Source organism: Aphis gossypii, chromosome X (assembly GCF_020184175.1).
Source record: "Aphis gossypii isolate Hap1 chromosome X, ASM2018417v2, whole genome shotgun sequence".
In the NCBI taxonomy this organism is placed as follows: Eukaryota; Metazoa; Arthropoda; class Insecta; order Hemiptera; family Aphididae; genus Aphis; species Aphis gossypii.
In genome coordinates, this window is record NC_065533.1 from 52,613,871 (window position 1) to 52,674,818 (window position 60,948).

The 60,948-nt window shown below is 25.1% G+C and overlaps 7 protein-coding genes across 12 annotated transcripts; 4 read left to right on the forward strand and 3 right to left on the reverse strand.

The window, feature by feature from the left end:
* Window positions 1-7,739: 7,739 nt before the first annotated feature.
* On the forward strand, window positions 7,740-13,054 carry LOC114124885 (uncharacterized). 2 transcript variants are annotated; one of them, XM_050206709.1, is made up of 6 exons: window positions 7,740-8,018; window positions 8,406-8,509; window positions 9,560-9,725; window positions 9,809-9,937; window positions 11,044-11,172; window positions 12,673-13,054. In XM_050206709.1, the coding sequence occupies exons 2-6, from the start codon at window positions 8,499-8,501 to the stop codon at window positions 12,754-12,756; spliced, it is 519 nt and encodes a 172-aa protein (XP_050062666.1). In that variant the 5' UTR covers window positions 7,740-8,018; window positions 8,406-8,498; the 3' UTR covers window positions 12,757-13,054. The 2 variants fall into 2 exon arrangements, with proteins under 2 accessions (XP_050062666.1, XP_027844131.2); XM_027988330.2 differs by having other exon boundaries at window positions 7,740-8,017; window positions 8,419-8,509.
* A 1,587-nt stretch (window positions 13,055-14,641) lies between these two features.
* LOC114124877 (uncharacterized) lies at window positions 14,642-17,501 on the forward strand. Of its 2 annotated transcripts, XM_027988321.2 has the most exons (6): window positions 14,642-14,816; window positions 14,986-15,016; window positions 15,114-15,755; window positions 15,842-16,175; window positions 16,261-16,373; window positions 17,238-17,501. In XM_027988321.2, exons 3-6 carry the CDS (start codon window positions 15,141-15,143, stop codon window positions 17,469-17,471), a joined length of 1,296 nt encoding a protein of 431 aa, XP_027844122.1. In that variant the 5' UTR covers window positions 14,642-14,816; window positions 14,986-15,016; window positions 15,114-15,140; the 3' UTR covers window positions 17,472-17,501. The 2 variants fall into 2 exon arrangements, with proteins under 2 accessions (XP_027844122.1, XP_027844123.1); XM_027988322.2 differs by lacking the exon at window positions 14,986-15,016.
* A 3,174-nt stretch (window positions 17,502-20,675) lies between these two features.
* Window positions 20,676-29,001, forward strand: LOC114124879 (RNA polymerase-associated protein Rtf1). Its single transcript, XM_027988324.2, has 13 exons — window positions 20,676-20,929; window positions 21,018-21,291; window positions 24,261-24,423; window positions 24,481-24,719; window positions 25,082-25,295; window positions 25,369-25,443; window positions 25,499-25,589; window positions 25,663-25,745; window positions 25,817-26,012; window positions 26,076-26,170; window positions 26,851-27,013; window positions 27,079-27,246; window positions 27,316-29,001. The coding sequence occupies exons 1-13, from the start codon at window positions 20,873-20,875 to the stop codon at window positions 27,412-27,414; spliced, it is 1,917 nt and encodes a 638-aa protein (XP_027844125.2). The 5' UTR covers window positions 20,676-20,872; the 3' UTR covers window positions 27,415-29,001.
* A 1,420-nt stretch (window positions 29,002-30,421) lies between these two features.
* On the reverse strand, window positions 30,422-37,266 carry LOC114124875 (gamma-tubulin complex component 3 homolog). The gene is made up of 12 exons (XM_027988316.2): window positions 36,989-37,266; window positions 35,745-35,863; window positions 35,492-35,677; window positions 35,189-35,401; window positions 34,975-35,111; window positions 34,743-34,894; window positions 34,432-34,627; window positions 34,156-34,360; window positions 33,248-33,386; window positions 32,205-32,425; window positions 30,868-31,107; window positions 30,422-30,762 (listed from the first exon to the last, which is right to left on the reverse strand). The coding sequence occupies exons 1-12, from the start codon at window positions 37,050-37,052 to the stop codon at window positions 30,601-30,603; spliced, it is 2,034 nt and encodes a 677-aa protein (XP_027844117.2). The 5' UTR covers window positions 37,053-37,266; the 3' UTR covers window positions 30,422-30,600.
* A 135-nt stretch (window positions 37,267-37,401) lies between these two features.
* LOC114124876 (uncharacterized protein DDB_G0292186-like) lies at window positions 37,402-40,331 on the forward strand. 2 transcript variants are annotated; one of them, XM_027988318.2, is made up of 5 exons: window positions 37,405-37,733; window positions 37,949-38,385; window positions 38,452-38,528; window positions 38,824-39,003; window positions 39,255-40,331. In XM_027988318.2, the coding sequence occupies exons 2-5, from the start codon at window positions 37,965-37,967 to the stop codon at window positions 39,279-39,281; spliced, it is 705 nt and encodes a 234-aa protein (XP_027844119.2). In that variant the 5' UTR covers window positions 37,405-37,733; window positions 37,949-37,964; the 3' UTR covers window positions 39,282-40,331. The 2 variants fall into 2 exon arrangements, with proteins under 2 accessions (XP_027844118.2, XP_027844119.2); XM_027988317.2 differs by having other exon boundaries at window positions 37,402-37,733; window positions 37,949-38,528.
* A 675-nt stretch (window positions 40,332-41,006) lies between these two features.
* Window positions 41,007-42,956, reverse strand: LOC114124868 (protein N-lysine methyltransferase METTL21D-like). Its single transcript, XM_027988311.2, has 3 exons — window positions 42,598-42,956; window positions 41,322-41,499; window positions 41,007-41,253 (listed from the first exon to the last, which is right to left on the reverse strand). Exons 1-3 carry the CDS (start codon window positions 42,828-42,830, stop codon window positions 41,032-41,034), a joined length of 633 nt encoding a protein of 210 aa, XP_027844112.1. The 5' UTR covers window positions 42,831-42,956; the 3' UTR covers window positions 41,007-41,031.
* Window positions 42,957-45,318: 2,362 nt separating this feature from the next.
* Window positions 45,319-54,992, reverse strand: LOC114124872 (uncharacterized). 3 transcript variants are annotated; one of them, XM_050207733.1, is made up of 6 exons: window positions 54,859-54,992; window positions 52,266-52,404; window positions 50,618-50,738; window positions 48,432-48,622; window positions 47,013-47,163; window positions 45,319-45,853 (listed from the first exon to the last, which is right to left on the reverse strand). In XM_050207733.1, exons 1-6 carry the CDS (start codon window positions 54,884-54,886, stop codon window positions 45,695-45,697), a joined length of 789 nt encoding a protein of 262 aa, XP_050063690.1. In that variant the 5' UTR covers window positions 54,887-54,992; the 3' UTR covers window positions 45,319-45,694. The 3 variants fall into 3 exon arrangements, with proteins under 3 accessions (XP_050063690.1, XP_027844115.1, XP_050063691.1); XM_027988314.2 differs by lacking the exon at window positions 54,859-54,992 and adding an exon at window positions 52,564-52,588; XM_050207734.1 differs by lacking the exon at window positions 45,319-45,853 and adding an exon at window positions 46,799-46,930.
* Between the last annotated feature and the right edge of the window lie 5,956 nt (window positions 54,993-60,948).

The following is a 60,948-nucleotide window of genomic DNA, read 5'->3' on the forward strand; positions in this document are numbered from 1 at the left end:
TACAAGTTAAGTATTATCCATAAATTGTTAAAAGTCATTAAATATGCGTTAATAGAATCGCGAGTATACACTTAATATTATTTTTCCATTTAGGTATGGGTCCCTAATCATATATAAAACGTCCAGGAGCCCTCATCGATCGCCGAGTTGGCCAACTCTGACATTATATTAAATGTTCAAGCTATTTTTGACTCAGTGATATTTGTCTAAAAAAAGCTAAAGTTTCTATGCTACATTGCTACGCTTCAAAGTGTTCTATAATTCAATTCGCTTTTTATCTTTTAATACAACCTAATTATTAAGAAAACATTTGTTTTAACCAGATTATCTTTGTTTTTTTTTTAACTAGACATTTGGCACCAGAGACAATAAATTTTCATTGTCCATATAATGCCTCCCATACAATGCGACGAAAGGTATTAATTAAGCATTTAACAAAGTGCCCGGATAAACCACCCCATTTTAAAAATTGTCCGTTCAATTTATCACATGTAATGCCTGAATCAGAATTGAAGGTAAAATATAATTAATATACTATGTATAACCATAATTTAATGATTTGTAATAATTACTCATAACAATTTGGTATTAAATTTAGGAACATGAAGAAAATTGCCCAAATAAAACATTACTTGATATAGCTATGTGTCAATCAGAAGAAATGGTTCATCCAAGTCCTATTGTAGAAAATGCACCGTCAATCAAGTATGAAGAATCTTGGGATGGAGTAAGTATTCATACTATTCAGTATTAAGTAAATACAATTTTAAGTATCATCAAACTTGTAAAATAGAAATAACACAATTAGATTTTTTTTTTGTCTTAACTACCTACATATTATTAATCTATCATTATTACCTCATGTTATTAAAACCAAATCAAACCACTAACATAACTTTCTAACTTATAACTTTCCAGAATTATGTTTTTTTATCTATTAGTTATGTTAATATTTTTGTTAAATATTTTTACAAATATGTGTAACCGTAATGATTATAGAATTACATTTGTTTTTAAATTGATTACTGCGGTATTATTCATTTTATAACTAATGACAATATAATAAAATTAGTTGAAATATTATGGACTATTAATTATTATCAGTTTTATCAATAAACTATTTTTTACATTACAGAATATCTGCTTGTGAATTTAGATTTATTTTTATATTATTTGGTTTTTAAAAATAAAAATAATAATAAAAAAATCATAACAGGCCTGTCCTTATAAATATCACTATTCTATCAACCTATCTATATTTCTTATATGCATTCAATAAAATTCTATTGATCAGTATATAGATCAATAAATTAAGACATGTACATTTATTTATTTAAGTTGGAAAATACTTCTGAAGTTTTGAAGACCGCCAATACAAAAACACCATCGATGAAAGCAACTCATAACATGACAAAATCACAACGTAAACAACATCGTATCAATTTACACAAAAATGATGTTAATAACGTAAATATACAATATTTAAATATACTAGAAAATATATATAATAATTTAAAACAATTGAAACAAATTATTTTTAGTGGTTTTATATTTTATTATTAATAATTTTTTTCATTGATTTTAATATTTTTTTTTTTTTTATGTAATTATGTTAGTACACTTTAGATGTACAATTTATATAAAAAAAATATATATTTAAAACTAACTAAAAATTACAATAATATATACAGATAATACTATAATATATAACTAATGCTTAGATGTTTTAAGAGGACACCATGTCCATAAGCTATACCATATGATGTATTGTTTTCATCTTTAGACATACAACAAAGCAAATTTGCATTAATTAGAATCCTTTACATGTCGTTAGCTTAAATATTGGAGTGAATTTATCTATTATTTAAGTTGAAGGTTAGAACATTATACAATATTTTAATTTTCAAACAAGATATTAGTGGGTAAAATATTACAAATTCAAAATGCTTGTAAGTATCTAATTTAAAAATTAAAATATTTACAAAATCCAAGACTTCATAACTGATAGGTTATGTTCTTATCTCTAATTTTGATTATAGGTAAATTCACTCTAATATTAAAGTTAACAACACATTTAGGTTTGGTGTTCTCTAACCTATTACACTTTATAGAAATATAATATAACTAATAGGCATATTACATAATAATACAATTTAAGTGATTTTCTGTTTATTTTATACATAATGTTTTACAGTAAACTGGATATGTTGCCAAATAAACGCAAATGTGTCACAAAGCATATAAATGATAAAAAAAATTCTAACATTTTTGTCACGATTTACGAAAGCTTATAGGTATTTGATATTATACTCATAATTTGAAATTAAATTCTATGATGATTAAAAATAAGTTACCAATTATTGATATACTTCACATTATCAATTAAAATTAAAATATTAATTATTACTAGTGCTCATAATGTTATATATTGACATTCTTAAGAAATCATAGCTTTCATTCCTCTTTAATTATTCGTGTATAATAATTAAATTAAAATTTTTATGCAATGATTTGCTTTTATAATTCTTTTTTTTTTTTAATTTTCAAATTGTTTAGATTAACAATAAAGATAATGAGAAAAACAAACAGAACAAGCAAACGGAAACAAAACCATTATTCTTTGGAAAGAGACCTAATACATAGAACATGTAATTCATAAGTTTGAATCGCTAGTAAATTTCATTTATTTTAACTAAACTAAAATTGTGTACAACAGCATTTATGGTATAATATTTTTATATTTACTTTTTCATATTTTGATTGATGTTTTTGAATGTACTATAATGTATTTTTGACCTATTTTAATAATTTTGCAAACTTTTACATAATCAATAATGTTAAGCATCTATAGTTGTTACAAAAATTTGTATTACATGTCTTTTACTCTTTTAATAGTTAGTAGGTATGAAATAGGACTTAAAAAATGTTGTCTAAAAAATATTACCCAAAATATGAGTTTTTTATATTTCTACATCAGTATGTATAAATATACATTATTTTTTCATTTTTTAATACAATTTAATTCACAATAATGTATGATTTTTTTTTATTTTTTTTATAATTTACTTAGTTTACACCAACATATTTTTAACCACGCCTTTTTTGAGACAGTTATAAGTCTGTATGAAATGGAAATGAAATTGTATCGTAAAAAACCGAAACCGTTTGGAAATTTACATTTTTGGAAAACGGAAGCCGTTTAGGAAAGCCGTCTGTTTTCAAAGATATTAATGCAGTGTTTTACCTGAATGAGTTTTAACCTGACGAGTAGATAAGATTTCTATTCTAATTTCTAATAGAAAGCTGTGATTACGATGCGACAAATGCGACTAATAACTAATAAGTCTACATAAACTGTTTTGTTTTTTACATTATTGTTTTTCATATAATATTTATTTTTTTTAAGAAAATATCAATAATAAAAATTTCACTATAGGTAAAAAACGTTGAAAATGTACAAATTCTCTCATACGATTTGTAAGTACCTTGGTACTTGTTATTGTAAAAATATATCAGGAACATAATATTATAGTCTTCATATTTTTTTATAACAGTTTAAAATTAAAAGTTAAGCGAAAAGCAATATATTTGATAAAATAATATTAATTCAACTTTTCCAATTATAAATAGTGAAAAATTAATTTAATAGCAATATAAATTTATCACAAAATAAACTAGTAAGTATTTAGTAACAATTATTTTTATAACTTTAAATAGGTACATAATAGTATAATACATAATATTATGTTTAATTTTAATACATATAAATATACCTACAGTATTATATAAATATTATTTTAAGTGTCATAATAGTAGTGTTGTTCTATATCAATATTTCATGCGATTTGTAATTATTGGTATTAACTATTATTAATAAATAATAGGTAGGTATTTCGTGAGAGATTCTGTGTTCTATTCGCAGTGCATTAACCAATGGCAAATGTCTAGTGGCAAAATGTCCTGGTTTAATTATTATCTCGGTTCCATTCTAAATTATTTTCCCATTCAAAGAAATAAGAATACAATTCTTAAAATATTTAAAGTTTAAACACATATTTTATACACTACCTGTTATTTATATTTTTTCTAAACTGTATTTTCATATTTTTAATTGAAATAATAATGAAAATGTGTCAAGATGCTTTCGAAAAATATTGTTCTCTTTCCTATTAATTATTTTTGTTCGTATCTTAAAATAGTTGTATGTTTATTGCTATTTAAATCGAAGTACGCATAGTATTTAATTATTTTCGTCTAATGTTGATCGACAATGTAGTACAATACAATATGTATGTGGTGATTAAAATTAGTATAAACATATTATTATTATGATTTTGCTCAATATTATTTTGAAAAGTGAGGACCGGACGATTGGCGTACAAACAGTACGAACTAATTATAGTGTAGTGATGTGTAATCGCGACTGTAGGTTGTGTCGTAGGACTGTCGACGTCCAAACTATTTAATGTACTATTTATGTTTATAATTTATAAATATTAAATTATTATTATTTAATAAGTTGTTTGGTTGCCCATACGAATAAATGATTTTTGGTCTAATTTGCACATAAAAACTTATTCATTTATTTTTTCTTTCTTTTTATACGCTCCGGTGCAAGAGAGTTCATCATTTTTGTCTTGTACCTTACATGATTATTTTATCATCTTAATAATGTATTGTAAATTAAATTTTATACGTACATTATATTTATTTATATTGTAACTATTTATAGTCAGGCAGTCAGAACATTATTACATACATTATTATTTACAATATTGTAAAACTCTGTAATTTATCATCCTTCACTGGCTTTGTAATTTTCAAGTATTAAAATTAAATATGTATTTTTGTGACCAATAAGATTAGATGATAAGATGTCAGAGAAACTTTAATTAAATATAAACGGGAAAAAAATATAATATGGTAGGTACATATTCATTGTGTTTTGTAATAATTAATAATTGGTATATTTCTAAAGTTTTTGTTTTTCTTTCGATCATTTTTAATTTTCATAACTTATAAATCTGTTAATAATTGTATGAAAAAAAAATTTGATGAGGAATAAGGAAAATCTAAAAAATGGAATGTTTTCTGTTGTACGACTTGTGCATAATAAAAATATAAATTAAATATTTAAATAAGTAGAGTAAAGTATGATAACCGAAAAGTACCGATATTTTTTTAATGGTAGGTATTTAGTACCTGTGTTATCTTGTACTACATTTTCAAGATTTAAAATTTTTTTATAGAAATATAACTGAAAAAAAAATTATACATAAAATATGATGTGTCCAATATAAGTGTCCACTATATCCACAGCTGTTCATTTATGAATTACAACAAAATATCAACAATTTTTTGAGGATAAACATTTATATTGTACAGGTGAATATCCAATATCATAAAAAAATTTAACTTAATGCGGTTATAAACAATTATTGTGAATTGCAATTCATTTTTAATATGTTTAGGTGGACGATTTTTTGAGAAATCTTGACAATCTTTCATTACATTTTCAAACCTTAGATATAAGTAGTTAAGTATAACTAGTATAAGTAGAAAACATTTTATGATTTTCCGGGTACATATTAATTTGTAGGTATTGGAAATGTTGACAAAATTCTAATTTTAATTTCTAGTTGACCAAATTTATAAATAAAAATTTTTCCATTTTTTTGCACAAAAACATGTTAATTGACCTATTGAATAATAAAACATTATTTATTTATACTTTATTACGTACATTTTATTACGCCTTTAAAAATCTCTGTTCGAGCCTGCAGTGACTGGCGGTATTTTAAGTCCGTTTCATATAATTATATTTTTTTAATACTTCGATAGTCAACACACATATAATGACAGTATTAATGATGTAAACACAATAACAATAGATTCTAGTGAATAACAAATCTAAAAATAGCCTTTGTACGTATTTAAAAATCAATCTAATGTTGTTAAGTTTTATTGTAAGAATGTTTTGACGTTTTTTTTACTTTATCATAAGATTACACAATTATTTTCCTAAATTTGGACCATGTTTTTGTTTTATTTTTGTAGCAAGTGGGGACATGAGGTACTTAAATTTACCGACAGGTTACAGTAACGATAAATGCATTATATGATTTTAGGTGCATCTTTTATTGCCATGGTATTCAATAGTGCCGTTTAACGCTTATATAAAACAACTATTATGAATATGTATTTTCGAAATTTTTAATTGATGAATTGATTGTTTTTCTCGATTATTTTGAAAATATTTTCAATTTTTACTTCTATGAAATACAAATTAGATCACATTTGCTATCTGAAACCACCCTTAAAGTTGAACATTGAAAAATTTCTAATAGTATTTAACATATCCATCGTGTACACGTGAAAAACCATATTATTATAAAATCTATAAATATAAATTCATTGTTTTGCTTGGGCCGGAGTTATACACTGCATATTTCGCCGCGTTTCGAACTCTGCGTATTCCGTGTCGTTTCCGTCGAATTAAAAACGCATCCGTTTATATCCGAGAGTAGCTACTTATAATTACTAGCTAATAATTATAATATGCTGCGTTTTTATTACTTCGGCGTTCGCCCGCCAAACCACAAGCCGGATGCGTTTTCCGCAGCGGATGAAAACGCGGCCTATTACAGCTGTTGCGTATAGTTACTCCAATATAAACCAATGCGTTTTTAATTCGACGGACGCCGCGGAAAGCGACTCGGAATACGCAGCGTCCGAAACGCGGCAAATACGCCGTGTATAGCTCCGGTCTTAGATTCTAAAAAATGTATAATATATTATTAATATATAGACGTATTGTGTTATGAGACATTCTGTAAGGAATTTTGACTTATCCGCGAAAAGTATTTTTTGTTACCACACTTGACTTAACAATGGCAGAACTACGGGGGGGTGATGTAGGTGATATATCAGCCCTTATACCTTTTTTTTTTTATAATACCTATTACCTATGATATATATTTTTTTTTTACAAATGAAAAACATCTATACTGTTACCCTCCACAGGGGGGTTCAAGTTACGCCACTGCATGACAATATTATTATTATTACGTAAATTGTAAAAAAAAAAAACAAGGAAAACACGGAATTCGTTTATTGAAAAGTAAGTATTTAGATTAATAAAATTGCATTATTTATCATTTATCTATACTATAAAAAGTACGTAATACCTAACGCGAGCGTTATAAAATATCGAGTTATTTGGTGTATTATTGTCTACTATTTACATTCTACGTACTTATTACGTCTTATTATCTACCGACTGTAGTAAAATAATACCCGTATTCAGGTTAACAGGAATAATCACTACGTTGTATAACTACAATGCCAAACACTGTCGACAGTAATAATAACTAATAATAGATTGTGAATTACCATCGTCCGTTTACGCGTGAGATCAGAAAATATTTATTAATATTATGGAATTTGGGTGATTCCATAGATCCGGCGTCGGTACGACGAAACGATACACGACGACGACGACGGTTAATATATTTTATATTATGAAAATAAAATACCAAATTACCGAACTATTATATTATTATTTATAACCAACGCCGTCGTGTTTTCCGAGACTACTCCAGTACTCGCAAGGTGGTGGGGGGCGCGACTCGATTCCGACGAACACGTAAAGACATCGTCTCGTGAGCAAAACAATCGGGTCGTATTATGAAATAATATATTATATTATCGTGGGTACAAGTGATAAGTCGTACCACAGACGTACTACCCCACCACTACTACCAGATCAACTAATATTCCCGTAATTATTATCAGTTCGTAAACGAATAGGACTTGTTTGTGTAGCTTATTATAGTACTCGTTTTCATATTCCGTACTTGTCGTTTGCTCCGCGTACGGTGCGTTCGCCATATTACGACGACAATAGTATCCGACTGTCCGAGCGTCTCCAGTGTTCTAACAGCGTTCGTACGTCGTCTTTTGCCGCTGGACACGTGTTCTGACGTTCAAATTGGTCTGCATAGATACGATACATTAGGTGAGTACAAATTCTCGTGTTCGTATTATTTTAAAAATACGGCCGACGGTGGACGGATCGGTAGCTCGAATTTTAAATTTCAACGATATTTTCAAATGTAATTTTTTTTTTTTTACGATGAAGCGAGTTGAGTTTCTCGCCAGTTATCGTTGGACTGTTTAATCAACTGATTTCTCTAATTAATATTGTCGCCGCCGTCGGTAAATATCACGGCTATAGATAGTATCTATTGCCGTGGTAAATATCATATTAATATCTTTATTGTAGGTACATAGGTAGTATAATTAATTATCAGATACAATTATTCCGTGTACGACTGTAATATAATGTTACTGAATTAATTACGATTGTCTCCAGCATGCTAAACTCTATTAATCTTTTATTTATTTATTTGTTTTTAGTACCTATTTTTGAACATTATTGACATTAAACATTCAAACTTTTTTTACATTTTGGACCAAAATCGTTTACATTCAGCGCAATGGAATTATTGTAAGTACTTTTTTTATTATACCTATTATCTTATAAGTAACAATTTTAAACGAGTTGTAGAGTTGAATAAGTTTGACCTAACATTTTTTTTATATTTCTTACGATCAATATTAGTTGATCTCGTATTAGTACCGTCAGTGTTGGTTAGTATCTAAAATACTTGTATCTTGTGTCTTTTGAAATTTGTTAATTGTTTCTAATATGAGAATTTTTACATAGGCAGTATTTTATACATAATATGTCCGTTTGAAACATGTAAAACTACAAGGTTTTATAGTTAAAACTTTTAAAGGAAATTATGAATGTATTGATTTTACAACGGCGTGTGTGTATGTGTTTTTTTTTGTGTGTACACCATATCTTGTCGAAATAATTCTTCAATTGAAAACTTCAGGGATGGTTTTCGGTGAAAATTTGAATATCGTTGATTCATTATAGAGATTTAAAGTTAAAAGTTTCTAGTAGTTTTCAAAAAAATCGGTAAAAACCACAAAATATTGTTGAAATTACCTGATTTTTTTACGTATAATCAATTTTCGACCAAATCGATTTTTTTATACCTATTATTGTAATTCAGAAACTAATCACTGTAATTTTGTTAAACTTGAAATTTTCATCAAATGTTTGTATTAGTGTTGTCTATACCTACATGGCTAAATTTTCAAAATATTCCGGATTTTTTGAGCTATTTATAGACACTGAAATTTTTGATATTTTTAAGTACGTATTTTTTTTTGAAATGTTAATAAAAAAATGTTGGGTTCCCAAAAGAACTTGATAAAGTAATATAAGGTTTCTTATAACTTATAAGTTATTTTTATTGTAGTTAAAAAAAAAATTGTTGGTCACAATTTTTTCTATAAGCTTTTAAAGTTTAAATTTTTATGAAATTTGTCAAATTCACGAAAAGAAAAGAAAAGTTTCTATGCTACGCTTCAAAGTGTTCTATACCTAATTCAATTCGCTTTTTATCTTTTAATACAACCTAATTATTAAGAAAACATTTGTTTTATCCAGATTATCTTTGTTTTTTTTTTTTTTTTTAACTAGACATTTGGCACCAGAGACAATAAATTTTCATTGTCCATATAATGCCTCCCATACAATGCCACAAAAGACATTCATTAAGCATTTAACAAGGTGCCCGGATAAACCACCCCATTTTAAAAATTGTTCGTTCAATTTATCACATGTAATGCCTGAATCAGAATTGAAGGTAAAGTATAATTAATATACAATGTATAACCATAATTTAATAATTTGTAAAAATTACTTATAACAATTTTGTATTAAATTTAGGAACATGAAGAAAATTGCCCTAGTAGAATATTAATTGATGTAGCTATGTATCAATCAGAAGATATGGTTCGTCCAAGTCCTATTGTAGAAAATGCACCGTCAATCAAGTATGAAGAATCTTGGGATGGAGTAAGTATTCATACTATTCAGTATTAAGTAAATACAATTTTAAGTATCATCAAACTTGTAAAATAGAAATAATACAATTAGATTTTTTTGTTTTAATTACTTACATGTTATTAATCTATCATTATTATCTCCTATTTGTCAGAACCAAACTAAACGACTGACATAACTTTCCAGTATTAAGCTATTTTATCTATTAGTTATGTTAATATTGCTGTATTTTTACAATTATTTTTAATTGTTATGACTAGAATATTGACGATTAGTGTTACGTCACAAATGTTATAAATCCTTATCAAATGTCCCATTGGATCCAAACAAATATTTTGCACTATTTGAAAAGCATATACTTTAAGACAATTTGAACAAAATTGTAGTTTATACTTTCAATTTATGCGGTTTTTCATTAAACTAACTATGCACAGTGTATTAGTACACACAAACCTTAAGTATTAAACAATTGTGCTCAAACAACGTGTAATATATTAATTTTAAGCGATATTATTACATTGTAATAGTTTTTATTTAGATCCAACGGATTTATTGATAAGATTTGTATGTGTGGTAAGAACATGTATAACGTAAACACTAATCATCTGTATTACATTATTTTTTTTTAAATTTGATGATTACAGCATTATTTATTTTATAACAAATAACAATATACATTGGAACCTCGATCACTCGAACCTCTATAAGTCGAATTTTCGATAACTCGAAGGAATGCCTTGGCCCCTGCCTTACAATATATTATATTTTATATTTTTTCTATAAGTCGAATTTTTGATAATTTGAATTTTTTTTTAGCCCCCAATCGATTTGAGTTATCGAGGTTCCACTGTAATTAGTTGAAATATTATGGACTATAGTTAACTATCATCAGTTTAATTAATAAACAGTTATTGATAATCTGCTTGTGAATTTGGATTTATTTTTACAATACTTGGGATTTAAAAAATAAAAATAATAATAAATAATTGTATCAGGCCTGTCCTCGTAAATATCACTATTCTAACAACCTATCTATATTTCTTATATGCATTCAATAAAATTCTATTGATTAGTATATAGATCAACCAAATTAAGACATGTACATTTATTTATTTCAGTTGGAACATACTTCTGAAATTTTGAAAACTATCAAAACAAAAACGGCATCGATGAAAGCAACTCATAACATGACAAAATCACAACGTAAACAACATCGGATCAATTTACATGAAAATGATGTTAATAACGTAAATATACAATACTTAAATATACTAGAAAATATATTTTTATTTTTAAAAACATGAAATTGTAACCAATTATTTTTTTAGTGGTTTTATATTTTATTCTTTCAATATTTTGTTATATAATTATGTTAGTACACTTCATTGAAAAAAAAAATATTTAAAACTAACTAAAAATTACAATAATATATACAGATAGTACTATAATATATAACTAATGCTTAGATGTTTTAAGAGGACACCATGCCCATAGGCCATATGTTGTATTGTTTTCATCTTTAGACATAAAACAAAGCAAATTTGCATTAATTAGAATACTTAACATGTTGTTAGCTCAGGGCCATATTACCGCTTAGGCTGTATAGGCTAAAACCTAGGGCGGCAAATATTAAAGGGCGGCACCTTTTAACGGTTCAGACGAAATAGCAAATTTTACCTATGTAAATTAGGTGGTAAATTTATTTTAGTCTATGGGTGGCAAAAACCTTAATCCGGCCCTGTGTTAGCTTAAATATTGAAATGAATTTATCTATTATTTAAATTGAAGGTTTAAACATTACAATGTTTTAATTTTTAAGCAAGAATTAGTGTGTAAAATATTACAAATTCAAAATGTTTGTAGATATCTAATTTAAAAATTAAAATATTCCCAAATTCCAACTCTTCATAACTGATAATGCTCTTATCTTTAATTTTGATAATAGATAAATTAGAATTCAGACGAGTAATGTTACGTCACAAATGTTATAAATCCTTAACAAATGTCCCAATTGAGTCCAAACAAATATTTCGTAGGTACTATATGAAAAGCATATACTTTAAGAAAATTTGAACAAAATTGTAGTTTAAACTTTCAATTTCCTTGATTTTTCATTAATGAACTATGCACAATACATAAGTACACACAAACTTAAAGATTTTATAAAATTAAAAAATTCTGCTTAAACAACGTGTAAATATAATTAAAATATTAATTTTAAGCGATATTATTACATTGTAATAGTTTTTGTTTGGATCTAACAAATTCATTGATAAGATTTGATAAAGTGTATGATGTAAGCACTAATCGTCCATATATTAAAGTTAACAACTCATTTAGGTTTGGTGTTCTCTTAACCTATTACAGTTTATGAAATAATATTATTAATATATTTCATAATAATATAATTTATAGAGATTGAAAGCGATTTTCTATTTTTTTTTTTTTTTTATAATGATTTTCAATTCACTGATATGTTGTCAGATAAATTCAAATGTGTCACAAAGCGTATTAAATGATAAAAATTTCTAACTTTTTGTCCTGATTTACAAAAACTAATAGGTTCTTCATCACATTTACTTATTTTATTAACTTGTATATATATTGTAAATATCTTTTATAATAACAAAATAAATGAATCATCGCTTTCATTTCTCTTTTATTATTCATGTATAATAATTTAATTTAATTTGTTGTGCAATGTTTTGCTTTTACAATTCTTTTTTTTTAATTTTCTATTTATTTAGGTTAACAATAATGGTGATGAGAAAAGACAGAATAAGCAACAGGAAACAAAACCATTATTCATTGGAAAGAGACCTATCACATAAAACATTTAATTTATAAGTTTGAGTTACTAGAAAGTTTCAATTATTTTAACTAAACTAAAATTTTGTTCTACAGCATTTATGGTATATTATTTTTATTTTCACTTTTTTATATTTTGGTTGATGATTTTGAATGTACTATTAAGTATTCTTGACCTATTTTAATAATTTTGCAAACATTTATATAATCAATAATGTTAAGCATCTATAGTTGTTACATAAAAAAAGTTGTTTTACATTTCTTTTAATAGTTTATATGATATAGGATAATCATTAATACAATAAATAAGGATTTTCTTTACCTAGTTTTATATTGTATGTGTGATTGTTTCCATTGGCCATCTTTATTTATTTCAGGTGTTGTATTTTCAGTAAGATACTTTATAATACTAACAATAATATTTTATAAAGCAGCCAGCCATAGTCTCCTACCTGCAGAAATATGAACAATGAAAAATTTACCATTATATATTATAATGTAAGGTGTTATAAAATATATCATAATTTATATTTTATTGATAACTGATAATGATAATAACAGATAAATAATAAATAAATAGTAACACTAAAATATATAAACAAAATAAAAAACAACTTCATTCAAAGATTCATCCGACAGTACCTGATTGCCTATAATATATTTCAAAAAGTTATCTTATTGCCATTCTCCAGTCAAAATTATGAATTGTGAACTACAAAGCGACTACCGTAGTAACAATAGCTATACCGTACATATTCTGTCAAATGTGGATTAATTTTTTCAGCAGGTTTTGATCTGAAAAATGAGGGATGGCAAAATTGAATAAACAATAAGTGAAGACTAGACACTAGATTGTTTTTAATTTAACAACACTAATAAACTATTAAATTATCTGTAAGGACGTTAGAATTCACATTATTTTTAGAATGTACCCATCAGAATCTTACTAAAATATATTATAGTTAATAATATAGTCATACCGATGTCTATATTGTAATATAGACATTTGTGATTATGTCCTTAGATATAGCTTATGTAAACAAATTATTCTATCGTCCAGGTCACAACAACTGCATTCTTCCTACTTATGGCTCTTTCATTTTGATGTGGTCATAATATGCATCGAGTAGTGTAACATAAATTCAGTGTACTATTTTGTATTTTCAAATAATAAAAAATAGGTATATTCTTTCAAATATTTTCATTGTATTGTGTTCTTAATTAATATTAAACTTATTCCTCGGATCACCTTAATATGGTAAGTCTGCAGTTGAATTAAGAAAAGTTAACACATCAAATAAATCCTCCTAGATTTATAAAAAACATTTAATAATATACGTAAATTGTGAATCGCATATTTATTTTTTAAAAAAGCGAAGAAATATATATATATTACACTCGCGCTATATATTTACATATTACACTAGTAAAACCACTAAAAACCTAGATTTATCTAGTAAGTAGTAATCGAGCTTATACTTATAATAATACACAGGTTAGTAACAGAAAATAAATTTTTTTTAAGGTTCACAGACATTGAAGTTGAAATAAATAAAATAATGATCAAAATGGACAAATTCACTATTGTCGACATTTTATTGATTGAAACACGTTTATTTATTTCATGGACCTATTAACATTACATGACAATTACATCGTTAATAGGTCTAAAATATATTTCATTAACGCGGTTTTTCTCATAAAATTATTATGTGTAATAGCGCTATACAAACGCCAGTGGGTTGACCAAAATCGAGCAGCACGGTAAAAAATCCGCTTCGAGCTCAACTTCTTGTCTTGTCGTTCTAGTGCTACAAGTAGCGCGCCATATTTTCAACCATGATTGCAGATAAATTATATATTTGTGATAACAAAATTTTGTTTTAAAGCGCGGTCTATCACTTATCACGATTCACGGCTAGATGCGTATACTTAATATTATATTTTGTAGTGGTCACTGTTGCAGCAGTAAGTAGATAATATAGTCGTATAGAATAATTGTTGGATTCGAATATTCGTGAGTCGATTCTCGGTGCACACTACGAGTAAATTCGGAAAAAGTAATCGTCGGCATTCCAAATAGGTACCTACTGTAAATTGTTATTCGTAAATACAAGGATAAATAATTAATTTAAGATTTTCTGTTTTATAATTAAAAAAAAAAAATGTCTGTTTAAAAACGTACATCGGTTTTTAAATATGAAAACAATAAATCTGAATAAACCTCTAACACCGTTGTTCGCATTCCACAGGTGTTTGAACTGAAATCTGTTTAATTTGTAGGTAGGTAGATACCAATATTGCTTGTAATGTTTCATTGACGTTGCATTATTCATAGTTGTAAAATTCATATTATAGCTGATAAATTATATTTATTTAGATGATCGTGAAAATAGAAACTTTATAAATGGCTTCAATCCCTACACTTATTGTCTACGTCGCTGTGGTACTGGTCGCGTTTTATATCAATGACCGATACAGTACCAAAATAAAATTACTCGAATCCTATGAGCATAATATAAATATAACATTTGGGCCACTGAATCTAGGAAATGATTCTTCTTGCAACGCACTTGATTTTCAACTGAATTATAAAAAGCATGCAGATCTCGGAATATTATTTTCCAATTATGCTGGTTATATGTCCATGGTGAGCTTGTTTAAACTTTGGACAAGCCAACAAAATGATAAAATATTCTTTGGCACTCTTAAACTCAACGACAAGACTGTAAGTGCTGTTGCAAAAGGGCCAGGACGTAACTTTTTTGAAATGTTTGAGCAAACAGTCAATATTGCCACAGATATAAACACAATTATAACTTATGGCCAATGGAATTTATTACCACTAAGTGGTGATAGCCGCAGCCTTGAAATATGTTCAAAAGACATCAAGTCGTTTCAAAATTTATTACTTTATAATTTCTTCAACTCAGTTATTAGTGATGATAGCGATAATAAATCTCATTCGTTAATTGAAGCATGGATCGCTGCACATGTGAGTGTTGAGCTTTTAGTTCTAAAGGTGAGGAAGTCAATATTTATGTACATAATATTATTTATTGAATTAAGTTCTTAGTTTTAATTATATCATAACCAATGTTTATATAGGTCTTACATGGATATCGTTATGTACCAAATATTTATGCTACATGTGGTCGAGTTTATTTCGTTGAGGACTGTGGTTACACCTTACAGTATCACATGAGCAATATGAATTTGACTAATAGATTATTAGTGGCCAAAGAGTTACTAACGTTGGCATTGGAGCTTGCAGATGGTACGGCTCATCAAAGTTATTCATTTTATCTCACTGATTTAACAGCTGATAATATAGCTGTACGGTTGGATAAAACAACTGGGTTATTACAGTCACTGAAAGTTATCGACTGGAGTGATGTTATAATTGCTGTCAATAATCATAGTATGAAGAAAACCGATGATAGTAAGTTTTTACTAGGTTCATTTAATTATTATTCTATGATCAATTTTTTATTTTAATTTTTGTTTGTATACTTTGTGATTATTAGAAATGATACATGCCAGTAAACATATTGATTGTGGAATCGGTTGTTTAGTTTATTCAAAAGAAGAAATTTGTGAATCAAGAATCAGTGATCATAATGTATATGCTGTTTGCAAAGTGAGTTGTTACTTTTTTTTTTAATGGATAAATTTAAAAATGTATAATAAAAACTGCTTATTTTAACCATACAATAAAAAATAGTATTTTTCTGTTATACAAGACTCGTATTATCCAAGTCCATTAGAAAATTATTCACCTTCATGGCTTCATATTTTTATGTTCTTTATAATTTATTTTTTAACCAATCATACTTAGTTTCTTGTTTATTTTTTAATAAGCATATATATGTTATAAAATATTAAAAATTTAACTATAAAATAAAAAGATTTTGAATTTTGAATGTTATTACTTCATTATAATTAGAGTGGATTGGTTAAACTACTTAAGTAATGAGTAAATTTAATGTTTGTAGATATTATTTAGATTGTTACGCTTGTGATAATAGCTTTGTGTTGTATAATAGGAAAGTACTTATAAGAACATTTTAAGAATACATATTAATTTTTTGAACTGAACTTTCACGTATTCATCATATTATTGTCTGCCATACACACGTGTAACATAACAATCTATGTACCGGTTTTTTTACTACAGCTTTTTATATTTAATAATGGAAGAAGTTAATTTATTATCGAGTGTATAGATTTGTATAAGAGGATTATTAACATAAGTTAATATTTTTGTTTTATTATGATTTATTATAAGTATTTGAACAATTTAAAATTTAAAATTCATATAACTCGTTTTAAAATAAACTTTATGAAATTACATTTTTCATTTAATTGCAGTTCATATTATCCACATCTAAAATCTTATTAATATGTAAATTTGATTTAATTTTAACTATTAATGAGTTGTTCATAAATTTATTATCCACCTAAAAATTGTAAATAATAGATAACTATATTTTTTTATATTTAGGAATTCTTAAGCGGCGATGGTGGTTTGTTACATGAAATAACAGATCTAGATAAAACAATCAAGTCACCAGAAAAGGAAGTAAAAAATCTTGCATCTTTATTAAACAGTTGTTTGTGGAACTTCGATGTTGAAAAGCAATCTGAAATGAATAGATTAGATACTGCCAAATTGATAATAAAATCAATTCAACTCATTTATGACTTTGAAACGTCTGATATTACTTATGCTGATTAATAAATAAAAATAGAATTTTGACCAATCGTATTACACCATTTAAAAGTGATTAAAATACAGAGACTGAGTTATGGCTGTAAACACTGAGGCATTCGTGTAGCAGGTGATCCATTGCACTAGAGTGATCTGCGAATTAGGACAAGTGATCTACGTATAAATTAAAAAAATAATATTTTTAATAGTATAAAAACACATAATAATTTTTATTATGAATACCTACGTCATAATATTATCATACAAATATTCGTCAAGTATATATATAAAAAAAAAAAAAATTAGCCAAATAAAATATATTTTTTAATTACAGTAAACATTTTTAGTATCATTTAAAAATTTTAAAAAAGTATCTATTAATTGATTCCTAACACATTTGTTAGGTTCACCCATAGGTTTTCCCGAATTTCATAAATACTACAAAACACATCATGGCATAAATTGTATCAATCTACTACTGTTTTATTAGAACGTCCAGTAAGCCGACAAACAGTTACTATGCTCATGTCTTCTGACCAGTAATAAACCAACTCTAAAATTTATCCCAGTGACAATTTAGAATTACATTTATTATTCAAATCTGTGTAGGTAAAAAATGTATTGTCTTGACGCAGAGACTGGAATGTTTGACATCCTTTTTGAACGCATCTTAAACTTCAGTACTCACGTTGTTCACCTGAAGCCAGCCGTTTTTTTCTGACCACAATTTTAGTTTCAGAATCACATTTTTTATAATTTGGCGTTTTACTGTCATTCGGAAGTAAATTGTGAAGTTGTAAAAAATTTTATTTTTTATATTGTCGATAAAAAGGTTGATTATTAAGCGATAAAGAGACTAACGTAAACAGATGTACATGTTAGATACAACAAACTACGACCATCCAACTATGATTTTTCCCAGCAATTTTACGTTTATAAAAATAATATAAAATATGCCCAATATGCTAAAAATTGATTTCCTTAAAATATGACGATATATTATGTAAAAATATTCAAATTCAAACTTAGTATTTAATTTTGCCATTTCATAAAACAAATTTAGAATAATACATAGAATATAATAATAGGTAATAATAATTGTAGATCACCAACTACACCTAGTATAATACGATAGATCACCTGATACACCTAAAACAAGGTAGTAGATCACTTGCTACACGAATGCCCACTGTGACACTAGCAGTAAAATATTTAAATATAGCCAGACATAATTGACCTCAAACATGGCAATATAACCAAGGTATACTTTTAGTGCCACTGTTGCATATTTTTTGGCTTTTAAACTTATTTACTTTCACTATTAACTATTAATGTTAGGCCATTTACCAATAGTTGTTATATTATGTGTTATCCTAGATTAATTATAGTTATATAATTATAGGCTCTAAGAATACTTTTAATTTTGTGTAACATTTGTGTTTATCATGTGACCATTGCTTAATATTAAACCAAAAGTAATGTTAATGTGTAAATGGCTGTATAAATGATTATTTATATTATTTATAGCATTATTCCATTGATTCTTGGAATTAAACTGTTTATTTTCCATTCTGATTTTTAAGCTAATGTTGTTTAAAATGTAATATCACATTAAAAATCATACATTGTATATTGTGTTTTATCTTTTCATATTATTTCAGGTTTGATGTACTCCAATATATAGGTATACATTACAATGACTGTATAAATTAAAAAATAATTAAGATGATACATTATTAATTTCATTTATTGGACTGTAGTTATCTATTTTATTATATATATTTATTTTTGAGAATTCACTAAAATAGTATTTAATATTATATTGTTATGCATATAAACACATTTTTTTTTTAATTTTAGCTCTAAAAAATGATTGATAGCAAACTTAAATTAGCTAGGAAGTTTATAAAAAACCAATTTCTATGCTAGTAATTGTATTTAATTTCTTAATGAGAACTCCTCATCTTTTTACCGGGATTGCATGGTAACAACTTAAATATTTTTTTCATTTTATAACTAAAGAATATAACCATTTGTAATCAGTTCACCAACAATAGTTGTTCATTTCACTTTGTCAAAAGGCACTGAGCAACAAATCACTAACTAGTGCTTTTGGTTTGAATACTCAACAGTGTAGCAAAATACTGATGCCCTATAAAAAGTTCATAGTTAGCACTCTTAAGATACACCTATGGTTGTACATTTTTATTTTTACAAATGAACTATTGTTAAATTTTATTAATTAGAATGTTTAATAATATTACAGTTATCATTTATGGTTTTTTTGGTTATACATTTGTAATGTAAAGCTAATGTAGTTACCATTTTCTTGTTTTATGTCCAAGAATAAGATACTTTCTAAAGTAAAGTGTTATAAGAAATACAGACACTTCTATTGGATACAATTTTAACACACTACACACACTATTTTTACGAATAAGAGACCATTCCCATTATTGTGATCAATAATATATGTATAACAAAAAAAAAAAAAAATAGTAATATTAGAGGTTCGACTGTTTAGAGCATAACACAAATGGATAATATTTCTTATATTATGAATAGGTCTAATTTAATTTTAACTTGGATGGCAGTTTAGACTAGGTGACACGGGTAAAATGTATACAGGTAAACTCATTATAACTAATAATTGACAGTGTCATTTACAACAACCAGTGGCCGCCACAAGCCATTGACACAAACGGTTAAAATAATTTTTAAAGTTCTTAGTAAACGATTCAACGATTCTTATCTTTATTCTATAGATTCCACTGAATACTGAAATATTCTATATACTTTTGACATAAACGTCATACATTTTTTTTATCTTTCTATCCGTTTCCCGTGATCGATGGAGCGCGTCAAAGTAGTCGGGTATTATTATTTATTATACTTTTAATTTAAATTTAAAAAAATGTTAATTGAACGTTAGGTATCGTTTGGAGAAGGTGAAGTGGACGGTGTATGCTAAATAATAAATATTACTGAATAATAAATTTATGGCATAATATGCCTATGAAGATGCAATATGATAACATGGCTTATCATGTATACGATATCATTCATCCCGAATAGACGGTAACGCGATTTTGTCGACTGACGGAGAACAGTGTGTCACTGGTACAATAATAGTGGACGCCGTTTCCGCAGTACATAATATGGTCAGCCTGTAGTCACCTGCACATAACGGATAGTGGCGTTGCGATGCCGGATGCGGACCGATTGGTGATTATCATTTTTCATTATTATTTATTTTATCATGGACTGCGGTACCAATTTTTTTTTTGTAGTCGAATTGTAATTTGTAACCAGAAATCCGATTTGTGCGTAATTTTATAATTTAGAAAATTATTCTGATCACCGTCGAGACCGGTTGATCGCTTTTCCAAACGAATTCATATCGAATTCCGCCAGCGCTCAGCAAAACGATGGGTAAACACAAGAAGGCCATCAGTTCGGACGAGTCATCCGATTTCAGCGACGATGTAAGTTTGATAATATTGTGTATTGATATATGCTCTAGTTCGTTCGTACCTTACATTTATGTTTATGTTTGTTTGTATCTGTGTGTAGGATATGAGTATGGCGAAGAAGAAGAAACGCTCCAAAACTTCGTCACCGCCTAGTCGCAGTTACTCATCGAAGACCAAGAAGAAGTCCTCGAAAAAGCCTATTTATGATTCTGATTCATCATCTTTGTCCGAAGGGGAAATAGCTTCGGATGAGGAACCAAAGAGAAAACAGCAGAACCGGAAGCGACCTGGCAAAAAATATGACATGTCCGATGATTCAACAGACAGTAGCGACGAGTCTGATATCCAAAGTCCAGTCCAAGAGATTAGTCAGGGTAAGTGTATATCATTTATATTCTATATAAATTTTGTTAATCTCATATATACTATATAGTAAGTTTCACCTAATGCGATCACATTTGGTACAGGTCGTTATTTAGTTAGGACTTGTGTGTCTTTTAATTTGATATTATAGGTACCTAACCTAAAACTAAAATTACATTATATGTTATGTAAATTTTGTTCAAATAGACTGGAAATTTTTTAGAGCTTATGTAGCTTCTTATCTACATTATTTGAATTTTGAAATATATCAAAATTAAAATTAAAAAAAATGTTTATAAAAGTGATTCAATTATTCGGTATTTGTGATTCTATTTAAAGATAAAAACACTGTTGATTATATGCTAGACACAAACAATTATTATTAAATTAACTATATTATTATAGTATAGATGGAAGATACATTAGACTGTAGTTAGGCATAACTATTGATTTTCACTAATAATTAATTTTACAAGCTATTGTGATAGGAAAAAAAAATTTTCTCCGCAACAGTATGTATTTACAAATTTAAAGTAATTAAAAATAATCTAATATATACAGGATAGTTTAAATGTGGTTTTTACTCACAATTTTTTATTACGTATTAACGTACCTATTAAAGATGCATTCAATTTTTCGCACTATATTATTGTTATACATATATTTAATGAGAACATCATTACATTAGTTATAAATCAAATATGAATTAAACTGAATAGTTTTTGTTATGTTTTGTTTTGTTTCTTAGTATTAACCTTTAAGGTGATTTTAGGGTAAAAAATAAAGTTGATTAAGTTATATATTTATATCCATTGTATTATAATTTATAAGTATTACTATGTTAGTATAAATAGTAATAGGTAATTGGTAGTAAAATAATGTATCAATAATTAAAATTTTGAGGATCATTTTCGTTCAATTTTTGGTATTAAATTTCAAAATTAACTATATTTAAAAAATTACCTAACACCTTATTTAGGATCAACAATATAATTTTATAAATCATCAAATCAACTCTCGAATTGTATTGATTTTTATTAATTTAATAACCACTAAGATATCAAATAGTTATAGATTATATATTATATTAAATAGGTATACACATTTCTATCTGAATTATTTTGTAACTTGCCTACCTATTATCTAATTATGCTTGTTGGTATATATAATTACTTGAATTATATACAATTTGATGTAAATATAATAATGGAAAATAATAAAAGATTTATCTTTTTTTCCATAAATAAAGCTTTTAATGTAAATAGGAGGTTGTATAAATATAATTATTTTAAACAACCAACTATTATAATTATTTAATACTTTATTTTCAGAGTACCATTAACTAATTAGGTAGGGTGTATAATTCACAAATTAAATAAACAAAAATATATAATAAAATATTTTAAGACTCTATGCTAAATTTAACACTAACCATTTGTTAACTATTTTATTTGATTTAAATTTAGTTGGACCAAAATGGTATATGAATTTTTCTAAACACTGTATTTATAAATTTTGTTATCACAAAATACCTACAGGTACTATGTTATTAAGTTATTTTGTCATTTCTTACTTATAGATGTCAAGATTCAATGTTTGTTTTGTTCAGGATTTCATATTTATTTTATCCTTACAAATTTTTATAATATTATTTTGTTTTAATTTTTATAGTTTCATATAATTTTCCTGTATATGATCTCTTGCTAGAAAACTTAAATACAGGGCAATTGCATGATATATAAAGCATAGGCATTCATTAAAACCTCACTATAATGAACCTTACATTCCATACAAAATCCTCCTTGTTACAGAACATATCAATGTTCCTGATTCAAATATAATTTTTGAACTACTGTTAGTTACAATTCTATATTATTTTATTTATATGTATATTTTATCTTAGGTAATAAGTAATTTGTAGACTTAAATAACAAGATATATGTTAATGTCTGGTTTCCATGACATTATTTCATTTTTAGGTTTACATTTAATGAATACGTCATGCATATTATGAAACAATATAAGAATAAAAAATATGGACTATTTATTCAGCTCAGTTTGTAAGAAAAAAATTATTGTGAATATTTTAGAATAGATCAGGGGTTAGGAAATATTTAATTTTTTTAGTATATCTTAGAATATTTTGTTGATTGTGTTATAAACTAAATTTATATTTTAGCTGTAAGGTTTTTTGTATAATAACCAATAAAATAAAAAAAAATAATTTCTTTTAAGTTATAATGAATTTTTTTACTATTTTTAATTATTATAAGATTTTCATCTTTTAAAAATGTGAACTTTTTCAATAATAGTTACAAACACTCAAATGTGTAAATTTTTGTTAAAAAAAATTAAAAATTTGCATATTTTCAGAATTTAAAATAATATAGGAGATAATTTTAACTTTTCTTTTTTTAACCTACAAATCTGAACCTAATTATTTCATTTGATTTTATCATAAGAATGACAATAATTTCATCAAAATGGATTTTTGATTATTTAATGCATAGTATAAAAAAAGTAAATAAAAGTAAAACAAGTGTTTTCTTTACTTAATAAGTTAAAATTTCCCTATTTTATTAATTTGTTATGCAACCGTTATCCATTAATGTATTAAAGTACCTACTTAAGTGTGTACAATTTACTTAACATCAATTAATATAATTATTACTAGTATATAATAAAAAACAAATAAATATTATAATGTGTATACCTAAATATAATTTTTAATTACAATTTTCATCGATATTGATAATATAAAATATTTATTACTATCACCTAAATAAATATTTATTTGGTACTTTAGTATATTTACTTTTGTAATTAAAAATGAAGTAACTAATAAAATAAAAAAAAAAAATACAATTATTTAGTTAAAATAAATAATAGGTACTACTGGTCACAATTTTGTTCATAGTTAAATTTAAATAATAAATAATTTTAGTTTACAATTAATTAAATTATTTTACTTATGTTATAGTTAGTGAATCTTCTGAAGATTCTGAAGAAGAATTTAATGATGGATATGATGAAGAATTGATGGGAGATGACGAAGACAGAGAACGTCTTGCACAAATGACTGAAAAAGAACGAGAAACTGAAATATTTAAACGTATTGAAGCTAGAGAAATAATGAAAACAAGGTAAAATAAAATTACTTAATTAAAAATAAGTTATTATTAATTTTTTTTTATTTTCAGATTTGAGATAGAGAAAAAGCTTAAACGTGCTAAAAAGAAAGAAATGAAAGAACAAAAATCATTAGAAAGAAGTATGTCGTCAACCAGATCAGACTCACCATATTCAGGTTCCATTCCTTTAGATTTAAAAGATCGTGTTAAGGAAAGAAAAAAAAATGTTGAAGAAAATAAAGGAAAAGGTGACAAGAAAGCTGCAATGAGCTTGTTAAAAGCAAGAAGAGAAGAAAAACGAGAAAGAGGTATGTTCAATTTTAACTCTATCAATTTAAGTAACAGTTATAACTTATCCAGTTCATCTTGGTATATTAGCTAACATCACAGATAATGGGTTACCAAAATATTACGATTGTTATTTCTGTATAGTATAGTTTTTGTAGTTATGATTATTAGAAATTTTAACGGTTGCTGATGGTCTAGATGAACTGGACAAGTTATAATATTAAGAATAAATCAATGTTATTATTAATTATTATATAAATCATTGTATTATTTAAAAATATTTATAAATAAAGGAACTTAAAATCACTATTAAGTTTAAATTATTGTGATTACTGATTGGTAATTTTTTAATTGATGAGTTGTGTTTGTTCTATTATTAAAGAAGAAGAAAAAGAAAAACAACTTAAAAAAGACATGGAAAAAAAAGGAGATGATGAAGATGAAGAAACTAGTGATAAACAAAGTGATCAAAATCAATCCAAATTAAAAGCTTCAGATATTTATTCAGATGATAGTAATTCTTCTAGTGACAGTGATTCAAGTGAATCAGTTAAAAAATCAAGCCGCCACTTTTTTGATTCTGACTCAGACACCAAGTAAGAAATTCTAATGAACTGTCTACAGTCTATAGATAATTAAAATCATTAGTAATTTTTTCCATAATTTTAGTGAGAAAAAAGTACATTATATTACCAAACGAGATGAATTGAATAAAATTAGATTATCAAGATTTAAAATGGAAAAGTAATTCGTCATTAAAATTACTGTCTATCCATATTTAATTTTCACACTTTTTTAGATTTGTACACTTGCCAACATTTGAGAAAACTGTCATAGGATGTTTTGTTCGTATTGGAATTGGCAATTATAATGGAATTCCAGTTTATCGAGTAAGTTTCTATATCGTTCTATGTATGTAATATTATAGTGTATAATATTTTTAATATTTTTATATATAAAAAGGTTGCTGAAATTTGTAATGTTTGTGAAACAGCTAAAGTTTATCAGTTGGGAAGTACTCGTACTAACAAAGGATTAAGACTTAAGTATATAAATATATATATTAATTAGATAGTAAATGATATACTTGTTATTAATTGTGGTGATGTTTTTTTAGGCATGGAACTAACGAAAAAGTTTTTCGTTTGGAATTTATAAGCAATCAAGAGTTTACAGAAAGTGAGTTTCTTAAATGGAAAGAACTCTGTCACATGAATCGAATACCATTACCTACTCTTGATGAACTCGAAATGAAAGTGAGAGATGTTAAAGCTGCTTTGGCTTATCAGTTTAAAGAAGAAGATGTTGAACAGGTATTTAAGTTATTTAAATTTTTTTAAATAATTGACAATATTTTAAACTAAAATATCTTTTAGATTGTTCGAGAGAAAGAGCGTTTCAAAACAAACCCCCATAATTATGCGATGAAAAAGACTTCATTAATGAAAGAAAGAGATGATGCACAGGCACTGTAAGTATTTGATATTATAAAGTAATAGAATATCGGTGTTGTAGATTTTCACAAAAATGTAATTTAAAAGTTGTACCTTATTTCGATTTTTCTCGGTTTATATCAACTAAAGTTTAATAACAGTAATTATTAAGGTATTTGATACATTGAACGTATACGAAAAAAATTATATGCTACTTCAGGATTGACCAACTAGAATGGGAAAAGCAAAAATAGTTATTAAAAATTTGATAGATGGTACCACATTGGTGAATAAAACATGTTTTTATGAATAATATCATTCTTTAGAATCTAAGCCAAATGTTAGCCTTAAGATAATTTTGACATAAGTTTAACTCAATAAATTGAGTTTAATTGGGTTTTAATGTCTAATTGTTATAGTTCAATTAACTTTAAAAATCATTGGCAACAAAAAATATGTTTTGCATTTAAAATAAATGGCGATTTTATTAAATAGTTGGTTAATAGTTGTATACTTGTGTACTTATAGTAAAATAAAATACTATTGAAATTTAGAGTATCTATAATTTACCAAGCTTAAAATCTAGATTGATGAATAAATCAAATTGTACATTGATTATAATTCATTTAGATATGATTAGGGTTAATTTAGTTCTAAATACTTTAATGTGTATTATCATTATTTATAAATACTTAAATATATTTTTGTTAATAAATAGTGGCAAAGTAGAAGAAGTTTTGAGAATTGAACAGCAACTATCAGATTTAGAAGAGCGAGCTAATCATTTAGACAAAATGAGAACCAGCACAATATCTAGTATAAGTTATATAAATGATAGAAACCGTAAGCGGAATGTCGAAGAAGCTGAAAAGGCTATTCTGGTAAATTACTACATATAACAAAATACTAAGATATAAGAAATATAATATTGTATTAAATATTTTAGGAGGAACTAAAGGCTAATAAAGGGAAAAAAATTGACGATCCATTCACTCGTAGAAGTACTAAACCATGTATGAAGTTTAGAGCAAAAACAAATTCTGCTATTGACAGTTCAATAGCTACAGAAGTTGAAGAATCCAAAACTGATATCGAAACTAACACTGACGTTAAGGTAAAAAGAGTTTTTTATTAAACCATTTAATACCTTAATTATTAAATATTTTTATTGATTTTTTTTTAGAATGATAGTAGTTCATCAAAAACCAATGTGATGAAGGCTGATGATTTATATGCAGTACATGATTTTGATATTGACTTAAACATACAATTACCAATTTAAATATATAACATTAATTATATGTAAAAAAAGAAAAAGTTATTGTGAGTTATTGTAAATATATTTAAGTAAAATAACTATTATAATTTATAGAACTGTGACTTGAAATTTTTTATGTATCCATGATTGTTTTTACTTAAAAAATTAAAGTTAGGTTAGCAAGCATTTACTTTGATATTTATGTTACTCCTCATAGATTTCATTCTTGTAGTAAATGTACTTAAATGTTATGTTCTATATATTTATCTAAATGAATCATTAGATATTAGTAATTAGTTTAAGCCAATTAATAAAACCTGATATAATGTAGATCATATATTTATGTGATGACATTGCGATACTGAATATTAATTAGATTTAGATTTCTTTGACAGTAACATTAATAATTATATATATAAAAAAAAATAAGTATTTAACGTATTTATTAAACTAATTGTTTATTATTTTTAAAGGTTATAAGTTATAGTTTTAGTGTTATATAATTATAGTTATTTTTATTTTAAGGAAATTATGTTTATTTTTAATTTAATATGTATGTAACATATATTTCTAATTCTTATACCCTATATTATGTTGGTGTCATTACAATTCAATGAAATAACAGTTGAAGTATAAAAATAGTATAGTTAAAAAAAATTTATGTTTTCTGTAATTATCATGTTAGCTTATTCAAAATAACATTTGCCTCTTATTGTAATGCATTTATTTAACTTCAATAAGTAAAAAATATGAAATTGGTTTTATTAAAATTAAAATAGTTTTTTTTTTATATTTTCAACTCCCATAACACATCGAGATCTATTACTTTCTTACATTATGTTGCTATTAATTTTGGTTTAATTTCATATATTTGAGACTAAGTCAAATACAATTGTTCAAGAATTGTGTTTATAAGACTAATGGAAATATTTATGTCTGGGTTTTCTTGCAGCAAGTTGAGGAGGGTATTTTGATGATGAATTTTTCCATTCCTTTTTAATGTTGATTAATTAGTTAAAAAATATAAGGCTTATAAGTTTATACCTTAAAAAATAATTATTAATATTAATTGATTAGAATATTAAAGATATTAAATCTGTTTTCACTAGTACTCACCATAAATAGTTCCTAAAAACGACATTGAAGATTAAAAGATTCTATTGCTCGTATAAACTATATAGGTATGTCTAATGATTTTAGATTGTATTTTGAAGATTAATGAAGTTAAGATTATAATTAAAATACAAAATTAGAAATATTTTATATTGTTCTAAGAATGATACAATAAAATATTGCTTTAGTATAATTATAACAATTAAATTTAGTTTCCCTATTTTTTTTAATCCATGCCAAGATTGTATTTTTTTCTTGTTTAAACTTTTCTTATGTTATTAGTAACTTTGTACCAACAAATATATTTATATTTTTTTTTTTTTTTTTTATCTTTTTATATTAATCATTTTTTTTTTCTCATAAAGGAATTTGAGTGTTATTATGTTAATTTCTTTTATTGTGTATAAATGTATATTTTTTTTTTTTTGATCTACTGTTGAGGTTACTTTCCATAATAATTAAAACATAAAATACATTACATTGTACTGTTTAATAGTATTAGTTTTTTGTTGTTTTATTCTGGTATTTCAAATTTCAACCTAATATTTCATTCAATAAACAATGTTGTCTTATCTTGATTGATTGCTGTAATGTTTTTAAATAACTATTTCAAAATAACTAAACTAAAATTAAATTGAAAATATGAAAATGGTGTCGTATTATACAATGGTTCCAAATAATCATTCTCAGCAGTTATCGGTAAATTTTTTCATTTCTGAAAGTGAATTACTAATTTGATCATAGTTGAATAAAATGGACATGTGTTTGAATGGTTATATATTATGTTTAAAATGTTTCGTATTTACTATTTAACATACTAAGTGCTTTAAGTATAATAATATGATTTTTTTTTAATATTTTATAAATCTTAGAAATGATACATATTCTAGTTAAATGTATTTTCTGTTTATAAGAATATGTGAACAAATTAATTTTAATCCATGTTTAATGTTTAATTCAATTTTTTGCGTTAGTTGTTCTCTAACATAAATATAACACTAGTTCTCAAACTATAACTTGAGTCTTTCTGGAAGCTGCAAGCATTTGGCTGGGGAGGTACGAGGTAAATATTATATTACCTACAGCAGGGGTTTCCAAACTACGGCCCTCGAATAAATTTTAACCGGCTCGTGACTCCCATAGGATAATAAATACACCAGATGATATTATTTAACATTTAAAAATTAAAAATTGTATGTATTATTATATATGTATAAACTTTTGGCCCGCTAAGAGATGATGTTATTTTTTATGGCCTTTGAATAAAAAAGTTTGGAGACCCCTGACCTACAGTGTTAACAATTGCCATTTTATATTGTAGTATTAAAAAAAAAATGTCTTATTTATTCAAGGGAGGTGCAGGTGCTGCTAAAATTTTATTTTTGGATGAGTGAACCTTTAACTTTTGGGAACAGCTATCTTAGCTGTCTTATAGTTATTTTAGTTTCTTTTTTTTTAATTTGGAAAATAAAAACTACCTATTAGGATGTCATATTTTAAGATTTTACGTAGTTAATCATCTATACAGTGTTCAGATACAAACTATATGATTCCAGAGGGGAGAGTGATTGTTGTAATTATCTCATCTGTTTTGTTTTCAACTGCATTCCACTTTTTAATCAGTGATTATTAGGTTAATTTGATTTGTGAGGATACTCCTCCAATTCTTTAATATAATTATTAGATAAAATAGTCAAATCTTATAATACATAATTTAATATTGTTTCAAATATTTAAATGTGATCTTTTGTATACAATATACCTCAAATATAACACCATTGATGTAAAGCAACACATGACCATTTGACAGACAATAATCAATATGGTAACACTTGCTTTCATTATTAGTCACAGAAAACAGATGTTTTAAAATTATTTTGCTTTTGCTCATTTAGCCCGAAACAAACATATCCAATAATATTCAAAAAATAATTTTTTTCATTTATTATTTTCTAACAATTAAAAAATGTTTTCATTAAAAATTAAATGTTAATTACAAACTTAAATTATTTATGTTCAGTGTTACATCATTTGTTATTTTTTTTTACAATACTAAGAAGACATGTAAGGCATGTGATGCTATAAAAATTTTAATGACTATTTGTGAGATCTGCATATATAGGTGGCACACTTCTCTAAATCTTGATCGTTTTTACTGTAGTACTTGTTGAAATTTATACGGTTGGCCAACGAGTGTAAAGCTTCCTGGTCATCAGTCGATACTTTAATGAGTTTTTTCAAAAATTTCACTAAATCAACCTAAGACACAAAAAAAATGTAGTGTTTTAGTTACAAAAAAAACTCTAAAGGTACATTATCATGAGAAATATCTAAGACAAATCTATAAAATATATATCATACTACCTTATACGAATTACTGATCTCCTTGATGATATTTTCATATCTGTCAACTTCCAACAAGAATGCCTCTTTTGCTTCTGCATCATTATTCTCAATTTCATTGCAGGTACCATGCTCTTCGATATACTTTTCTAGGTCTTTACGTCTATTCAGTTCATGCTCAGACTGACTGTGAAACCTTTCTTGAATGCCTCGAAGTTCCAACACAGATTCAAATAGCTGACGCATTTTCTTTGATAAATCCTATAAAATGAACAGTCTATTAGAATATAAATTCTTTTAAGTTGTGTTTCTAAATACATTATATAACTGAGGGAATTGGTTTCATAAGTTAAAAATTAAATCAGTGTTGAGAAGTTAAATTGTAGTAGTAAAACAAAAAAATGTATAGTAAAATATTCTAAAAGTCCCAATTATTTCAAGACTTCTACTAAAATTGCGATGCTTTTATTCTGTGTTTTAGACAAAGTACCTATTTATTTATTTTCAAATAAAATTAACATGAATGTATAAATTATTATTGTTAAAATTAAATACCTAATAAAAGTAGATAACAAGAATAATGAAATGTAGATAATTAAGTATATTATTAAAGGAGTACTATAAGAAAACATCCAATTAAAAAATAGCATGGTTATAAATATAAATTATAACTAATGGTGGGGATCATGTGTGTTATCAAAAATATAATACAATATGGATCAATATAATTTATATATTTTTTTTAAGATTATGTCACCGGTTTTTAAGGGCTAGTTAAAATTTTAAGACTCAAGTCTACAGAGCTTTAATAATAGGATGCTGACAGTATCTTTTAAGAAAATAACAAAGTTTCACAAGTCAAATGTATAATTAACTAAATAAACTTTAAATTCAAAAAACAAATTTAATTATATAGAAAAATAGGAACCTGTATAATTCTTATAAGTCCTTCGAATAAAATTTAATTAATCAACTATATAACTCTAATAATTATTCAGACCTATAGGCATAATTAAGGTTAACATTTTAAGGAAGTTATAGTGTCTCCTACTCATCAGAATTAAATAATATAATAATAACATGATATTATTTGGAGAAATCCATATTGAAGTAATCAACTCCACATACAAATAAACAAAATAATAATGCTATTTGTACAGTGTGAAAAAAATAAATATTAAGAACATTGCACAAGATTAAATATTGTGAGGCATATATTTTAAGCTAGGTCAATAAAAATTAAGATGATAGAATATCTAAATTGAAAGAATTTTTTTTTTCATTTATGAGGGTGAAGTTCAGGTTAAGTCTGGTCCTTATTGAGCTATTATGTCTGTAATGAAAAACTATCAATTTACATGAGTCTCTTCGGTTTGTACAGATCTCTTAAAGATGTTCTTTAAGAACTGATTATGCGCTTCGATCACTGTCTCCAGCAAGGACGCTTTGTTTATAGCTTCTCGAAAGTGTTCCCATTCAGTTTCTATGACATCGGAAAGTACGTAAAACTGTATTTGTCGTACACTATGCACCATTTCTGCCACCAGGTTGTTGGTCCACTTCAAAGCATATCGTATTTCTGAAATTGGTCATTTGACACAGTTTAATTAGTTGTTAGTGTAGTTTGTTGAATCGTTCATGTGTTTATTGTGCAAATTATGGCAAGCAATTACCTAAAACTTTAATTTAATAAAGCTAATTTTAAACATAAAATTATTTTTTTGAAATTGTATCAGGTGTTCTAATTTCGTATATTATTTATTTTGTTTTGAACGAAGCTTTAATTAACTACAATATTTTTATTGAATAAAACACTTAATTAAATGAGTCAATGTATTTTGATATTTTATAGCGCACTTTAGTCTATACAAGTGCATTTATTGTTCAGGTGAGGTGCTGTTCAATTTCTTATAATATGGGAAAGTAAATATTTTATAAGGTCGTAAATTCTACCTTTCTAATAAAACTAATTATTATTGTTAAAACATTGCCAAAATATTTTCAATGATTTTTTCATTTTAAATTAAACATAACTATATTATAACTAACTCAAATAATAAAAAAGTGAAACAGAACTTCATAGAAACTAGGTTTGATGTCTATACATGAATATTGTATTGGAATAAAAAAAATTACCAGACTTAGATAAAACTAGTTGATGAAGCTAATAAATATATAGTGATATGCAATATGCATATTATAAAAAAATGTTTAATAAGTAGGTTTAACATGCATAATACAATTTTAAAATATTTAAACATAGCCAAGGTTATACTATCCATTAACATATAGCAAAATTAAAAATTGAATTAAGTTGCAAGTGCACAGACTGCTACTCTCTCCTCCACAAATGATATTCATGGATTTAGGCTACTTAAATAATTATATTATACTATCTTACCAGGAACAATGTGGTATGAAGTTTTAATCTGTAGATTCAATTCCCTCCACATTTGTGATAGCACAAAATCTATTCTTTTAAGACGCCACAAGAATACAAACATAATTGAATACTTTCCACTTCCACTGAACTCAAAAATCTAAAAACAAACATTTTTTTTTTCTTTAATATTTTAGATGACACAGCTAAGTTTTACTTAGGTTTCAATTATTTTTGAAAAACCATTTTTATTAGATTCAATATATTTCATTAATAATTAATATTTAATAGAGATATCAGTATTGGTGAATTGAAACATACCGAATTATTTGAAAGTAAAAAATGTTTATTGAAATTGTTCTATGGTGTATTTAGTAATTCAAGTCACAAATTTTGGTAGTGAGTACACATTATCAAGTCTAAAAATTATAAAAAAATAAACTGAGAACTTCAATTACTGGAGATCGTTAAATTTTTTTTATAATTTTTGAACATGAAAGTGATGTTGGACAACAATTTATCATGGATAATATTATAAATGTCTTTTCAGATAAAAGTGAAGGAAAGTACTTAAAATCTTATTTATACAATTAAAATATTATCTGTCTTTTTTATTTATAAATAAGAATACAATTTTTGATACAATATATATGTTTTTAATTAATAACTTTTTAGCTTTAGATTTAGATTAATTTAAATAAATATACTTGTAACTACTACAATACACTTACTATATTGGAAAATCATAGACCTAATTTATGAGCAATATTATTTGTATACAGTCGGTAATAAAACTTACAAATAACGTTAATGGAATACTGGTATTTAAATATATCTATCTTCTTCAGGCTAAGGTAATTATTATACATAGTTTCATGACACTCAAAATTTATCATTGGGTTATTCAAATATCTGATTATGATACATACCGTTTCCAAAGGACCACCAGTCGAATAATTCAGTTGAAATATGTCCCATCCACAATCTTCTCCAGATGTGAGCAATAATTTTACATCTAGAGTTTTTAGTATTGTAGGTTCATCATATTGAGCATTGCTCATCCTTACAGCAGTGTCCAAAAAATTTCTAAATGTATGAGGACCAAGTGTACCAGAAGATTTATCTAAATGAGGCCTATTTTAAATTAAAGAATGTTAGAATACACACAATATTGATAAAATTAATTGTCACAAAATTGAACTCACTGAAGAATTTCTAGCAAACTTGTGACAAAGTCTCCTTGTCCTAAAAGCATGTAACGCCGAAGTCCCTCGAAATGTAAAAATAATTTAAACTTCTCCTTTAAAATATCTAGTACTACAGTTGAAGATTCTGTACAAGCCTTGTTAATCAAATCAGAAATAATGCTACCTTGTTCTAACATTGGAAATAAATCTTTATCTAAACACAATGTATATTTATCAATTAATGAAACTCATTAAAATTAAATTAAATTTTTACTCAATACTTATGCTTAAGTATAATATTAAATAAATAATTTGCTAGATTAACTTACCTCCAGAATTTCGAAGATCTTTTAGAGTTTTTCTGGATGGCGTTAAGTCAGGTTTACTCTTACATATTGTATGTAGAAAATTTATATACCTTCCAGTACGAAAAATTCTATTAACATCTTCTTTAGTAAAAAAAGCTGGAACCATAGACTCCCTTTAAGAAAAATTGCATAAATAAATATGTTTAATTCTTTAGTTTATTAGATTCATAGTCATAACAAAACATGTACTGACCGAATTGCATATCGATTGTTCCACATATCTAGATTATTGATGTCCGGACATTGATAAATAAAAAATTCATCATAATTATCTAAAAGCTCTCCATCAACCATCCAATGACACATAATCATCATTAATGGTCTAGTTGCCTGAAAATGTTTAAATGTTTAAATAATCACATACATTTTACATAATATCACGACTAAAATAAGTTATCATCACTTACAACTTTGATCATATTAGTAGCCATTTGTTGTAAATAAGGGTTAGCACAGTATGCAAATGGTGCAATAACAGATACTAGCTCACCACCTCGTTTGTTACCATCAATCATCTTAACTGTGTATGCCAAATCTTGTAATTGTCCTAACCAAAGTACAGACCAACACAATAAATTTCCAAGTGAATATTGTTTGGATTTTTCATACGCTTCATTAACCTAAATCAATAAGAAAAAAATGTTTATATAAATGTCATGCTTATATAATTATAACTATTTATAGTGTATACATTAATAAAACTGAACTACCTCTTTTTGCAATTTGTTAATACTGTCATAATAAACACATAACTCCTCATGCAAACAATGTGCAATTCCTGAAGCTACCGAACCATTTTTGTTGTCATTGTTGTTTTCAATATATTCTTGCACTATGTTATGAAGATATCCAAGTTCCATTAATCGATTTACTTTGCTAGTTTGATAAAAATCTAACTATAAATTAAAAAGATATTATATAAATATAATAAATATGCAATTCAGAAATGTATTAAGTTCATACTGGTGCTGTAACAATAAATTGTTTTTCATTTTGATTGAATTCTATCCAATGGCTATCAACTCCTTGGAAACAGTATAAAAGGCTTCGTATTATTTCAATATCAGAAATTGTATCCATATCTGAAAATTTTTTTTATAGATAAAATTTTACAAAAAAAATCTTAGTGTAAAAATTACTGTTATTTCCCATTTGATTTAATGTAATATTATGTACTTTTTTTGACCAAATGGGCATTAATAAATAAATTGTAATAATTGTAACAAAATGTTGTTATAAATTAATAGGGAAATTATATGATAAATTTATATACTAAAGTCAATTCAATTTTTCTTTATCATAAAATTATGTTTTATAAAAACTATTTTAATTCAAAAATATAAGTCAGACTTTATTAAGGTTTATGTAAAATATAAAATAAAGAATTAGCATAATAGAATATTCAAATCAACATGTTATTACTCAAACAATTACGAATAGAAAAATATTTTCATGTTTGCTCCATTTTTCAAATTGTTTTAAACTCAATAATTATTGCATAATATAGCCAAATGTTTCGGTTATTAGAAAACTGAAAATGATTTTTGTTGATAAAAATGCAGTTTAACAAAGAATTTGGGTTTAGTTTCACACTAATCTATGATTGATTTACTGTGAATGCAGTAACATGAACGGATAATAGACTCTGAGCATTATTTTAACACATTTCAGACTAAGACCGATAACAATGGCTCCGACAGTCTGACAACAAATTCAAATTCACTGATCATTTCAACTATCAGCAACCAATCCCAAAAATGGTAATTGATAGTTTGAATTAACATTTGTGGTGTGTTGGAAGGAAAAAACTCTGCTGACCATACTTCTGTTAGAACTGAGATAGTTAAACCAAATATAATTTCTTTGGCTTAGAATTCCTGGATAGGAATCATAAGGAGTAAATGATAAACGGGATTTTGGCAGAGAGTTTGTCGTTGTATGGAAGTAGCAGATAAAGATTATTCTGCTCCTTCTAGAAATATCATGTATAAGTTTAAATTTGGGTTGAAGTAAAACCTTGACATTTTTATACGATCAACTGATAAATAATCATAAAAAAACACATTAACAACATTTGATTGTTTGTTCTATTTCAATTAGTTTTTATGAAGACAACTGACAATAATATAAAACTAGGTATAAGTTGACAATAAATATATAATATTTATATGCATATAAATAATATTGTAAAATTGTAAAATGATTACCTTCTTGTTTGCTCAATTTAACACTCTTGGGAGTTGACATATTTCGTAACGGGTCCTTGTTCATTTTTCAGTGTAGATACTTAGTTACTAATCATTTATTAACAACACTTACAAAATAGTATTATTTTTTCATAATTACACGAATATTTATAATATTATAATTATTTTAATGTTTTTAAACGTTATCATTAATATTCGCGACAAACGTTCAAAAACTTATCATGTAGGTACGAGAGCGAATCGATGAGCGATGATTTAAGTCGGTTCTCGTGTGTTTTGACCGGTATCACGGTTTTCTTAACAGTATTGTGACAGCGGACAAAAAAAAAAAAAACGCGCCAATTGATCGTTCTTTATAACTACTGATAATGATAAAGTGAATACTGAGTACTGACCATATATACTGATATAACAATACCACAGATATCGGTAAGTAGGAATGACGATAAGGATAACGTAGTATGCTTTCATCGTTTTTGGTGAACATAGGAATTTGTATTAAATCTTAGCTCATAAGACATAAGTCATATCAGCCTTTACTTAATACTTTACTAACTTACTACTTGATACTTGATATCTTGTCAATACTGTCAGCGACGTTATAGAACATTATTACCGATATTACCTACTGTTTATTGATTACATGTATAAATTCAATAATTTTAGTATTGAGCTTAAAGATTTTATGTGTATTGAACTATTGTCCATAGCAAAACTAACTTATTCGAACAAATGAACACTATTGGTAAGTCAATGATGATTTTTTTGTGTTAACTATATTATTATTTGTTGATGTTTTCACATACATTGTCTCAGCTAAAAAAAAAACTATTAAAATAATTTAGGTATATTATTTATTTATTATAAAACTAATAATTTAATTGCCTTATTAGTTAACGTCAACAATATTTATTTAAATTACATACAAATTAACCTAATGATTTTGTTTTATTTTTTTAGAATTTGCTCTTACATAATGTCGTATAAAAACAGAAAATTAAATAACAGAGCCATGTCGGACGATGAATCTGTCTCTGATAGTGATTATTTGACATCTGTTTTAAATATGGTTAACGGTTATTATAAAATGAATTTAGTTGTACCACAGACTAATTTATTTTACTCTAGCAATAGTTTATTGCCAATCAATGCCAAAGTAAACAGTACTACACTTAATAATAAAAACCTTAACAGCCAAGTAATTAATTCACCTAATAGCTTGTCAAATATGTTAAAAAATATTGATTTAAAATCCGATAAGAATATGGATGACAAAAGATTTCAATCACCTAATAAACCATATGCTGATGAAATTCAAGTATATTCAAAACCATCTTATTCAGATAATAGCAATCTTTTAGGAAAAACAGAGGAAAATAAAAACGGATCATCTGAAGGTAAAAATAAATATATTAAAAGTTCTACTTCAGACAATCAGACTTTAGTATCTTCTCCACATACAGATCAGAATTGCTCAAATGAATATTTTAATCAGTTTGAAAATGAAGTATTGGCTGACGGGCGTATGAAGCAAGATCAGGTAAAATATTCAAAATTTATATGGTTTATTTTAAATAACATTTTATTTTGAACAATAACTGGTTATATTATATGTTTATTGTATTTGTCATTAAAATATATACTCTAATTTATAGAAGTTATAACTACTCTATTTAAATAGAAAAGTTCTGTATTAATTTGATACTTATTTTTATAATTGCTTTAAAATTTAGAAATTTAGAGTCTACATCCAAATGATTTTATTAATCTTAGCAATAGATATATAACTGTTTTTATCTATATAATATAAAAAAATATACATTTTTAATTTTTAGGAACTCCGAAAAAAGCAAATCAAAAGTATCAAAAATAATATTAGTAATAATGGTGTTCAAACAAGATCTCGAGCAACACACTCGCAACAAAATCCTGAAAATGAAATTACAAATAAAAATGTACCACTCCAATCTGAATGTCCTCTATGCTTTGTGTTATATCCGACGCCAGATATTGAGGTAAATAATGACTTTTTTAATTTGCTACTGATAAGTGTATACTGATTTTTCATAGCAACATTCAAACATGCCAGTTTAAAAAGGTCTTTTTATTTAGTGTTGTTATATCTGTTACAATTATATTTTAAAACCTAGTCAGATAAAATTGTATAAATATCTTGACTTGAATAACAGTTTTATTTCACAAACTCATTTTTTTTTTCATTTTTACCAAAACAATAATTAATAATTATTATAATTTTGTTTTACAGGCACACGCGTCAGAATGCAGTATTTAAAATAATTGTACTATTTTGGACTATTATATTTAAGATATTATTATTAATATTTGGACTATTATATTTAAGATATTATTAAATTAAAGTTATCTTTAAATATTATGTAAGATACAAAGTATACCAATTTTAGGTATATATACACTATACAGTGTTAAAAATATGTAAGAGTATTGTATGGATGTTAAAATTGTAAGGCATTTAGGTGGAATATATTAGCTTAAAATCATGTGCTATACTCTCTAATTTTTAAATTTTCAACTTCAAAATGCTGCATGGCTATGTCAATGATTCAAGATTATAAATTAGTGTTTGTTATTTAATTTAGAGGACGCTATACCTGCATGTGTTGTCTCTGTCTTATACACGTGTAACATGGTTAAAAACTGTTTTGCGCGGCACAACTTTACTCTCTTAATATTTATTTTAATCAAAACAACCAAAATTATAAATCCCATTGGAAAAAACTTACTTGTGTTGTAGCGTTTTAATTTTTTTGATAACATGAATACAATTTAAGTTTTCGGTTTGAGAACTTTAGGTTTTTTTCATTTAATTGTTAAAAATTTTTGGTTACCACTATCAAAAAAAAAAATAAAACACTTCAAGACAGGTAAAGTTCTTCCCAATGGGATTTATAATTTTAGTTGTTTTGATTAAAATATCGAGGGAGTAAAGTTGTCCTGCGCAAAACAGTTTTTAACTATTTTATGCGTGTATAAGATAGAGACAACACATGTGGGAGGTATAGGGTCCACTTAATATGGTGTAATAATTTTTTTCACAGATTTAGATACTATAATTGTCGTTTTTTGCTATTAATATTTGGTTGTTGGAAAAAATTGTTAACATAACATTTTTGTTTGTATCATATGTTAAACCAAATTACATTCATTATTGTATCACTTTTTAAAAGTACATATTGATACACCATAAGTTTTTGTTTACTCTTGTAAGCGTTTGGTAATGTAAAACTAAATTTGCCATTATTGAATTTTAAATATTAAAAAAAATTAATAATTAAAATAAATCATTTTTTTATTTTATTGCTCACTTCAGTGTGTATATTTGATGCAGTAACCTTGTCTCTTAATAATATTTGTTCTTCAATTCAGTATTTTCCTTATTATGTTATTCAAATTTAAAAATTAACGTTGAATAATTTTTTTTTGTTAAATATTTCAAGTTTTTTTTAAAAAAAAATATATATATATATATATATTTTGGTAGGAGAACAGTATAATTAATATTTACATATTTTGACTATTTAATTTTAAAATATGAGCCTTATTTATGGAAAAATTAAATTAGGGATTGTTTTCTATGTAAATAAATATATACATTTTGGTATATTTTTTAAGTAAAATATTCTTTGAAAACGATTTAAAATGTTAAAATTTAATACATAAATTATTTAGTTTTTAAATTATTCTAACTGATCAACATAAGATTAATGAAATAAATTATAATACATTACATATACTACTTGGGAATGATTTTTTAATAAAATAATAAATTATATAATGACAGACATAAATTTATAAATTTATAAATCATGTTGTCAAATAAATTTATGTATGATGTTAATTATGTACTAGTATGATATGATCTTATCCTATTTTTCATATTGAGATTAACTCAGTATCACGATTATTGTATATTATATTATACACAAACTAAGATATATATAAGAACTTAAATAAATGTTAAAATTAGTCAGAGACTTTGATTATATTAAATTTTTATTTTGCTATCATTTTTTTTTTGCGTTTATTAATACTATATCAGAACTTCTAAAAATTGGATGTTGTTCTTCTTCTGGAACATATGATATCTCAAAGTGTTCAACCAGTAAGTTTAAAAACATTTGCCATGTGTTCTTTTGTTTTTCGGTTTCTCTAAGTTCTTGGCATATTAATATTACTGTGTTTGGTGCAGTTAACTCAGTCATAGTTTTCACCAATGCCTCCACTACCTTTAAAAATCAGTATTATTTAATTATGGAACTAACAATAAGAAATAATAATAACAATATAAATATACTTCTGGATAATAAATGCAGTCTGCCATCAACAGAAAATCATAAGGCTCCGACTCAAATGTGGTACCCCATGTTAATGCAACAGTTTGAACACTACCTTTTAAACAAGGCATGTTTTCGTCAACATTTCTTTTTAATTGGTGTAAATTTTCTGGTAAATCTGTCAGTTGAACATTTGCCCTATAAAAAAAAAAGTCATGTGTTTTATACAATACTTTTAAATATTTTAATTGAAAATGATTTAACTATAACTATGAATATAATGCACTATAAAATGTTTTTAAATTAATTTTCCAGAAATAAATCAAATATTTAAAATGAAAAAATGTGTAATTAAATCAAAAAAATGTTAATAACTAGTATTGTGTACTAATATCTATATATACAAGGTGTATCAGATAGAGCTGACTTAAAAAAAAAAAATGATGCTAATTAAATAATTATTAAATAAATAAGTGTACCTACAACAAAATTGTGAAAATTGTATAATTAATAAACAATATTTTGAAAGAAGTAATAATGCTCCAAATTAATTTATGCAAAAAAATATTGATATTTTCAAAAATTCTAAAAAATAAACTAATTGATTTAGATTATTATTTTTACCATCAAAATTTTTCTTTTAATTTAATTTATAAATTGGTTATTTTGAATTTTTCCAATAAAAATGTAATCAAATTTAAATTTTTTTATTTTTACTATTAAAAAATAAAAATATTTTTTTTATATTGTACGTATAGCGCAAGTGTTACTTAATAATAAACACAAAATAAAAATATTAATTAGAACAAAAGTTATTTTAAAAGTCAGTTCTATCTGTTATACCTTGTATATACATATTATGTATATTATATCAATTACACATTTAATTTAATTTAAATGTGAACATTTTTAATAATTTATGATATGTGTATGCATGTTCTCAGAAATTATTCACTCACATTAAGTATTAAATATTTTTATATTTAAAATCATTATTTTTTTTATACTAACTAATTTTTAACTGATGTTTCTACTTTGAAATATGAAACACATTAAAACTTGGAAAGCTATATTTTACAATCAGTTTATGATATATATATATTATGACTGTATTAAATCGGTTTGAAATCCAAAATACTTGTTTTGATACTTAGTTTTTATTTACTTATACAAATTCAAGTATTTTCGAATTCAAAACCTCTCTAACACTATAGTATAATGTATATAGTAATTACAAGAAAAATGCAATTATTTCAAATACACGGCTCTCAGAATAACTTACGATATTAGATTTACCCGAAACATGCAGCAGCCAGACCAACGCAGCCTAATCCTGAGCCTAACTCAATAACTCTTTTAGAGTCGAATGTTTTATTGTTCTTCAGGTACAGCGTTTCTAAATATTTGGACAATACTAGGGACGCATCCCATACAACACAGTTGACGTCCCCATACTCTTGTTGGCAAAATCGCAATGTGACATTAATTGATTCCAAATCGAAATCCCTATAATAAGCATTCGCGTCCATGACTTAATGTTAGCTTGCTGTACTAAAAAAATGCAATCGTATGTAACTATGTAAGTGTATAACAAATTACAAGTAGATAACTGTAAGTCTGTAAAACTGTTGAGAGTATTTACTATTTACCACTTATCACTACTGATAAAGAGGTAAGCAAAATACTGTATTTTTTATTGCCTATGCATATCTCAAAAAGGGTTTTAAAAACATGTTCGCTAAAACTCGCTAACATTTACGCTATTCAAATCTATATTAAAAATACGATTTAATCGCCTAACACTTATTACCAGCTACTTTGAGGAATGCGTAGATCGTGGTACGTATTAATTTCAGAGCTCCTCAACGACCTGAAGGCTGAGATTATAAACAGACAACAGTAAACAAACTTTACAAACTCACTAAAATATATTTTTAGTATATTATATTGTAGTATATAATATAGGTACTACACAAAATGTCATTTAAATTTAATCCACAGTTCGAACTCTTAGAATAAAAATTTAAAAATATGTCTTCTCTATCGTTCTCACAAAATAATTCCCGTTAATTAAAAAGAAACTAGGCTAAAGACTTTTTAAGATTATAAAATACAATAAAAAAAAATTCTAAATTTAAAGGTTCTGTTGTTAAATGGTATCTTTTTTATATGTTTTATATAATTGTTCTTAAATCTTAATTTTCTGTCAACTACCTATGCTATATTTGTTGTTTATTTACAATAAATTATAAATATATTTTAATAAAAAATTTAAATAAGCATATTGTTTCAAGTATAATTCAAGATACAAAATTGAAACGTAATATTTATCATAATTAAATATAAATTATACATCAGTATCAATATGGAAAATACATTTTTGTTTCTTTTTGGAAGAGTACCTAGTTAATCACTCTGTTATTAAGAGGTGTTAAGATTATAATGTTAATGTTAAATTTGGATTCAATGATCCAAAATTGTATATGAAAAACAATTCTGATCCAAGACGATTTGATAGCCTACATTTCTATAGGTAAGGTACCTCTATTTTATCATATGTTTTTCAATATTGCTATTAATAATTATTAATGTAATTTATTTTACTTTATACTATTACATAGTATTGATTATAGCATACTGCAACATAGCCTATTCTATAACCCAGTGTTTCTCAACCTTTTTAGTGTCGCGACCCCTAAAATAGGTATAAATATAGTAAGTTACTTCGCAATCCCCCTATATAAATATATAATATATAAATATATATATCATATCATTAACCAATTAACCAAAGGAAATATACCATTTAAAAATACCATGTGTAGTACCTAATTCAAACTTGTTACAGGTATAAGAATTTTTTTTATTCAATAAATATAACATTACGGTAAGTTGATTTAATTTTTAATCAAAACATTGATCACTTGAAATTCGACAAAATAATATCTTAATTTAATTATATTTTCAACATTTTAAATATATCAACGTATTTGTATAATATTAATAAAATATAATATGTATAATATACTAATAATATATACAACTACATATTAAATATACCCTAAATATTAATTGATATAGTCATGAATCTTCATCGTAAGTGTGATTAATGTATAAAGTGTAATTCAATTACAATTAGCGTTTTGATACTTCCATTAGTCTGTTCTTGATCAAAATTGCTTGTCAAAATCGCATTAGCCTTCATATATTATAAACACACACACACACACACATACATATATATATTATATGCAAGTCACTAGAATATTTCACATTAAAAGAGAAATAATGATTTAAAAAAGATAGTCAAGTGGGTACCGCTCTGTTATACTTACTGTCTAATACTATGTCGAGTGGGTCACAGTAATTGATGTAGGATGTGCAAAAGATATAGCCATATAGATACATTACTTTATAGTTTATATGAAAAACGATTCTGAGCTGAGACGGTCTGTCAACTTATATCACTAATAAGTACATTTCATTATAATAATAATATGTTTATTGATATTTCTTACTAAGTTATTTATTTTACGAATGGCATTATTGTTGGTTGGTTTAATTTTTGACAAAAAAAATTGCATTTTCACATAATTATTTATTAATAATAATACCTAATAGTAATAAAATATATATTATATAATTATTATAGGTACATATTTTATTATTATTAATATTTTTGAATTAATACCACCTTCCCGTAAAGTACTGCGAATAGATTCGTTGTATGCATAAATAGGCAACAACTAAAAAGTTAAAATTAAAAGACGTGAGAATTTCGTTGTATAGGTATATAAAATGTGAAGTTCCCACGAATAAAGAATTTTGAATAACAACAAAATAATTAAAATTGTTATTCTTTGTTTAAATATATTTTAATTTCGTCCAAATTTAAACTTCAAATATCTACCCTCAAATACAGTAACTACCTTCAAAGTTGAAAATTGAAGTATTTATACTGCTTCAAAATATAGATGATACAAAAACAAAAAAAGGAAATGAATAAAAAAACAAACATTATAGTAAAACTAATATATTATCGTTAATTTGCTCAAAATTTAACATGGCAATTGTCATTTAACAATCAAAAGTTGATAGCTCTTATTACACAGGCACACGCACACCACACAGTGAGATTTTGAAAAATGTTCTTAAGTATGTGTTTTAACTTCTATGGTTCTTCTAAATTCTAATACGCAATTATAATATTATTACATATACCTAGCTATAATTATGATTACTTATAATTTAGAAATAAATTTCAAATAATAAAAACAGTGTATCTACCTATAATTAATTATCTGATAGTTAAGCATACAATCTTGTGCTTTTTAAGCATAAAAAAAAATAAAAAAATTTACACATTATTTTAAAGATTTTGATAATTTAAAAACTATTTTACAGATTTTAGTGCAGCTGGTAGATTATTTTGATTAGTTGCATCATTTGTTGAAAGTGTGGGTATGTCATCAATTCCTGAATATCGATCATCATTGTCCAATGGTAAATCTAATAATGCTTGTACTTTCATCACTTCTGCCATCATTTTTTTCTAAAGTTATTTTAAAAAGAAAAAAATTACAAACATTTTATGTTAATGAATAATTGTCAAAACAAATTATTTTTGTGCTTAAAAATTTAAATTTATAAGAAAATTGTTACTAAAACGTACACTAAATAATAATTAAATAATATTTAATATATTAACCTTCAGATCAATATATAAATATATAATATTATGTTATAAACTGATAAATTACGAAATATAATAATAGCAAAAGTATTGTTTATTAATAGAAAAAATAACTTTTGAATAGCTAAATATACACTTAATAAAGAATTTAAATCAATATTTTTTCTTGATTCAATTGTTCAACAATTATGAATTAACAGTTCAAAACCTATAACTTGAGATAATTTTTTTTCGTGAGGTGTTAATTACTTCTGTTAGGACTAAGTGGGTTATTTATAATTAGTAATAATGTTATAAAATATGACTAACAAGTAATAAGCTTTTAATACATTTTAAGTCAATATGATTATAATATTTAATATGAGCTTAACGTATTGATGGGTTTAGGTCATTTAGGGTATGGAAGTATGTTACATTATATCAATTATAATAAGTACCTTTAATAAGAAAAAAATATATTTGAATAAAATATTTCGAATAAATATGAGTACTCACAACTCATTTAATATTATAATGTAAATATTTTACATTTTAATAAAATAAAAATTTTAAATTAAGTACATCGTTTGTTTGTATATGTTCATAGTATACGTCATCATCTTATAAATTATAATTGATAGGTACCTAATACCTATATATAAATTATGTACCGAAACGTTTAACTAGTTGAGTGGGTAAGTATTAATTAAATATTTAATCTTAATCACATTTTATGAAATTATGTCACTTTATTTATAAATTGTTTAGGTAAGTACTAATTAATTGGTATCAATAATCAATATTAATAAATAATTAAATTAAAACCGTTCATTCATGAAAAATTACTATAATTAATTACTGCACTACTGTCTTACAATGTGTATCTTATAGGTAATTGGTAATAAATAACATAGCTTTATTTTTGTACACGAATTTTCATATTCAATATCTTTTTACCTATAAGGATAAATTTACTACGTTATTATTAATTTTTTTTATTGACTAAATAACACATAGTATACGGGTAATCACAACTTACCTCATCAAGCTTTCCAATATTGTGTTTTATATGTTTACGAAATACATTTTTTAATGCTTTATCTGTTGACAGGTCAAGTCTTACTACTTCATTTGTCATTTCTTCAAGAAATCGTTGGTACGACTCATCCATTGTATTTTGAAAAAACTTACTGAAACAAAACAATGAAAAATAATTCTAATATTCTTAACTTATGGGTATAACCATAATTATTATTATTACTATAATGTAATGGTTATTCTTCTTAATATTGATGATATTATACTGATATTAGTATAAAAATAATATGTGTATAATATACATGTAGGTAAATTGTAGGTAAGTATTTAATTATTGATTGTTGAATAGGTATACAATTTGTGAATAGATTTGTATTTACAATTACATAGGATAAAATTTATAAAATACGTAGTAATATAGGAGCGTAATGGCCGTAATGCGTATATAATATATTCTATTAAACTTTTAATTAATTAATTAAATTAATTTAAATTAATTTAATTATAAATTTGCATGTATAGTAAATTATTATAATTATACTACTATTACTGTAAAATAAATGGTACCCATATAATATTATTTATATAAATTGTGTATGTAGTATAAGTAAATGTACAATTATAATATAACTAATGTAGTATAAGTAAAAGTTTGTTTTTGTTTATTAATCTGTCAAGTGAGAGAATACGTCATATCCCGAAGAAAATCAGTTTTTCCGCACATCACCATGCGACACCCTGACTTTGAGACTGGTGTAGGGTATCATGTGGGGATACGCAGAATTGTCATTTATTTCTCTGAAAGTCTGAATTGACTATAAAGTATAGGTAAATGTTCATTATTTAATTATTTTGATTTATCCCGTTTAAGGCTATAGTAGAACCAGGAGTTTTGATCAAAATAGTGCAGACATACGAGTATCTTTGGCAAACCGTCGAAACCAAGTTAAATATAAGTGATATATTATACGCATTAATCACTTTATCACATATTTTACATAAATGTGTTTAGTTTTCGTGTATTGTATGACTAAGTGAACCCAGTCACTGTAACTCATAAGTTATAATAAAGTTTGAATAACTGTTGGCTGTTTTACATACTTTATTACAGCGTAGCTCAAATTTTTAAATGAAACATGATTTAGTGGCTTGTAATTGATCGATTATATTTTAGTAGTGTACAATATATATTTTAATACTTTGAGAATCCATCCATAAAGTTGTGGGAAATAGCTATAGATATCCTCACTTCTTAACGGTGATGGTCAGATGAGGCGCAAATCTAGAGGAGCTGCAGTGGGGGCAACTGCCCCTTCAATTATACTGTTATCTCACAATGTAAATTATATTTTCTATTTTTAATTATAGGTTATAACTTGATACATTGTAATATTAACAATAAATAAAAAATAAACTATACTTTTTTTTTTTGGTCGTTTCTTTTGGATGATCTGATTGTAATGGATTATGTTGCTGGCTTCTTATTGTCTTATGTGCGTTTTCTGAAAGATGAGGATGGTGGGTTTCTGGCGAATAATATGTTCGATTATTATTTTCAACCGGCCCAAACCCGAAATCGTCATCATTATATGCACATTCATAACTTAAGTTCTGTATAGTAAAGAATAAAAAATAAATAAATATATATATATATATAAATATAAAATCTAAAACTAAAAAAAGTAATATATTAAATGGTATACTTTAAGTACCATATGCCTATATTAATTAAGAAGATGATATTATTACAACTTCATAACGTCAACACTGATAGTATAAGTTATAATACATATACATACATAATATATTATACTATTATATTTATACATGGTTATTCATTATATATTTATAATTTATACGCCTTATTAAGTAGGTATTTTAACTATACTCTGTAGTCTATATTATCAATTATATAATATTATACTATTTCATTACTATTTCCTATTTAATTTAAATTTAAAACCAGTTACATACGTTTTTCGTGTTTTATGTCAGATTTGTATACTGCTATACTTTATACTGCTACCATATATAATAGTAGCATTGTAAATCTACACAATTCTTACCTAACCAAACCTAACTGTAAATTGAAATATTTTAAGAATTTCGTCATGCAGGTACTTAACTAAATATTTGATAATATATGAATATTTGATAGACAAATATGAAAATTGAAAATGGTAAAGATACATAATGATATGAATCATAAGAAGTTTTACGGTCCTTATGCTGAATACAAAATTAAAACAATTTTTTTTATTAATATTCTTTATTTACTAAGATTCACTCAACAGTGTTAAAAGGTTGTACATTATTAATAGGCAAATAGATGATAGAGCTTTATTGAGTGGCGTGTCAAGCATGTTTCAAATCTTAAGCAAAGTATTTATTATTTATTTATTTAAACTATAAATCACTTACTATATTCTCTTAAAACATAATAAATGATTTAAACTATGGTAATTTAAAATTATTGTTATAACTTATAAGACATAAGTCATCAGAAATCTAATATAGTTCAAGATATATTTTTATGGCTGAGAAATTATTGCTTTAGGGTTAGGCAAACATTGTTCACTATAGTATATTCTATAAGTAGAATATAATTAAATATAAGATAATTATAATTTATTATTATTACCTATATTGTTAAATCCTACATCATTCTGATATCATTTTTTCTGAAATTTTCAGTATACGTCTATTTATAAAAAGTTTTAAACTTATTGCCTGCGTTTCGGTGATTTACCCGGACTCATATTGAAAAACTAGCTTCTCATTGCACCGTATGTGCCGTTTAGACTTGAATAGACTTAAATACATACCTATATTTGATGTAGATTGTAGGCTGTATATAATGTGTTAGTGTTACCATTTTAATAGCATTTTGTTACCTATATGTATTAAATATTTAAATATAATATGGCACATTGTAGACCGTGGACTGTGGAGTGTAAAATTATGAACATTTAATAACTCATTTTTTTTTTATGACGAACAATTAAATGTAATTACACTATTCAATTGACATTTATATCTTTATCATTTATCATTTATATAAGCTTATATAACGAATGTACATTTTAAAATACTCAATGATATATCTGCTTCCAAATTTAAAACAATGACTATAAAATTCTTATATTTTCTTAGTGCATGATTATTTTTTCGTACAAAACAAAAACACTGTCTTTGGATAATAAAAGCACTTAACAATTTTTTTTTCATCTTCCATAGTAATCAATGATTATTCATCAATTGATAACTGATTACTAATTGATTATCCATTAATTTAAATAATTAAATCATAATTTAATAAAAAAACAATAGAGTGATTCATAGTGGTTCATAGAGTAAAGAAATTTCTCATTTGAGGAACTTCGACAAAATTTTTTATCTTAAATTTTTTTTTTTTTTTTGAGATTTATAGTCTATGTATAAACTATAAGGTATAGAATTTACTAGACTAATTTTTAACTAGTATCGAGTACCCATTATGATACAAATATGAAGTACCAAAATGCGTTATATACTTATATAGGTGGCTTACTTATTTAAAATAATAAAGAATTTTATCATATTTAATAATATGAATTGGGTACTTACTCTATTTATGGTTTTCTTTTTACTTGATGGTGAGCGAGATAACTTATTACTATCATACTTTTGTTGCTTAGATTTTTTTGCCGAAGAACTGATAGTTGAATTACAGTAATGCGGCAAAACTCTGTAAATACTTTTAAGCATTAGAATATTGAAAAATTAATGGGTAGGTAACACTAAAGAAGTAAAAGAAGAAAAAATACTGGGAAAGTCTGTCTTCGCTGTAAGTACAGTATTGTATACATCGATATTAAGTAGATATATTATATTAGAAGATATGATATTGTTATGGATGCATTAAAATTCAATGTTAAATCATTGTATAGCCATATAGGTAAAAACAATTACTCCGAATGAAAATTGTGTGTTAGGCTTTGTTTTTAAGCATATTTTATAATATTTATTTTTTTAGATTCTGAACGAAGTGATGAATGTATTGAATTTACATTGATGTGTGAGTTTTTTGTATCTGTGTACAGCATAACTTGTCGAAATAATGCTTCAATTTCAAACTTCGGTGGTGGTTTCTGATGGCAAAGTGAATATCCTTGATGCATTATTATACAAGTCAAAAGTAAGAATTTTGCAATAGTTTTTTATATGGTTGTACTAAAAACTAATCATTTTTATATTAGCGTTATCTAAACACGACTAAGTATTTTGACTTTTTTTTTTTTATCTACCTATCAGACAAAGTATGAGGAATATCTGCAAATGTAAATTACTTTTTTTTATGTTTTTGTAGTCGGTGGATAATAAAATGGTTTCTTAATGATTTTTATAATATTTTTCTAGAAATACTTGTAGACCTTAGATTCTATAGGTGAATAAGAATTGCAGATACATAAATAAATATTTAGGTTAAAAAGTTAAAATTTATGGATTTTAAAATATCTTATAGGTATTATTAGAATTAGAAATTTTATTTAAGGAAATAGAAAACTTAATATTATACCTAATTTTTATAATAATAATATAGAAATACAATTATAATACCTTCATGTATATAGTATAGTCTGATACGTTTTCACTCATATGTAATATGAACACTGAATACTGGTGTATATATATATGATTATCAATATATCTATTATACATATTTTATTTTTTTATACCTAACATTTTTTATATTTTTTTTGTCGTACGTATAGGTAATTTTTAAATATTTAGTATTGCTATGCAAATAACTCAGTAATAGATAGTATATTGTATATGAGTAGGTATATGATTATGTTTTGTCTTTTTTGCTTGTGCAAGACCAGAGAGAGAATACAAATAATGCGCATTAACGGCTGAAATCCTCTTTACCTAATATTTTTTAATAATCGAATAGTAATATTAAAAAATACATATTTAATTAAATGGTAGTACAAAAATAACATACTTGCAAGTTTTCAATAAATTGGAAGGTATTATAATAGTTATTGTATTAACTATACTCATTAGTCATTATAAGACCCTATTATAATTCATAATTTTTGGAGTATAATATACTATAGAATTCTTTATTATAGAAAAAAAATATTCCAATTCCAATTATTAATTTATGGTGATGTCTATAATAGTTAGGTATCGTAGTTAATATCAAAATAAAAATGTGTTGATTAACGCTTGACATTTTCCCGGGCGTTTTATTATAAAAATCACTTACTGAAAATCACGAATATTGATAGTGTTTTTTAATAATCTTTTACTTGGACAAGCTTCTGACCAACAGTTTACCCTAGGTCTTACATCATATATCTTTTTAAAGTGACTTCGCATTGTCAGATATGTTGTAATATTGTCTTCTGAAAATATAAATTGTAATAATTATTAATTAATATTATATTTATAATAGCTAGGTAGTTGATAAATAAAAATGAACTTCATTAGCCATAATAGGTACATAAAATAGTATAATTTTCTTAAATGTATACTTTAGCGGTTATTGAAGGGGTATAGCTTACATAGACCGGATATTGATAATCATTATCGTTTAAACGTTCATGGTTATCTATATTTTAATTGGCACATTAGTCTGAGTATTTATATTGTGATTAAGCCTTCTTTAAAATGTTTGAAGTTTCTGAAGTAGTTATCTCATGTGAATGTGATTAATACAGTATTCGAAATCCAAATTGGTTAACAATATTTAATGACAAGACGAAACACGCAAACAGACAAGTATAATTCTAATGTAGATTTATCTTAATTATTTTTTATTTTATCCTGTATATTATCATCTATGTATTTAGAACGGAGATCATATTTGTTTTAACCGTCATAATTTAGTGACAACGCATTGTCAACAGTGAATAATGAATAAAGAATTTTAATACACCTTTCAGTGAAACAAATAGATTTTTAATCTCATAACCGTTGTTTAATTTGTAATTATTCATTTGGATGTCGCTATGTGTCTATGTCAGATAGTTATTGTAATTTTTTCACTATGAAAATAGTGTAGGTATGGTGTGTGTAGTATAGCAGCATTATTAAATCGATATTAGTCGAAGAAAACTGTGTCTTATTGGAAAAATGCTCTATATTGTTATTATTATTTGAGAACATAGGTATTGAAATAACGATAGATAGATAATACTGTAATATTATAAAATATATTTTACTCTAATTAATAGTTGGTATTGGAAATTCAGAACAATTTCGTCATTTCAGTTATTTTAATGCAATTGTAAGTTGTTATAAGGGTTATGATATGCAATCGACCAGTCCTTAAAAAACTAAAAAGTTTAGGAACCACCGTACAGACGCGTACTGGCTACTATATTAAATATTATACCAACTAGTATAATAGCATTACACATTACCGAGTGACGAGTACATACCGTTGTGAGTTTGTGACGTGTTGTAACCTGACGTAACATGCATGATCTTTTGTTACTTATGCGTAATACATTTCAGTAAATAAAATATCCCAAGTTTTTTTATCATACTACTAAACTCTTAAATGAGTATGGAATATAATATGACGAATATTATTGTGCCATGTTCTTAGAGTATTAATAATATAATTCTTATGTGTTTTCTTCACATTCACATAAACGATATTATAGGCAGGTAGATACATCTAAGGATACTTCATAGTTTAGAGTGTTTAGAGTGTTTAGACTCTAAACTACATTAGAAACATTAAACAGAGAGACTAAAATATCTCTTATTCACTATTCCTTAATGGTCTTATTCCTAATTTTTTTCTGTTTATATGTAGGTACAACAATAATCTAATTGAGTTGCAGAATAAAAATCACCGGCTTTAAGAAAAAAAATACTGAAAATACAATATTATTATTAGAGCACCTTAGCACCTACATAGAATTTTTCAAACAAAAATGGTTCTGTAGATATATTTCAAATGTTTATAACATTATTAATATTTAAATTTTAAATAAAAATATTTTGGTAATATGGCACGCTATTATTTTATTAATCCAACATATTTAAATAAATTGTAAAAGTTCTTTAATTATTATTAAAAATTAAAAATCACTTCTTCAATAAGAATTATCAATTAAATTAAAAATTAAGTTATATATATTTAATGTTTAATTTAAATACTGAATAAAATAAAATTTATTTTTAGATATATTTAAATAGGTAATAGCAGGTATCTATATTATAATTTTGGAATATTAATAATAATATTTTATCTTATACATTACAAGCTTATGATGACCTTATTAATTGCCTATCTTCTAAACTTTATGAATTTGTATAATTTTTTTTTTTTTTACATATTTATTGTTATTTTTAATTACTTGTAGGTACGTACTATAAAAAATAAATTATTATTATTTATTTAATCATTTAATATTATTTAACAAATAATTTGATCATATAATTTGATGAATTCAATTTTCGTGGATTCTTATACTAATTTTCACATAATTATGTTATAGGTACTAGAAACTTAATACCTAATATTTCAGCTTTAATTATTATTTCAATCAATCTATCGTGGTTTTAAAGTTTTAAACATGTTAAATAATTGAAATTAAGTATATTTTTAGTAAATATTTAATTTACTTGTATTTAATAACTTTCAACACTATAGAAATTATAATTTTTAATGAGTAACAATATTAACGTAGAGGATTATTTGATACGAAAGTTAATTTTTAAATCTATGAAAAATAAAGTTATATTGTATATTGATTGTTGCTATGATTATAATAATTATAGGTGATGAAAATAAAAATATTGAAATTTATTGCTAGCCAGATAGATCAAGTACTAATACATACCTGGAATCTTCATTTTTACGGCTGACATGAAGGAATATATTATTCAATTGAACAATATTGTACAATTTTAAAATAAATATGAACAATTTAAAATCACTTTCCTTGTACCAAAAGATTTCTATACTTAATACTAAATATTGTTTGTATACATTAACTTCTGATTGTGTTGCTATGGTAACATTGTCTACCATGAAATATAATATTATAACAAATAGTCTATAATGACTAGGGTCCGGAATTATATGTTTTAAAAATGCATTTATTTACTTAGGTATTAGTTATTACTTATTATCATTGAAATAATCACAAAAAACATGAAAAAAACATTACATCATAATATATAGGTATACGAGTATATAAAAAATATTTATTTTAATAATAATTTTTTGAAATAAGTTTAGTTTAAAAGAGTTAGCAGTTTATTAAATAATTTACTTAAATTAATTTTAAAATTGAACAAAAAATATTATTATTACTGGCACAGCATTTTATCATCGATGATAAAATTCGTCTAGAAAAGTTCACGGAAAAAATTTTTATTAATTAAATATGTAGTAAATAGACAATTAGTAGATTTTTTATAGGTACCTATCTTTAGTTAAGCAATAATTTTAATTGAATACTTATTATTATTTTTTTTTTCAAAAAAGGAGTTATATTTTTAAAAAACGCCAAAATATGTAAATATCCACTAACGCATTAAGCTTATAGGTTCGAATTTATATCGTACATACAGTTATATATCATAGCAATATGCAAATGTATATAATCCTTACAAGTCCTGGTAAAAACTAATGTATTATATAAACTATTGTTACTTATAATACAAAAAATATAAAAAAATTCAAAATACTTGTGTAAAACTTATTAAAAACTCATTACCCTATTTCAATGATTTTTTAAGGAATTTTCACTGGGCATCAAAAAAAATTTCTCCAAATAAATAGTCTAAATAATAGTATTATAGTATAATAGGATGATTATTTTATGCTCCCACAATCACCTCTCATGCATAATTATTAAAACTACATTATAATTCATAATGCTAAAATTAAATTGTAAAAATTAAGAAAAAAGAACTATACTTTATTTATATAATTTTAAAAGAAGATTTAATATTAAATTATATAAACTAATTATTAATGTTTTTAATATTTATATAAATAACCACTTGTTTTACTATTTTTATTTTATAAACTAAAAATATGTTGCAAAATTATGTTTAAGCTTATATTATAGATACTATTTTTCAAAAAACTTTTTGACGGTTGAATCATTTTTATATGTTTTTTGGTCTAGAAGATTGTAACGTCGTTCCTTTATTGTTAAAAATTGCTGGCCTGGGATAAAAATGTGTTGCTCTAGTACTGTTAAGACAATATACATCCTGGCATCCTACTATTAATTGTATCCAACGAATAGCAACATTTTTTTATTGGTTTTTAATATAGTATGGCAATGGAACGATACAGCACGGTCTGGTCTACAACTATGTGATGTTAATGTGGCATTTATTATCGATAGTATGATTATATTATTATTTACTACAAATTAATACATGACCTAATTATTTTTTTTTTTAATTTTGTGTCGCCCGCAGTCTTTAAAAATAAAGTCAACTAAGTGACAAAATATTCTCACTGATGAGCGACATTTGTGTTGTCTAATTTACTAGGTAATTAAAAAAATGCACTGTCTTATTCTGATTCTTATGTATAATATATCTTATGTATAATATTAAATTGGTTCTAATTTGTGTGAATTATTTATAAGTGTTGGAATTATAGCTATACTGTTATATCGTACCTATATTAAGTATTTATAAGTACTTTTAGTGATCAAAAATCTATTAACCACAAGTTATTTTAATGGTAACAAACTGACAAAATGTTGTATAGTCATTTACTCATTTATAACTTGAATTCGAAAATATGTTATTGTGTAATTTGTTCGTTAAAACATAAAACTTCGTGAAGTTTTTGTTATTTTTGAATTAGTTTAGTTGAGTATATAGTACATGAATTGTTAGGAATTTTGTTTGCGGTACCCACTATGAAATACATCCGATACAAGATCCAAGATATAGTTAAGTAGTTTTACGTGCACTAAACAATAGATGTCATTCCAAGGTTTTATTTTATTCGCCACTTCGTACAATACCAAAAGTGCGTAGGTAGTCAACAACAAATATGTAACAACAAAAATGCATTTGGTGAGGGTAAGAACTACCCTAGTAACTGCCATTTTAGTTATATAGTTAATAATAATAAAGAAACCAAATGTTTACATTTTTCTCAAAAAAAAAAAAAAAACATTTAATATATATTAGTAAGAAATAAGAATTATACTATTTTTTAACATATTTATTATTTTAATACACATATAGTTTTAAATTACTTAATTAATCTGCGTTATAAAAATTATACAACTTCATATCATGTATATTATACATATCTACTTATCGGCATTGTGGAAATAACTTTAAATGTATTTGGTTTGACTTTAAGGTTTTAGGATGAAATAATTTTTATTATTCAGTATATATATGGTAGTAATGTTCAAAAATATTTTACTGAATTCTAAACACTAATAAAATATAAAATTATCTATTTACTAATTAATATGATTTTGAGTATCGCAATTAAGGAATCTAGGGAAAAAAGCAACGGAAAAAAGAAAAAAAAAAGGTATATATTGTATAGGTATAGCTGGTAATATAGGTAGCTATATACTGTAGGTACAGCATAACTTGTCGAAATAATTGCTTCAATTTAAAACTTCAGAGGTGGTTTCCGATGACAAAGTGAATTTTCTTGGTGCGCTATAGCGGTCAAAAGTAAGAAGTTTCCAGTAGTTTTAAAAAAAACAGGAAAAACAAAAAAAAAGTGACGGAAAAACCGGAGTTTTTACACAAAACCAGTTTTTGAAAAAAATCGATTTTTTTCTATATAATTTAATTCAAAAACTGATTACTATAAATACTTGAAATTTTCACCAAATATTTATTTAAGTGTTATCTATATACAGTTATATTTTCAAAATATTTTGGTTTTTTTTTTTGAAATTTTTGATATTTTTACGTATTTTTTTTTTTAAGTGTCAATCAATTAGGTGCCAAAAAACTTGAAAATTAATACAAGGTTTCATTTAAGTTTTTTTTTAATCGTAGTTCAAAAAATTAATAACCGTTGGTCACAATTGTTTTTTTGTATAAGCGTTTAAAGTTCAAATTTTTGCGAAATATGTTAAAATTGCGAAAATTTGTAATTTATTTTGTAGTTGAAAATTCATAAAAATTTTCGTATTTAAATCCAAGGTTAAAAAATTCAATTCAAAGTTTTCTATTAGTTTTCCTTCGAATAGCTATAGAAAAATTAAAAAAATTCACGCGTAAAAAAAACTATTTACTACCAAATAGTTTAAGATTTTTGTTACAGTTAAAAATGACCAGTCGTAGAAACTTGAAATATACACTAGTTGTTTAAATTGGCATTTTTTTTACATAATTTAATTTGCGGGTATTCAGTTCATTATAACATAAACCATCATTTTCACTACCCAATGGAATTATATAAGTATCTTAGGTTATTGACATATCATTTCTATTCAGAATCGTTTTTCTGGTTTTTCGTATACAATGATACCTATCATTAGATTCAAATTTAACATACCCATTATAGTGATCTACTCTATGTCAGAAGTTCACTCAATAACTACTGTACAGTATAGCGTTATCCACTTCACTACCCTTTTTAAAGTTGAAAATTGAAGTTTTTTTACTGTTTCAAACTTCAATGCGGTTAACAAACAAAACTAACATACATGTATAATTGTAAGATTAATTTATTCACAAAATTGCTTAGAATCTACATAGGTTGGTATAATCTAACCTATACATACATAATAATTAATAATAGAATAATCTATAAAATTAAAAAAATAATTTAACTAAAAAAAAAATCGGAAGTGCTTATTTGAGACCTGAGGGTGTGTTAAAAACCTTCGAGTAGGTATAACCAAGTACTAACCACCCTTTATGCATATACATCTACATTTTACAATCTATCATTCTATGGTATACCTACCTATATGTACAGTATACACGCTTGTTCGGAATACAAATATACTTTATACACGCGAATAATAATAAAGACCTTCATTCGATCGATTGCCCTATTTATATTTTACACCGATGTGGCGATGTATGCGGGTGTATATTATATTAGGTAATATAATATTCAACCACGTTTTATGGTGTTTGCAATTTATATTTTATTTCAATAACATTATATAAGTTAGATACCTGAAAGTCTCAATAAATACCTATTAGTTCTAATTTGTTAACTGAGACGGACTTAGAGATTAAGTGCAGTACCGTAACTAAGATTAAATATACACCTATGACGGTATTAACTATTATTATTACATAATAGTTATAGTGTTATATACTTGTAAAATTATTTTATTATTGGTAATACACGAGTAATTATAAAAAGTATATTAATGTAACACAAAATAAACTGTGAGTAGCTATATCAAGTAGGTACTTACCTATACAATTAGAAACGTTTAAAACTTAAATCATGTCATACTTTTTTTAAGTAATTAGGTCAGAAGATAGGTATAAAACTTATTTGATGTACCTATATTAATGAGGCCACCCAGATTTGGGTCTGCTTCCATAAAAAAAAAAATAAATAAATAAATAAAAGTAAAACATAATATTTTATATTATAATTATTATTATAGTAGATTGTTTTGTCATAAATATATGATGAAAGATGATTAATGATGTTTTATTTATGAAAAAATGAAATGGTTATTAAAAAAGTAGTGGTAATTGTTTACGTCTGAAAAAATTAGTAAAATGTGTAAGCCCTCCCGAAGAAAAATCCTGAATGCGCTCCTAAAGTCAGTGATGCATAATTGCATGTATTATATAGTATACACAATATTACATATATTATTTAGGATGTCCTATGTGTTAGATTATAAATTATATAAATTATAACCTATTGTTGTTATAATATTATAATTATCTTGAAAATGTCAATACATAATTTCTATTTATACTAAATAGATACTTATATCTATTTTTTTTTAATATTAAAAAAATACTTAGAAGTGTTTTCCTAGCCTCGTGTTTGTGTCAAGGAGATTTTTAAATTTCAAGATTTATAAAATATTGCCTTGTAACTATAAACTATTGCAACTTTTGACTCTCTTTTCACTTTTGTGAGTTAAAGATTAAAATATACCTACATGGCTATACGATATCGTTTAGTTAACTATTTTCTACCGTAGACACACTACTCAGTAAAATAATAAAATATATATATTACCTATAATAATTTATGTGAGCGAGTAAATTTATTCACATAATACTGAAAACTGAAATATGTATATTTATAATTTATAATAATAGTACCTAATATTAATTATATTATCGCTGCTATTTTTAGGGCATTTGCCTACGTCAACAAAAAATTCATTAAATAATATTTAGGAATATTAATATATTGACCAATGCTATTTAATAAACACCGTTTTAGGATCAGCTGTAGCCTATAGTAATGATACATTTTCGGATAGGTTATTACATATATCTATATAAGTTCGTGGCCTTGTGGATATGTTTTTAATTATTAAATTTTATAAATTGTACATTTCTACAGGAGTAGAAAGAGAATTAAGAATGAAATAATAATTAGAAAACTATAATAATTATTTAATAGCTCATCATTTGGTTTGTTCACATAATATTTTTTTAATTCGTTAACATATATAGTGTGTCTATATATTTTCATTAAATAAAACCTTTCAGCCCCCTCGCAGCACTGGGTTGGTCTCCGACATAGTGGGAAAGTATTAAATTACCAGATCATCCAATCTGACATCCACAATGATACCCTTTAAAATACTGCAGTAAAACTTAAGGTAGAGTATATGTATATTCTATACCCAATCGATAATGTCCATCCGCAACCATCAAGTCAAAATAAATTTGTATACTATATAGCCTATGTAGGTAGTGAAATTGTTAATTGTTCAATACCTAGGTATCTATTTATAAGTACTTATACAGTACAT

Excerpts from the sequence above, each read along its gene's own strand:
- LOC114124885 (XM_050206709.1), top strand. Across the intron at positions 9,938-11,043 it reads ATGAAGAATCTTGGGATGGA|TTGGAACATACTTCTGAAAT; the intron begins GTAAGTATTCAT and ends TATTTATTTCAG. Across the intron at positions 11,173-12,672 it reads ATGAAAATGATGTTAATAAC|GTTAACAATAATGGTGATGA; the intron begins GTAAATATACAA and ends CTATTTATTTAG.
- LOC114124877 (XM_027988321.2), top strand. The coding sequence starts at position 15,141 with ATGGCTTCAATCCCTACACTTATTGTCTACGTCGCTGTGGTACTGGTC. Across the intron at positions 15,756-15,841 it reads TTGAGCTTTTAGTTCTAAAG|GTCTTACATGGATATCGTTA; the intron begins GTGAGGAAGTCA and ends ATGTTTATATAG. Across the intron at positions 16,176-16,260 it reads TATGAAGAAAACCGATGATA|AAATGATACATGCCAGTAAA; the intron begins GTAAGTTTTTAC and ends TGTGATTATTAG.
- LOC114124879 (XM_027988324.2), top strand. The coding sequence starts at position 20,873 with ATGGGTAAACACAAGAAGGCCATCAGTTCGGACGAGTCATCCGATTTC. Across the intron at positions 21,292-24,260 it reads AGTCCAAGAGATTAGTCAGG|TTAGTGAATCTTCTGAAGAT; the intron begins GTAAGTGTATAT and ends CTTATGTTATAG. Across the intron at positions 26,171-26,850 it reads AGAGATGATGCACAGGCACT|TGGCAAAGTAGAAGAAGTTT; the intron begins GTAAGTATTTGA and ends GTTAATAAATAG.
- LOC114124875 (XM_027988316.2), bottom strand. The coding sequence starts at position 37,052 with ATGAACAAGGACCCGTTACGAAATATGTCAACTCCCAAGAGTGTTAAA. Across the intron at positions 34,895-34,974 it reads AACAATCGATATGCAATTCG|GGAGTCTATGGTTCCAGCTT; the intron begins GTCAGTACATGT and ends TTTTTCTTAAAG. Across the intron at positions 30,763-30,867 it reads AGATCAGTAATTCGTATAAG|GTTGATTTAGTGAAATTTTT; the intron begins GTAGTATGATAT and ends TTTGTGTCTTAG.
- LOC114124876 (XM_027988317.2), top strand. The coding sequence starts at position 37,965 with ATGTCGTATAAAAACAGAAAATTAAATAACAGAGCCATGTCGGACGAT. Across the intron at positions 38,529-38,823 it reads GGCGTATGAAGCAAGATCAG|GAACTCCGAAAAAAGCAAAT; the intron begins GTAAAATATTCA and ends TTTAATTTTTAG. Across the intron at positions 39,004-39,254 it reads ATCCGACGCCAGATATTGAG|GCACACGCGTCAGAATGCAG; the intron begins GTAAATAATGAC and ends TTTGTTTTACAG.
- LOC114124868 (XM_027988311.2), bottom strand. The coding sequence starts at position 42,830 with ATGGACGCGAATGCTTATTATAGGGATTTCGATTTGGAATCAATTAAT. Across the intron at positions 41,500-42,597 it reads CTGGCTGCTGCATGTTTCGG|GGCAAATGTTCAACTGACAG; the intron begins GTAAATCTAATA and ends TTTTTTTTATAG. Across the intron at positions 41,254-41,321 it reads ACTGCATTTATTATCCAGAA|GTAGTGGAGGCATTGGTGAA; the intron begins GTATATTTATAT and ends TGATTTTTAAAG.
- LOC114124872 (XM_050207733.1), bottom strand. The coding sequence starts at position 54,886 with ATGTCAGCCGTAAAAATGAAGATTCCAG. Across the intron at positions 48,623-50,617 it reads AAAAGAAAACCATAAATAGA|AACTTAAGTTATGAATGTGC; the intron begins GTAAGTACCCAA and ends TTTACTATACAG. Across the intron at positions 45,854-47,012 it reads ATATTGGAAAGCTTGATGAG|AAAAAAATGATGGCAGAAGT; the intron begins GTAAGTTGTGAT and ends AAATAACTTTAG.